The following is a 54970-nucleotide window of genomic DNA, read 5'->3' on the forward strand; positions in this document are numbered from 1 at the left end:
TAATGACTCCAGTGCATTCCCTAAACTTTGGGTTCAGGGCTTTGTCACTATTCGCCAATAGAAGGCTATGTAGAAGACCTGGCCTGATGAAGTGAACGGAGGTGGCGTAGCGCTCTAATAAATGGCTCTGGTTCTTACATAGCAGGCTCCATCTCTGATGGTTTCTTTTGGCTCCAGAAGATTCCATTTCATGCCCAAAGGGGCTTCCTCCCTTGCACAGGTGTTGTTGTGGCTGGTGAATCCTTGGACGTCTGCTGGAGTGCTTTGGTTTCTTGTGGTGATTTCTGTAACATATTTTAACTAGGGGTTGTCCTTAGTCTGATCCCTACCCTTCGAGCTGTTCGGCATGGTTGGACCTGCCAGGAGCTTAGGTCTCTGGGTCACTGGGATAACACAAGCTCCTCCACCAACGACAAGGTGACAACCCATGAGAGGAGAACCCGATTTAGTCGTTGCCAATTCCCTATTGTCCCCAAGTGTCCTTCGGTCCCTGTTGCTGGCACCACCACCTCCACAGCTGGGGAGGTATAAACTACTGTGTGCATCCTCCCATACACACTTGCCAGTAGCTTCTGCGGTGCAGCAAAAAGGACGGTCACCTGATCCATCGCCAGCTTAAGTTCCCACCCGTAAACACGGCCAATTGTGTTTGATGGAGCGCCAGGCCAAGCTGGAGGCACCGCTTTTGCTGCTGGGTGTTGAACCCAGCTGTGGTGGTGGGAGAGTGTTTTACCTCTACCTCACCCAGACGCCCCATAGACAGACAGACGCCGCTAAACCAGTGGTGGAAAAAGTACTCAAATGTTTCACTTAAGTAAAAGTATCAATACTGCAATGTAGAAGTACTCTGTTACAAGTAAAAGTCCTGAATTAAAAAAAATTACTTGAGTAAAGTACAAAAGTATTGGTATCAAAATGTACTTAAAGTACCAAAAGTAAAAGTACTAAAATGTTTGAAAATTATTATAATTAATTACATTTTCAAATAGCCTAGGTATAAAATAGGGCTAAAGTGGTTAATGTATGTTTTATAATGTAATAATTTATGTCTGCAAAGTAACGTTAAAGTTTTCAAATAATTGTAGTGGAGTAAAAGTACAATATTTGCCTTTGAGATGTAGTGGAGTAGAAGTAAAAGTATAGACAATTGGAAATACTCCAGTAAAGTAAAAGTACCTCAAAATTGTATTTAAGTACAGTACTTGAGTAAATCTACTTAGTTACTTTACACCACTGCGCTAAACGCTACCTAGAGCCTGGCCCTGCAAGTCGCCAAGGCCAGTGATCACAACGGTGAAGGGTGGCTCAAGCTAGCCCGCCAGACGCGAGGCCAACTGACTGGTGAAAGATGAAACCTACCGCTGAGTAGCACAGAGGACAGACAAAAGAAGAGGCTGCAGCTACGTTCAGTCAGTAGAAACGGGTCAACATACATACGATAGATAGACAGACATACATTCTATTTTTTTTTTTTTGTTCTTTTTGTGCATTTTTTAGTTATATAAAGTTAAAGTCGGCCAACAGAAAAAAAAGAGAGAAGTTTCTCTGGGAGGGCTAATGCATGCAGAGGAACATGTAAACCTTCCCAGATTCACTTCCTGCTGAACAGGTGCCCAACCAACCCCATAATGAATTAGATAAGATAGACAGACATTTGTTTTGATGTATTTTTCCTTAACAACGATTTCTTTTGTGTTATCCTTTTAGCCTTAATGACTGACTGTACCTCGTTTACATTCCTGACTAATACATTATTCAATCAATCAACCACCACCCCTTAATCCATTAAGACCGGGAACGCATCAGTGTCATTTTAAGATTTATTTGGGCTAATCAAAAGTAGCAGATCTACAAGCTCATAGGAGCTTGTAGATCTGCTATTTTTGAAATGCAAATCTTTGAATATAAATACATTTTTCACTCAAATATTTTCTTCTGGGGGTCTCTGGAACAACATATTTTGAGTTGTGTGGGGGGGGGGGGGGGGGGGTCCGCGGACAAATACATATCATTTTGGGGGTCCTTGACATGAAAACAGTTTCAGAACCACTGATATTATAGCAACATAGGTTTTTCTCGAAAAAAAAATGCTAGGATTTAGAAGACATTTGTAGAATCCCCCAGAAGCAAAGATTGGAGTAAAAAAATGTATATATTTTCACGATTTAAAAGAAATAGCAGATCTACAAGCTCATAGCGCGGCACTCGGTGCCACGCTATGAGCTTGTAGATCTGATATTTTTGAATAGCCAAAGAACTCATTTGCAATGATTACTTACAATGATTCAAGATGTATCCAGGGGTGGTTCAACAGGTCCGTTAATGTCGCCCTGGATGCTGGATCTGTGACGAGACAATGGTTCAAGCACTCCAGGCCCCCTGAAAAGATAGAATTAAAGGTTAGTGAAACGGTGTGTGTGTGTGTGTGTGTGTGTGTGTGTGTGTGTGTGTGTGTGTGTGTGTGTGTGTGTGTGTGTGTGTGTGTGTGTGTGTGTGTGTGTGTACGTACTGCGGGTGCATCTACAGGATGAGAAACATGAAAACACGATGAGCTTTTACTGCATTTTGAACAACACAACTCACCAATTAAGGAAGGCTGGAAGAGGGTTGCAGACAGCAGCACCATCTCTGGTGTGGTGTAGAAACTGGTGGTGCTCTCCTGAGTGTACAGTAGAATGAGTACATTGAGAGAGAACACATTTTGTTAGTCGTGTTCTTAAAAAGAGCCGTACAGGTGATATGCCCCATAATGAATTAGATAAGATAGACATTTGTTTTGTTGTATTTTTCCTTAACAACCATTTCTCTTGTGTTATCCTTTTAGCCTTAATGACTGACTGTACCTCGTTTACATTCCTGACATCGTTTACATTCCTGACTAATAAATTATTCAATCAAAAACAGAAGAAAAGTTATCAACCACCACCCCTTAAGCCATTAAGACCGGGAACGCATCAGTGTCAAGATTTATTTGGGTTATTCAAAGATTTTTGAAAAATAAAGTTGTGAAAATGTGTGCAAATCTTTGAATATATATACATTTTTAACTCAAATATTTGCTTCTGGGAGTCTCTGGAACAACATATTTTGAGATGGGGGTGGGGGGGGGGGGGGTCCGCAGACAAATACATATCATTTTGGGGGTCCTTGACATGAAAACAGTTTGAGAACCACTGATATTATAGCAACATACTGTAAGTTTAAAAAAATGTAGAAGACATTTGTAGAATCCCCCAGAAGCGTTAGAAAATGTATATATATTTTCACGATTAAAAAAAAAATTATGAGCTTGTAGATCTGCTATTTTTGAATAGCCTAAGAACTCTAAAAATGACACACAGATGCGTTCCCGGTCTTCATGGGTTAACTTAACCTTGAACCAGACTAAGTAAACAATCAATATGGAAACATTATAACAAACTACAAACAATGGGAGCAGCTGTGTGCCCCAGGGGCGAGGCGCGCAGGCCCACTAGTGTGTGGACACGGCGGTAATTAGAGTTATTATTTACAATGATCATTTGCAATGATAATTTGCAATGATTACTTACAATGATTCAAGACTTATCCAGGGGTGGTTCAACAGGTCCGTTAATGTCGCCCTGGATGCTGGATCTGTGACGAGACAATGGTTCAAAAAGTCCTGGCCACCTGAAAAGATATAATTAAGTTAGTGAAACGGTGTGTGTGTGTGTGTGTGTGTGTGTGTGTGTGTACTGTAGGTGAGAGAGAGTGACAAAGAGACTGTGTGAAAGCAAGTATGTTTGCATACATCCATACGCAGTCTAAATGTAACAGTTAGAGTGTAAAAATGGGTGAGTGTGGCTCCATTTGTGCAATAATTCATAGTTTATTTTATCAAATACTTTATGAGTCAGAAATGTAAACAGCACGTGGTACAGTAAGACATTAAAGCTTAAAGGATAAGTGAAAATAAATAAAAGGAAGTATTTTGCTGTGTACTTGAGTGTGTGTATGTCTTACATTGGGACAGCAGAGCAGTGCTCATCTCTGGCACTTGGAAGCTGTAATCGTAATCGTTGTCGAAGACGAAGGGAAAGCATCCAAACGAGATGACGTGCATCACCACTCCAAGTTGCCACACGGTGTAGGGGACTGCCCTGTAGCGCGGCTTCAGGGCGTTTTTTTCTCCAAAGAACTCTGGAGGGAAGTAATGCGGGGTTCCTAGAATTCACACAGAGAGAAAGAAAGGGTAAGAGCAAGTGAGAACAAACAAGCAGGCATTGCAACCTTATGTTATGCCCATACAATGTCCAGAGCAGACAGAGGCGGAAATGGTCAAACAAGAATTTTGTGGGAGGGAAGCCAGTCTGTGTTTTTTGTCACTGCACTGGCAACTCCTACAGGTTGATCAAGGACGCCTGTCAGCAGGCATGTTGAACTGTGAGGAATAGGGTGGTTCCTCCACACACACACTACGTCCTCCCGCGTGAAAAGAAGCGGCAGGCTTCAGAAAATTACATTTTCTATGAATTGAGTACAAAGGACCCCAATGGAAACAAACCATAGTTGGATTAAAATCCTTTTAGCAGAATTTGTATTGAACTGTACTTTCCTGTGCTTTTTTTTTGCAAACTGCTAATAAAGTATTCAATCAAAAAAGGCAATTCCATGTGTATAGGAGGAGGTGTGATATCATCCCTTGGACCAACCAGTCCAACAACCAACCAGTAGGGGTCAGCAGTGACAAGATTACACACAAGTAAGTGTGTGACTGTGGTGATATCAGGGAATTGCCATAAGACTGTATTGGCAGATAATGGGGAAAGTTGGCATACAAAAAAGAAAAAGACAAAACAATATTGTACCAGCCGGGTCGGTATATTCCTCATCTGTCTCGGTGCAGCTACAGCCAAAGTCTATGACCCTGACTACTGGACCCTGAGAGCCTGTCTGCAAGATTATGTTCTCCAGCTTGATGTCCCTGTGAACAACACCTTTCTGATGGAACTCCGTCAGTGCGTCCACTAGCTGCTTTATTATGGTCTGAGGGAGAGAGAGAGAGAGAGAGAGAGAGGACCAGGGGATATGACAGAGAAAGACATGTTATGAGACTGTTTGAAATGACATAGTACCCCCCCAACACACACACACACACAGGTTCCATCTAATTGTTTCCACCCAGTTTTTTCCATCCATCCATCCATCCTCTTACCTTAGCCTCATGCTCCGGCCGGCTGACTCCTCTTTCCAGCATGTATTTAAACAGGTCCATGGAGGGGACGGGTCTCTCCAGGACCACCTGCTGACCCAGGTCAACCCAGTCCAGCAGGGTGACGGCTGCAGACTCACCAACCGAGGTCCCTGCTACAAGTCTCTGCAGCAACACCTCCGTGGGAATCCTGAGCAGGTTCCCGTTCACAGTCTGAAGTCACAGTAACAAAGACTCTATTGCATAATTATCTACTAGTATATGGCCATGACAGTGACTGGTTTCAGGTAAATGTATTGTCTAGAATAGATTCTCCCACATAATATGGGGAGAGACACTATATTATAGAGAAGAACTGGTGAACATTTCTATTTTTTTCGCCACCTTGAGGAGAGAGACACAAATATATCATTCATGGATTCATCGATGATAGGTCAATAAATAAGGTGTGTGTGTGTGTGTGTGTGTGTGTGTGTGTGTGTGTGTGTGTGTGTGTGTGTGTGTGTGTGTGTGTGTGTGTGTGTGTGTGTGTGTGTGTGTGTGTGTGTGTGTGTGTGTGTGTGTGTTACTTACAGGCAGGCTGTCAGCTCTACGGTAGCCTCCAAAGACGGTCCCAAAGCCTCCTTCCCCCAAAGGCTCTTGTTGGACATATTTATATGGCAAACATATATCTAAAAGAGCTAAACAGACAAAAAAAATACAAGTTCAATCAATTAGCGATTATTCAATCGATTACTTTCTCGATGAATCAAATCGTGTTTTTTTTGCACACATCTGTGTCCTGTGAAAATAACAGATCTAAAAGCTCATAACACATCACAATGTGACGCGTTACGACCTTGTAGATAGAAACCTTTTATTATATCCAAATCATTTTGATCTTCTTTTGAAACGTTTAACCTATAATTACATGCCCAAAATAGGGATCGATTATTAATAGATTATTTTATTAAAGTATCCATTATAAAAACAATTATACAAGCGATTACTTGGATTAAGTGTTGTGCCTTTACATTCCACTGCATAGCTTACCTTTAATGGAAGGATCCATCTCTGTTAAGGCCAAATGGACACCACTGGAGTCTGGCCTGTGGTTGGCGGTGTGGAAACTGGTGGTGCTCTCCTGAGTGTACAGTAGAATGAGTAGATTGAGAGATAACATTTTTGTTAGTCGTGTTCTTAAAAAGAGCCGTACAGATGATAAACAAGCGAAATATCATGTTAATTCTGTTTCAGTTAGTTCTTCAGAGGATGATCAAGTTCACTCAGAAGTAACAGGATTATTGGGTTTGTTGCTCATAAACATTTTTACACAACACAGCAGTATGATGCAAAAGAAAATGTCCCCAAGCCCACCTGGTGGCTCCGACAGCAGGTCCATGCCTTGCGAATCCCACGGATCCGAGTTCGAATCCACCTGGCAACTCTAGCAAGTCTTTTCTTGCTCCGTCCTCTCTCCTCTCTCTGTCCTACGGGCATCTCTGCTGTCTCCTCTCTCTGCCCTAGGATCTAAATAAAGGATAAAAATTACAAAAATGAACTCCTAACAGCTCATGCAACTTAAGTAGGAAAGTTCAGTTCAAGTCCTTCTGGTGTTAAATATATTACATTATTTCAGTGTGAATGTTAAAACATTGTAAATCGTACAAAATTAGGATTAACACAGTATTTAAAAAACTAGAAGTCCCACTAATGAAACGAAATGGGTGGATATATGCCATGTCCAAAACTGTTACTTTTCAGAATTCTAATTAGAAAATATCAAAAGTAGCAGATCTACAAGCTCAAAACGCGTTGCTTCGTGCCGCGTTTCGAGCTTGTAGATCTGCTACTTTTGATGCTTTGTAAAATAGTAAGTTAGAATAGGGAGATAAGAGGTTTCTACCCGACAGCAATGAAGAGCAAAGCAAGCAAATACATACAAAACGTAAAACATTCATATTAAAGTGCTACAGTGCAACACTGTACACTTACATGCATGTCTGGAACGTTCTCCACAAGGAACTGTGGAAACATACCTATCACACAAACAAGTACAAAAAGTAATTGATTAGTTGATCGATATATTAACCGATCTAAATTTTAGTAATCATATAAGTTAGTGATTCATCATGTAAACATTTGTAAAATGTACTGCAACTTCACCAAATGCTTGTCTTTCTTGTATATTATTAAATAGAAAATAAATTTGTGGGTAAACATATCCCAATTTATTTTAAACAAATAACAGGTGATTATCATTAAATTACAACAATGGCCAATAAGCTGCCCTAATAGCATATACGTTCAATAATATTTAGCAGAAATATCTAACTGTGAGCTTGTAGATCGGCTATTTTTAGTGACAAGATTTGGTGTAGACTCTAGACTTGTTTCCCTCTACACTGTAGAAGTACTCTGTTATAACAAATTTACTTGAGTAAAAGTATTAAAGTATTGGTATCGAAATGTACTCAAAGTACCAAAAGTAGAAAGTACTCATTATGCAGAATGTCCCATTTTACACGTTTTCAAATGTATAATTAATAATATCTAAATATTTTGAAAATAGCTGATCTACAAGCTCACAATGCATCACATCGTGACGCATTGTGAGCTTGTAGATCTGCCATTTTCAAATGGCCAAAATGTATATAGGGCTTAATGGTTAATATAGGTTTTGTAATAATCAAAATCTACAAAGTAACTAAAGTTTTCAAATAATTGTAGTGGAGTAAAAGCACAATTTGCCTCTGAGATGTAGTGGAGTAGAAGTGAAAGTATTGAAAATACTCCATTTAAATATAAATACCTCAAAATTGTACTTAAGTATAGTACTTGAGTAAATGTACTTAGTACTTAGTTTACACCACGGGTTGCAACGCGTTGCGCGCGCGCATTAGGGCCCCTAAATTTTGCAGTTTAGGGCCCATTATCCCTTATGGGATAATTTAGGGCCCCTAAATTTTGCAGTTTAGGGCCCATTATCCCTTAACTTATTTGCCATTTTTTACTATAAAAAAATTTGCAAAATGTTGCATTATTATTATTTTTTTAATTAATTAATCATTATTTTTGCCCTCAAAACATTAAGTCGGGTGCCCCATTTTATGGTGGAATTGTTTTGGCGACCCCACACTTTATTTATTTATTTATTTATTGTGCAATTTCAAAGTGGAAATAAAGAATATCTTAAAATAAAGCATACATTGTTGGCCTTATACATGAATATTTATTAGAAAATTAAATTAAAACAGTGATTCCTGCAGCTTTGTAAGTAAGCGTATTTTATGAATGAAATGAATATAATTCCACATTCCAATGAATTTGCCAGGAGATATAGGTGATTTTCCAAAAAAAATGTTATCTACAGGCTCATCTAATAGGTCATCATATTTTACTGTCTTCATGACAAAATATATTATATATTTTGTCAAAAATATATTATATATTTTGTCATATATAATCATCTATATCTATATAATCATAATCTATATAAGATTATAGATTATGATTATTATTATCAATATATTATAGATTATTATTAATATTTGAGCATTTTAAATATCATCTATTAAGACAACAACATTTCACTTAAAGCAAAGGTATTATAATATGTTACTCTCTACCTCCCCCTACAGGCTGGTATTATAGTATGTGACTCTCTACCTCCCCCTACAGGCTGGTATTATAGTATGTGACTCTCTACCTCCCCCTACAGGCTGGTATTATAATATGTTACTCTCTACCTCCCCCTACAGGCTGGTATTATAATATGTGACTCTCTACCTCCCCCTATAGGCTGGTATTATAATATGTAACTCTCTACCTCCCCCTACAGGCTGGTATTATAATATGTTACTCTCTACCTCCCCCTACAGGCTGGTATTATAATGTTACTCTCTACCTCCCCCTACAGGCTGCTATTATAATATGTTACTCTCTCCCTCCCCCTACAGGCTGGTATTATAATACGTTACTCTTTACCTCCCCCTACAGGCTGCTATTATAATATGTTACTCTCTACCTCCCCCTACAGGCTGCTATTATAATATGTTACTCTCTACCTACCCCTACAGGCTGGTATTATAATATGTTACTCTCTACCTCCCCCTACAGGCTGGTATTATAATATGTTACTCTCTACCTCCCCCTACAGGCTGCTATTATAATATGTTACTCTCTATCTCCCCCTACAGGCTGGTATTATAATACGTTACTCTTTACCTCCCCCTACAGGCTGCTATTATAATATGTTACTCTCTACCTCCCCCTACAGGCTGCTATTATAATATGTTACTCTCTACCTCCCCCTACAGGCTGGTATTATAATATGTTACTCTCTACCTCCCCCTACAGGCTGGTATTATAATATGTTACTCTCTACCTCCCCCTACAGGCTGCTATTATAATATGTTACTCTCTCCCTCCCCCTACAGGCTGGTATTATAATACGTTACTCTTTACCTCCCCCTACAGGCTGCTATTATAATATGTTAATCTCTACCTCCCCCTACAGGCTGCTATTATAATATGTTACTCTCTACCTCCCCCTACAGGCTGCTATTATAATATGTTACTCTCTATCTCCCCCTACAGGCTGGTATTATAATACGTTACTCTTTACCTCCCCCTACAGGCTGCTATTATAATATGTTACTCTCTACCTCCCCCTACAGGCTGCTATTATAATATGTTACTCTCTACCTCCCCCTACAGGCTGGTATTATAATATGTTACTCTACCTCCCCCTACAGGCTGGTATTATAATATGTTACTCTCTACCTCCCCCTACAGGCTGCTATTATAATATGTTACTCTCTCCCTCCCCCTACAGGCTGGTATTATAATACGTTACTCTTTACCTCCCCCTACAGGCTGCTATTATAATATGTTAATCTCTACCTCCCCCTACAGGCTGCTATTATAATATGTTACTCTCTACCTCCCCCTACAGGCTGCTATTATAATATGTTACTCTCTACCTCCCCCTACAGGCTGGTATTATAATATGTTACTCTCTACCTCCCCCTACAGGCTGCTATTATAATATGTTACTCTCTCCCTCCCCCTAAAGGCTGGTATTATAATACGTTACTCTTTACCTCCCCCTACAGGCTGCTATTATAATATGTTACTCTCTACCTCCCCCTACAGGCTGCTATTATAATATGTTACTCTCTACCTCCCCCTACAGGCTGCTATTATAATATGTTACTCTCTACCTCCCCCTACAGGCTGCTATTATAATATGTTACTCTCTACCTCCCCCTACAGGCTGGTATTATAATATGTTACTCTCTACCTCCCCCTACAGGCTGGTATTATAATATGTTACTCTCTACCTCCCCCTACAGGCTGGTAGGGCCTGTAAAAGGCCAATCAAAAAGAAGGCCATCAAATAAAACGATGATTTTTAAGTCCACAGAAATAATTAATTTAACTTGAAGTTTAAGGATGACTTAATTTTAATATAGTACAAGAATAGTGTAACTATCTGTAAAATATAACCCATTTATTTCATAAAATTATGTATTGGGTTATAGCCTATTTGTCTCAATATTTGTCACATTCAGCACTGGACTTCACTGACTGTAGGGGTCACATTAATCACATTAGAATCACAGATTAGAGATTTTATGTATTTTCCCCTATTTTCTGTATTTTTCACTATTTAAAATATAGTATTTCTTAATTCCCCCCCCCCCTCTCTCTCTGTCAAAAGTGTTGCTTGGCTTCCGCGCATTATAAACTGGAATATAGGCTTTAAATCTAACCTATCACTGGTTATGTGCAGCGTTTCACTTGATGTTGAATCTCAACCAGAGAACTGGTGTCTATCATTACCATATTGACAGAGGTGCACGCTGTGCGTCCTGACCGTCTCCACGCATCCATTCAGTAGCCTACCATCCCTACTCATGAGGCCTCCTGACTTTTGAGGCCCCAGGCGGTTGCCTAAACTTGCCTACAGTTAAGACCGCTACTGTAGTCACTTGTGAGCTTGTAGATCGGCTATTTTCAAATAGCAGTACTTGAGTACATGTACTTTACTTAGTTACTTTCCACCACTGTCAGCACTAGATTAATTACTTACCCACCTTCTGCAAAGATGAGAAAGAGAACACACATTGTTCCATAGGCCCGTTAGTCAAGGGGCCCCCAGAAATCTGTTTCCTTTCAAAACGATGCGTAGATGTATTGATACTTTTTTTGTTTGTGTATGTTGTTTGTGTTTGTTTTGTATTTTATTGCGATTTCATATCAATACAAATTAAAAAAAAAAAAGAAAAAAAAAAAGGGTTTTTTTTTTTTTTTTTTTTTTTAGGGGGGAGGTGGGGGCCCCCCTCCCTCGGGGCTCCACGCAGCTGCGTGGTATGCCTAGTGCAAATATCCGCCCAATCATACCGGGTGCACGGCAAGGAAAAGTAACATAACAATACATCTCAGTAAGAGAATACCAGCACTCACAGAAAAGTCCTTTTAAAGGCACTTTTATTTATATATATATATATATATATTTTTTTAAAGCATGGTAGTATGCTGCAGAGCAGACAGCAACCTACGCGTTTCATCGTTAAGCCTTCATCATGCAGCGTTGTGTCTCCATGGATTAAAGCTAGTTTAAATCTCAAGACTGAAAATGTGCGATTTGTGAAACCGTGTGAAAGGATCCCCACGGCACACACACTAGCGCCGATTCCTAAATAATGAATAAAATATGTACAATTAGGATGCTTTAGTAATATTGTTCCTGCTGTTCTACATACTGCCAACCATGTGAAGAAATCACAGATTCAGGCTTTAACCTTAGCTTTTATATGAAATATCCGAGTCAATTAAGTTATTATGGAAGATACTTCTTAACATATTGCTAGTTTGACCACTTCAAATGCTCTAATCATCTTACAATAACCGAAAATAACCTTTCTACAAGCTCTCAATGCGTCGCACGCATTGAGAGCTTGTAGATCGGCTATTTTTGCTGCGCGACATGCTTCCATAGAAGACATGCTGGCTTCCATGGAAAACGACTGAAATCAGTCTTGGCAACTGAGAACTTTAATCCATGTGTCTCAATGATGCAAAGCTGATGAAGGCTTAATGCCAAAATCAGCGACACAACTAACGTCCACAAACAGGCTTGCATAGCCGGTTCTAAACAACAGGCTAACGTTCACAAAACAGGCTTCTTCTGACAGTGACAAGCATATGACTATGACGACGACAACGGTAGCTAGAAGTTAACTCCAACCGTCTTGATCCAAGGCACTACAAGACGGTAATATAATATTTGACAGCTAGTTTTGTATCAATACGGCTAAAACCTCGACAATGATGACAATCAACGGTGGGTAAGGTAACACAAGCAAAATAAACAGATCAAAAACCAGCTGTTCAGCACCATGATGATGACTAACCCGGTCACCTGCACGTTATCCACAATGACTTTGTTGTAGCTTCTAAAGACATATTAACTAACTAAAACGCTACAATCAAACACATGTACAATAAGGCATTTTAAATAGCATAACAATCGACATTTCCCCCAAACCCCCCAAGGCCCGAGCATCATCAAAATGAACTCACCTATAGTTGAACGTTGGTTGAAGAAAGGCTGGTTATAAAAGGAAGAAAATACAAAAAAATCCCAAGGAAACCGGTCCAAATCTGATAAATTGTGGTCTAAAGCCTGGGCTGTGATGATCTGGTGGTCGTTGGTGATGAAAATCCTCAAGTCAGTTAACCGTTAAAGTCCTTTGAGATGATGAGTCTCGAAGGTGGGAAATGCGTGCGTTCCAAGTCAATGTCACGTAGCATCTGAGCTGGTTCGCGCCGCTGAAGAGCTTTAAACCGGCGTCTTGAGCGAGCTTATCGCTCATTGGTCAGCCATCATAACAACGGGTGCTATTGGTGCGTTCTGTTCCTGCATGTCTCGCGAGAACGGTCTGTGAAATGGCAAACCGCGCACTGGCCGTTTTTCATTGGCTGCGGCCTGCACCGAAAGCACCGTGGCCAATGAGAACAGCGTGTTTAGAACTGCTAGTCGGTCCTTGTGCCCAAGGACGGACAGGTGCGTGAAGTTGATTTTTCAAATCAAAGCAACTTTCATCTACGTCATGAAAAGTACGTTACAGTTAGAACCAGTGGTGGGAAAAGTACTCAAATGTTTTACTTAAGTAAAAGTATCAATACTGCAATGTAGAAATACTCTGTTACAAGTAAAAGTCCGGAATTAAAAATGTACTTGAGTTAAAGTACAAAAGTATTGGCATCAAAATATACTTAATAAAGTACCAAAAGTAAAGGTACTAAAATGTTTGAAAATAGCAGATCTACAAGCTCACAACATCGCTTCGCCACACAAATCAAATAGCCTATGTATAAAATAGGGCTAGCCTAAAGGGGTTAATGTTTTATAATATAATAATTTATATCTGCAAAGTAACTAGCAACTAAAGTTTTCAAATAATTGTAGTGGAGTAAAAGTACAATATTTTCCTCTGAGATGTAGTGGAGTAGAAGTAAAAGTACTGAAAATTGGAAATACTCCAGTAAAGTAAAAAATACCTCAAAATTGTACTTAAGTACAGCACTTGAGTAAATGTACTTAGTTACTTTCCACCACTGGTTACAACCAGACTAGTCTCACGTGGCCAGGCTCCCATTTTCATTCTGAGATTGTGTTATAGTTGTCTGGCTATGCGAGACTACAACCAGACAGCAGACAGCAGAGATGGAGAGATGCAGTCAAACAGTGTTTGTAACCTTATTGACCAACAGTTCTACACAACTGAGTAAGTTTGACGAATCTATACTAAATTATCAGTGGTGGAAAGTAACTAAGTACATTTACTCAAGTACAGTACAATTTTGAGGTATTTGTACTTTTTTTAGCATTTCCAATTGACAATACTTTTATTTCTACATACACTACATCTCGGTTCCAAAAGTTATTTGAAAATAGCCGATCTACAAGCTCACAACACCTGCGATGCAACTGTGAGCTTGTAGATCTGCTATTTTCAAACATTTTAGTACTTTTACTTTTGGTACTTTAAGCATATTTTGACGCCAATACTTTTGTACTTTTACTCCAGTAACATTTTGAACTTGTAACAGAGCATTTTTACATTGTGGTATTGTGTGCTACTTTTACCTAAGGAAAATATCCGAGTACTTCTTCCACCATATTAGCCTAATATTAGCCGCTAATATGCTTGTTATTATCGTGCTTAACAAAAGCAACATGTTTTCATGTTATCCTTATTGGTTTTTTTTAGCTTTTAGTTGTTTTAATGAATGCCTGAGGAAGGTGTTAGAGCTCCTGTATCTGCAGGGTGAACAGTGTGTGGTTTATTGATCTTATCTTTCCTACGCACCTGTCAGATACTTTTAATCTAGATGTGCCAAAGCTTTTTAACAGTTGTTATTTGAAATAACACATATATTGAGCAGGATACTGTCACAGAGGAGGTCTACGCCATAGAAAAAAACAGGCCTAAGGGTAGCTCTCTGGTCCATACTGTTAGAAGTACTCCTCCTTGTAACGCTATGGACCAGAGCTGGCCTACAGTAATAGAAAAATATTTCAAATAAAAACAAAATCAAAGGAAAGCAACATTCTAGTCAGACAAAGCAAAGGAGCAAACGTTAGCCTAAATAGTGGTTCAAGGGGTCCTTCCCAACAGACATAGATAATATGCAAAGCGTCATGGGTTGATGGTTTCATGGTTTCTTGTCCTGTAGGGAGTCACTTTGATGATTTAAACCATTAAGACCTGAGGCGATTCTTTAAAAAAATCTAAATCCTAACAGTTTTTGGGGAAAAAAACTACTTTTTTTAAAACGATTTTTCAAAAAAAGCAGATCTTCAAGCTCATCTATGAGCTTGTAGGTCTGCTATTTTTTAATAGCCCAAAGAAATCTAAAAATGACCGGTCTCAAATTCTCAATGGGTTAATGGAGGAGGCAGAGAGTAGTAGAGGAAGAGGTCAATTGTCACCTACCTCATCCTCTGCCTCAAACTGGGTGGAGGGTCAGTGAAATGTACAGAATGTCATGTGACATCACTTGGGCCATACCTGTGGTCTGGCATCTTTAGCCCACTGACTCCCAGTATGCTTGACATTACTGCTGACCATTTCCCAAAAGCTACTTTGATTGATTTTAGAGGAAGCCAGTGGATTCCATAAATTTCAGTACCATATAGAAATCAACTCACAGAGACTATTAGTTGATACATAATCCACCACACAAAATATCAGTGATGCAGATATTCTTTGTCAGATTGTTATTATAATAGTATTAATACCCTTTATTTCCTTTTTAAAATGAGGATTAAATTGAAACGTCGAGCTGAAAATAGTCCTTAGAGAAAAGATTGACTTACAAACTAAATTCAAATGTCCATGACTTACTAACTCACAATGATCTTTAGCAAACTCAGTTATTCCGGTAAGCTCTGTAACGTAATGACTTTTGAAAAATGTAAACAAACGCGATGAGTGTTATGAGCTTGTAGGCTATTTTCCATTACATGGGTTAGGGAAAAATGTGGAAAATGTTTAAACATTTTAACAACACAAATCTTGTACGGGGATCTCTGGCACAAAATATCTTCAGATGAGGGGTCTGCGGCCAAATACATATTAATTTGTGGGTCCTTGACATGAAAAGGATTGAGAACAACCGCTTTAACTGAATAACTGTGTAATGTTAACCTGTTTTGTTTGTGTTGTTTTATTTCCCCCATCAGGAGCACGTAGTGAAAGAAGACCTGCTCAACGCTCTGCACTGTGAATTCATCAACCGGTCAATGAGGTGGGAGTGGATGTGAACAGAGCCATCGCCCATCCTTACACCCAGAGCCTGGTCCAGTTTGTGTGCGGCCTTGGACCCAGGAAGGGCTCTCAGCTCCTCAAGGTGTGTGTGATCATTGTTCATTCATGTTATGTCAGGAAGAGCGCCTATGGGAAAAGCCTGGTTCAGATGTAATGGGGTTGTGGAGCAGGTCATGTTATGAGGGAAAGTTTGGTAAATATGCAGTTCAGTTTATGAATTCAGACACTGGCTACATGTAAGAGATTTCAGTTTCTGAACTGCATATTACTTTACCTGCCATACTGCTATATTAGTGTGCCTGGTTCTGCAGATCATCCATTTAGTTTTCTTGTGTCTTTTCAGATTCTGCAACAGAAGAACACTCGTCTGGAAAACAGGACCCAGCTGGTCACCATGTGCCACATCAACTGTGCCGGTTTCATCAAGATTGACACTGTGTCACTCGGAGACAGAACAGACTCATACATTGATGTTCTGGATGGTTCCCGGGTCCACCCGGGGACGTACGAGTTGGCTCTGAAGATGGCTACAGACGCCCTGGAGTATAACGAGTTGGCAGAGGATGCCAACCAGTCGGTGGAAGCCCTGGACGAGATCCTGGAGAACCCGGAGCATCTTAAACACTTGGACCTGGACGGCTTTGCTGAGGAGCTGGAGAGAAAGGGTTATGGCAAGAAAGGGAGCTGCAGGTACAGAGACTTAAGAGTTCCTTACAGAGTCCCCAACACATACTGTCGCATCATGAAGATCAACATCGAAAGGTTCAGCGCTGAGCTGACATGCCGCACCTCCGACCTGATGGACAAGAGCAACAAGTGGAAGCTCAGCAAGGACAGGTACTATGATTGTGACATGGAGTCCTTCAAAGATGAGGAACAACTGTGGAAGAAAGCACAGCAAAAATACAAGCGTGCAATCATCCACCACACCAACTCCCACAATGACTTTGAGCCCATGCACCAGGCAGTGGTGACCAGGGTCTGGTGACCTGGAAGGTAATATTTGTAAAAAATAATTGTATATATAGTAATAACACTGCATGCATGTATGACAATCAATGACATTTCAATAAAGCTGTTAATATGGAATCTTTAGTCTTTAAAGTATCTTTGTTAATATGGACAAATGTTGCATTATTGAAGCCCAATGAGTGATGGAGTGAGTGTATGTTGGAATGTGTATTGCATAAAAATAACAATCAGTGTATGGGTAATGAGAAATAAATAGAATCTTTATTCCTATATTTACAACAGGGAACGTGTACAGATTTTCTTATCATTCATTTAAACACGCATGAACATTGATCAAACAACAACAAACAAAACAAGGATCAGTCAGAAACATCACGTAGCCTATTGAATCCACACTGTCTGTAGTACAGTGGACAGGTTTTAAATGTTTTTCATATTAGTCAGGGGTGAGTTATGGGTGATTTACTCAAATATTCTCTAAGTGTAGCTAAAGATTTATGGGAATGTGATTGGAACTGTAGCTTCGGCCACTAACAACAATATCCAGTTCGACAAGAGGACCTACCAATAACTGTACTTCATTTGAAAGAGTGAACTAGACTGACCATGAAACAAAGACATTTCATCCAGCTTAATTGCACTCTTGACAAAATCTTGCATTTCAAACCGGTATGATTTTGCTTGAGCGAGACACACAACCCTCAACATCTTTGGAGATCAATTGGACATTTTTGTTACAGGAGAGTATTAAAACATGTGACCACGCCACCACGGAGGTTGTGGGTTCAAATCCACGTGGTGCATCCGGGCTTTGTCGAGCGTCTACACAAACACAATTGGCCTGTGCTCGGAGGAGGGAAGCCGGGCGGGGAAAGTGATATTTGTCATTGCATGTAATTAATCCTACAGGCTGGGGCGGCACCTGTAAGCAGGGAGTGTTGGGCGGGAGGAGTAGGACAAAGGCTCTACGTCCTCCTGGTGGGGGCTCCTCACTGGTAAGTGAGTCAGTAGGATACAACAGCAGTGACAAGGCCAGAAATGTGTGTGGGGAGGAATCAATTGGCATAATGACTAAATTGCTCTTGTGGTCATGTGACCACAAGAGATGTAACTTATCTTTTGTCCCACATGTAGTATGTGAAAATATTTCAGTCCAGCTTTGAACAAAAACATTGATAGTAAAAAATCCTCAGCTCTTCATAGACTGGATGAATGAGGACACCTGGTGGTTGTTTCTAGTTACTGCATTATGTCACAAAAGGATGGTTGATTCTATGATGGTAACACTTTACTGACATGACACCTGTCATAAACATTTCACAGAGAAGATTGTGTGCACATCTTGTACCTGTATTTAGGCCAGGTGCTGGACATCAAGGCAAGAATCATGGAGAAGAGGGTAAGGCATCCTCACACTGGTTTAAACTGGAGGACTTGATAACACTTGTTGTAGTAATGGTGGATACAGACACATCAGTGATCTCAACAGAGATGGTGCTGGTAGACTAAATCATGTAGCTAATAAACTGCTCTGGTAGTTGGACATCTCAAGATAGTTATGTGGAAATATTGTATTAACAATCATACCTTCATGATTTCTAAATACCACTGTAATACCTTGATACCACCTTGCCTGGTTCATTGACTTCACCTGGTCAAGGTATTCGTTTTATAACATGTTGCTAGCTGTGTGTTCAGATATTGTGTATGTAACAAATCAAAAAAGCAATTTACATCAAAAGGTGAAAGATGTATTACATTTGTCCTAAATATTCATAGCGCCACTTTTGGCAGTGAATTGGAGAATCACAATTAATGAAGTAATATTGCGGAGAATATCAGAGAATACTGCATAGATTTTTCCGTATTTGTTAACAATTTCTTATAGACGTTAAACCACCATCAAGGGTTTCACGAATGCTTTATTCAATTAAAAAAATCTGTGTAATCTATACTGGTATTAAGTTAAGGTTACAAAGAACTAATCCTTTTGGATGAATTCATTCATTTGAACACTAACCTAACATCAGGTATGAAATCATTTACACCGTTTATTATACCTAATCTCAAAATAGATTGTCTAGATTTAATCAAATATCAAAATGAGTGACACACTGTAAAAGAAAAAAGGAGAGACAATGGGTAATAACATTGGATAAATAAAGACAGAGGGACAAAGAGTAACAGTTTTTCTTAACTGTTGGTACAGAAGGCTTGTATTTGTAATAGAATGGAGTCCAACTTTATCAGCAGTCTGTTACGACTGCTTTCAAACCCTAAGCCACATGACAGAAGAAACCTTGCGCATCTTCATGGCACCATCTTCGAATACCATCATCACCAGCGGCGCAAACAACATCCTTATGAAATAGCTCTGAACAGAAAACATAAATAATAAGACGCAGAAATATTACCACAAGTGCTCTATAGAAATGTCTTCCAATAGTCCTTCTTCATTCCACCCACGCTCTGGCCGGTATGTCCTCTGTCTTCAACCGTTTGAATGGGAGGGCTAGATGAAGTGATTGCATGGCTTAAGAGGGGCCTTTAGTGCGGTTTGGAAGCAGCTCATGCTTTGCAGGGGCTGCAGATCGTGGTTTAGTCTATAGGCCATAGTCATTCAAGCCAAGGCAGGCTGTACTGTGCACTGTATCTGTGTCTGTCTCAGTGCTTCTCCAGAGCTTTGGTCAGCAACTCGTTGAGACGGGCTATCATGGGTCTGGGATCGTCATTCAGGCCTGCTGCGATCATGGCATTGTCATAGATCTGCAATGGGAGAAGATTCAATGAAAAATGTGGAAGGCTATTGTAGCAAGCAGTGGTTGATGATGATCTGGAGGTCTTGAGGTTCTTCAGTGTTGCCAGGTGTTATCAGAGACTGAAGCTTAAATTCTCATGTTTGTGACTAGATGTTTCAGAGTTGGTCTCTTTCAGTGCATGCATCTTTTTGATGAGGTCAACACAAAATATACCTCTTCCTTTTTTAGTACAAAAAAACAAAACAATAATAAGAACAAACGACAAAAAATATTTGGTGTTGTGTGTTCTTGCCCTGATTACCCTGATGAAGACCATGGGCCAAAACACAGTTTTAAACAAATAAACTGCTTTCTAGTTCTACAAGTATTGCTGTGATCCTGCTGTACACTGCAACCACACTGAATCCCTGTGACCATGGGGCAGTAGTTTAGGAGGTATGGCAGGCACTTGGGAATCGGAAGGTTCCCGGACACTTGTCTTACTCAAGTGTCCTTGAGTAGCCAGTAGCCAGACTACTATTCCACAATCTCCGAATGCTATACAGAGTCCGGAACTACACGTCCCGAAAGCCGAGAAAGTAAGCCGTTGTCCGTCAATTCCGTTCACGAAAACAAATATTTAAAAATATCTTTAAAACATATTTGTTAATTCCCATTTGTGATAAGCAGCAAGCTATATATGCTTCGACTAATTAGATTTACAGTAGGACAAATTTACGCGACTGCAAAGACAAAACGGAAGCAGAGAAGAGGCGAATGTGTGAATGTAATGCACATTGTAAACACCTTTGGATAAAGGCACTGTTTAAATGCACCATTACACTGCACACAGGCGCCCGTATCTCTTTCCTCTCTCTTACCCAGCATTGATCTCCAGTGTGGGCTGCAGTAACTGGGCTCTCTCCTCGATGCTGCGGGCCACCTGCTGGGTGCGGAGGAAATGGCGCGCGGCGCCCATCTCCAGCACTGTGATCATGGCTGGGTGTGTGTCCAGGCGAGGGGTCACCTGGTGGTGGTAAGGAAGGAGTGAAAAGGGTTCAAATGGGTTCCATGCTAATGAACCACACAGGTGTCAATTGAGAAGACAGAGCAATTGCCCTTCCAAGGGTTCCAAGATATCGTCTCTGTCGGGTGGAAACCTCATGTTCAAAACTACAAGTTACTTTTCAGGATTCAAATTCAGAAGTTGCTACAAACCTCGAATCTGCTACTTTTGATAATTTTGTGACGCTGTAGTATGATCAAGTAGGGCATTCATTTACAAAAAAACACCAAAAGTTAGAATGTGGAGACAGTGACGATATGCATTGATGCCGTCTGCTTTCATTACCTTGATATTGGTGACTCTGGGGCCCAGCACGTTCCTCATCCAGGCCATTAAGTCCTCAGCTTGTTCCACTGTCAGGCGCTCAGACTCTGCAGACAAACAGAGAGGAGAGGAGGAGTCAAGTCTACCAGCAGAGGTCAGGACAACAGCAGTTCGAGAACCCTGTGCTGAAGCAGAAATGGTGCGACAGGGGAGGGGGGAGGGGGGGGGTCTAACCGGGCTTGCTGTCCTGGTACTTCTCCTCCTTGTAGTGGTCCACCACGATGTCCGTCTCCACGGAGATCATCTTCTTCTTGTCAAACTCCCGGAGGTGCAGCAGTGTCAGCTCGTCAAACTGCTCATAGCAGAACAGCACCTGGAGGAACAAAACGCCAAGTCACAAACAAACGGATGGATTCAACACAAGACAAGAGGTATACCTGGAAACCAGACTAATCTGCCAGAGCAAAAGAAAAACAGATGGATTTAAGACACCAGCAGTACCGCCACTAGGCACCGGCACAGCACACAGTGCGTAAGGCACCACGGTGCACCAAAATGAGTCAAGCCGTTCATCATAATAACTAAATGACAAATATTTTTTATTTAGATATAAGATTAAAAACAGAATTACAATTAGGCCCCCGCCCCCGCCCCCCTTCCTCCCCGCCCGGCCCGACAGTGAGTTACAACATAATTCGCACAAAATCACGGCTAGAGAAACCCGACTTTGTGTCACACAGACAATTCTCAAACGTCACCTCCATGTCCTTCTGTTTCATGGCCTCATAGTAGACAGAGTGCTCTGCCAGGTGGCGGTTGGGGGCACACAGGTAGTAGATGTTGCGTGTGCCAGCCTTCATGCGGGAGCCGTACTCCATCAGATTGGTCTGTTGCCCGGCGGGCAGCGCCGAGGACTCAAACCTCAACAGCTTAGCGATATCCTCCTGTAAATTTGAGAAGCGACATGGACAGTCAGTGACTCTTAACAGTGAAAAACATCTCAACCTCTTTAATTTAAATTTAAGACATGCTACATATACTCCAATTTGTAGTTTCCTGTGCTAATAAAAGATCTTATTCATTTAATGTTGAAAACTGCTTCAGGGAGACAAAACAAAAACAACATTCCCAGACTATTTTGCAGACCATTAAGCATTAAAATATTCAAAATTCAAATATGAAGCCCCAAAGACTGCACCTTGACGTCCTGTTCCTGGGTGGTGACGATTCCCTCACGCATGAAGAGACCGTAGTCTTCAAAGAACTTGTTGTACTTCTCTGGTTCCTTCTTGCTCTGGTCCAACAGGAAGCGGATCACCCTCTGCTGCAGAACGTCACGGAGCTTCCTGGAGGACGAAGGGCCATTGGGTCCGATTAAATGCTATTTTATAGACATATAGGCGGGTGGATGGTCTGTGAGATGGTCAATTGTGTGAAAGATGGCAGAATGTGTTAAACGGCTGTTCTACCTGATCAGAGCGCTCTCCTGAAGCAGCTCTCTGCTCAGATTCAATGGGATGTCCTCACTGTCCACAACACCTGATCAAATACACACACACATACATACATAACATCATAAAAACAATATACATCGTTTTGCCAGTTTTAAAAGACTTTAAAGGTCATGCATGGGGATTATTGAGAGTGTGAAGGCTAATTTCAAGAGGCTTTCCTCTAATTTCAAGAGGCTTGCCTCTTGCTAGAAACTGATGAAGGCCCGAGGAGCCAAAACACATCCGCTTGTCAGACTTCTGCTTAAAAAGTGCATAAAATGTATTTTGTGAGTGCGGACTGTTTCTTAACCTTGCCTCTTGCTAGGCCATCCCTGTAACTATAAACTTGTTCTTTAGTGTCCTGATTAACCATTTAAACCCTATATACAGTACGTCGTTGTATGATGAAGGCAAAAATAGCCAATCTTTAAGCTCACAAAGCGTCACAATGCCTTGTGAGCTTGCAGCTTTTTTAGGTTTGATCCTTTTGTAAATGTTCAAAAGTTTTGAAGATTATTGACACCAGGTTGAAAGTCGCCAGTTTGAAAGTTGTTAAAGGAGAATTTTGGACTAAAGTTTTCTTACCTTTTCTATGACGTTATGATATCTTAGGATGAATGGTACAGTAGAAAAATTTCATAACTCCACCCCATCTCGAGATTTCAATCTCGTCTAGCGAGACTTCTGTTTTTTTTTTTTTTTTTTTTTTTGGTTGCATAGTGTTCTGTCACTATGAACGTCAGATCTCACATGAAAAATAATACAAAAAAGCTATTAAAATATGTGATCTAACCTAAGGCCTATCCGCGCACCTTTTAAGCTGTGGTGGCTCAGGGGTGGAGTTATGAAATTTTTCTACTGTACCATTCATCCTAAGATATCATAACGTCATAGAAAAGGTAAGAAAACTTTAGTCCAAAATTCTCCTTTAAGTGAAGGTCCGGAAAAAAAGAAAACATCCTAAAATAAAATGTATTCTTCTACTTGCTTGTGGAATGTATTGCGTTGCTTGAAAATCAGTCATTTTGAAAGTATGAGGCGTAAGAGGAGAGACACAGACCTCTGAGGAAACGCAGCCATTTGGGCAGGATGTCAGTGGCCTTGGTCTGGATGAGAATCTTCCTGCTGTACAGAGCCACGCTGGAGCCCATCTCCCTGCTCACATCAAACATGGTGGGCTTCTGCTCAAAGCACATGCACATAGGAAAACATGAAATAAGTCTTGGTTTCAACTATCCACCATAATCCATCCATAAACAACTAATCTGTCCATTATTTCTTCCACTTAATCTGATGATTGATTTTGATAATAAAATGACGATGTAAGTAATAAAAGCCTAAATCATCAAGATGAGTTATGTTAAGTTATGTTAACAGCAGACTAAAACACACATTTTGAAATTATAATATGGAACGATAAGCATTCCCATTTTAGTGAAGTTGTGAATAGTTGTGAATCACTAAACCAATCATTTTAGAACAAAACATTGTTATCTGACCAATTAATTACTGTTCATCATTTCACTCCTAATCGGAAGTCATTTTCCACTGCATGATAAAAGCTCAACTCAACTTAACTCGCTTTACTTAGTTTCACAGTCTAGATAGGATCCCCTCAGCGTAGCTGGCTCTCATAAGTAACCTTCGGAACCAATGCTCTTACACTGACCATGATACTTACATAATACTGACATGATAATAACATGATACTGACCATGATACTTACCATGAAACTGACATGATGCTGACCAGGATACTGACCATGATACTGACATGATACTGACTATGATGCTGACATGATACTGACATGATTACTGACATGATACTGACATGATACTGACAATGATACTGACAATGATCCTGACATGATACCATGATACTGACATGATACTGACATGATACTGACATGATGCTGACCATGATACTGTCATGATACTGACATGGTACTGACCATGATACTGACAATGAAACTGACATGATACTGACATGATACTGACATGATACTGACATGATACTGATACTGATTATTACAATATACGACATGATGCTGACATGATACTGACAATGATACTGATTATTACAATATACGACATGATGCTGACATGATACTGACATGATACTGACAATGATACTGACAATGATACTAACATGATACCATGATACTAACAATATTGACAATGATACTGACAATGATAATGACATGTACTGACTATGATCCTGACATGATACCATGATACTGACATGATACTGACATGATGCTGACCATGATACTGTCATGATCCTGACATGATACTGACAATGATAATGACATGATACTGACTATGATCCTGACATGATACCATGATACTGACATGATACTGACATGATGCTGACCATGATACTGTCATGATCCTGACATGATACTGACAATGATACTGACAATGATACTGACCATGATACTGACCATGATACTGACCATGAAATTGACATGATACTGACATGATACTGACCATGATACTGACTATGATCCTGACATGATACCATGATACTGACATGATACTGATACTGATTATTACGATGTAACACTTTTCTTAACAATTTGAGCCGTTATTACATTATGAACTGTTATTACATTATGAACGGCTACGCAAGGTGATACTGATACTGATTATTACAATATACGACATGATGCTGACATGATACTGACATGATACTAACATGATACCATGATACTGACAATATTGACAATGATACTGACAATGATAATGACATGATACTGACTATGATCCTGACATGATACCATGATACTGACATGATACTGACATGATACTGACATGATGCTGACCATGATACTGTCATGATCCTGACATGATACTGACAATGATACTGACCATGATACTGACCATGATACTGACCATGATACTGACCATGAAATTGACATGATACTGACATGATACTGACCATGATACTGACTATGATCCTGACATGATACCATGATACTGACATGATACTGATACTGATTATTACGATGTAACACTTTTCTTAACAATTTGAGCCGTTATTACATTATGAACTGTTATTACATTATGAGCGGCTATGCAAGGTTTTTAATGTAACAAATTATTACATTACTACATTATGCAAAAATCTGTTATTATGTTATGCGCTCACGATTTTATTACATTATGAGCTGATTATTACATTATGAGCTTTTATTACATTTAGTTTATTACATTAAGAACCGTTATTACATTATGTGAGCGGTTATTACATTATGTGTTGCTACGCGGCTTCACCGGGAATCGTGTGCTTGCATTTTGCTGAGCGATATGTTATAAAGTTGAATTCATATTCATTTACTAGAGAATACATTTTTCCCATTGACTTGAACACGGCAACCCTAAAGTTTGGGTGGCACACCCCGGGCCCCTTAAAGTAAAGACAAATCAGTTTTATTTTGTATAGGGCCAAACCACAATTGGGCACTTTTCAAATAGAGCAGGTCCAGACCGTATACTCTTTGATTACGGTATAATCAGTTATTAGTTCAGTGTTCATGTTTTGTATCTGCATGTTAACAGAGAGGCTTAAACCTCATTGAATGAGGTGACAGGAAAATAAAAACTAAGATGTGTGAAAGAAGTGGTTTTATGCTGAATTCAGCCCCTGGCACCCTGCTAAGAAATACGAGCCGACGCATTCATGCCACACATCCTATTTCCAGTGGTGTAAAGTAACTAAGAACATTTCCTCAAGTACTGTGCTTAAGTACAATTTTGAGGCATTTGAGGCAAATATTGTACTTTTACTCCACTACAATTATTTGAAAACTTTAGTTACTTACTTTGTAGATTTTGATTATTATTACAAAACAAACATTACCCACTTCAGCCCTATATACATCTACAAGCTCACAATGTGCGACACATGAGCTTGTATAGATCTGCTATTTTCAAATAATATTTTAGACATAATATGTCTAAAATATTATATAATATTATTATACCTTGTGAAATGGGACATTCTGCATAATGAGTACGTTCTACTTTTGGTACTTTAAGTACATTTTGATACCAATACTTTTGTACTTTTACTCATGTGAGAAATGTGAGTACTTTTTTCACCACTGCCTATTTGTCATGCTGTCAACTCATGCTCCACTGAGACATCCACTTCTGCCGGTATTTGTGTGACACAGTGAATTAAATGATTGTTTCTGAAGTAGCTGAAGATGAAAAGCATAATGATAGATGTGTCTCGCTCCTTATTGAGGGATGCTGTGCGCAATTACGCAGTTGGCACAGCAGCATAATTCCATTGATCATTTATGGTATAGTAGCCCCAGATGTCGCTGACAGGATCAACATAGATTTTAATATTCATATTCTGTTCTTCTATCTACACATCCAAAGCTGCCTGTCTGACCACTGCAATTTCCTCTGTCCTGTCAAGTTTATAACGTCAGTTTAAATTTTTTGCTGCTCACCGAAACTTGCTGCTGCAGTGACATTGTGTGCATGGAAACGTTTAAAATGACCTAAAGTAGCCTCTGTAATCTTTAAAGTAGGCCTACATTGTTAAAGCAAACACTGTGCATGAATACACTGACTATACACACACAATAAAGACATCAGCTTGCACACTCGGGGACAGGTGTTCTGGTGTCGTGCCCCATGATTGTTACAAACTAATGCTGACTGTTTCAATTTGTCTCGCCCAGTTTAGCCCTTCTACTAACTGCATGCTGGGTCAGACAATCAGGCATGACATTTACGTGATTAAATCAGATTACATACAGAGATCTCCATAGATGGCCATAAAATGGACACAGACAGACAGAGGTACAAAATATATAATGATAAAACCACAAATTCCCATATATGGAGTTCCCTGATATAATCAATATGACATCATAGTACTGCTGTCATAGACTGGCCTGGACTCCATATTTGGGCATTATTGACACGGAACTCCATATATGGGTATAAAAGGGACATGGACCGATACAGAAAGAAATCCCCATATAAAGTAAGAAATCCCCATATACAGTATGGGTATAATGGGGCCACAGACAGACAGATGGGTACAACGGGTACTCTGACAACTCATAACAACAGGTATTGCAGGTAACAGGTAACAGGTAAGTTGCATAACTGGGTGGGCCATTCATTTCCAAAGGCACCGGTCTAGTATTTACAATATTTCCATCTCCCCGCGATTATTAAATTGTTTCTTCTGTGTTGGCACGTTAACAGCGTACATGGCAACAGTGTGTGTTGTGTGTGACATCGGAGCAGAGCTATGGACAACCTATATAAGGTTTGAAGATGCCTTTACACTTCCACTTCATACCTGTACCACCTAGAGAGAAATAAGTTTGAGAGAACCGAGAGAGAGAGAGAGCATAATCTTCCAGGAGGACAAATCTTCAACTCCCATAGACCTGAACACTGTGACGAACCACGGAAGGAGTGACGTCCCGATCTTCCCAGACTCAGGTCTTCTGTTCCGAGTGTCCATATGCCTTCACGTCTCAGGTCTTCCTCCATGAATGTATGAAGAGGGGCCACGACTACAACAAATGCTGAGGAATGCTGAGGAATGGACAGATCCCATCAGCCACCAGCTGTCAGACCAGACCAGATCTGGGAAAGACCAGATCTGGGAAAGACCAGAGCAAGACTTCAACTCAGCTTGGGGAACAACTAAAGAAACAACAGCTGACTTGCGCTGGTAAGAAAACCCATATCTGTGAACCTTGTAATGAGAGCCTCGCTTTAGGTGATTTGAATATAAGCCAGCATATCCACGCCGGAAAGAAACTTTTCCACTCTAAACAGTGCGACAAGAGTTTCAATAGGTTAAGTCACCTGAAGAGACATCAAAGTATCCACACAGGAGAAACACCTTTCCACTGTAAACAGTGCGACAAGAGGTTCAGTATGTTAGGTAGCCTGAAGGGTCACCAGCTAATACACTCTGGAGAAAAACCCTTCCACTGTAAACAGTGCGACAAGAGTTTCAGTGAGTTAAGTAGTCTGAAGAGACACCAGCGTATCCACACAGGAGAAAAACCTTTCGTCTGTAAAGAGTGCAACAAGAGTTTCAGTTGGTTAACTCACCTGAAGAAGCACCAACGAATCCATACAGGAGAAAAACCTTTCGTCTGTAAAGAGTGCAACAAGAGTTTCAGTCAGTTAAGCAGTCTGAAGACACACCAGCGTATCCACACAGGAGAAAAACCTTTCGTCTGTAAAGAGTGCAACAAGAGTTTCAGTCAGTTAAGCAGTCTGAAGACACACCAGCGTATCCACACAGGAGAAAAACCTTTCGTCTGTAAAGAGTGCAACAAGAGTTTCAGTCAGTTAGGTCACCTGAGGGGTCACCAACGAATCCACACAGGAGAAAAACCCTTCCACTGTAAACAGTGCAACAAGAGTTTCAGTGAGTTAGGTAGTCTGAAGACGCACCAGCGTATTCACACAGGAGAAAAACCTTTCCTCTGTAAACAGTGCGACAAGAGTTTTAATAGGATAGATAGCCTGAAGGGTCACCAGCTAATACACTCTGGAGAAAAACCCTTCCACTGTAAACAGTGCGACAAGAGTTTCAGTGAGTTAAGTAGTCTGAAGACACACCAGCGTATCCACACAGGAGAAAAACCTTTCGTCTGTAAAGAGTGCAACAAGAGTTTCAGTCAGTTAGGTCACCTGAGGGGTCACCAACGAATCCACACAGGAGAAAAACCCTTCCTCTGTAAACAGTGCAACAAGAGTTTCAGTCATTTAGGTAATCTGAAGACACACCATCGTATTCACACAGGAGAAAAGCCTTTCCTCTGTAAACAGTGCGACAAGAGTTTCAGTCATTTAGGTAGTCTGAAGACAAACCAGCGTATTCACACAGGAGAAAAGCCTTTCCTCTGTAAACAGTGCGACAAGAGTTTCAGTCATTTAGGTAATCTGAAGACACACCATCGTATTCACACAGGAGAAAAGCCTTTCCTCTGTAAACAGTGCGACAAGAGTTTCAGTCATTTAGGTAGTCTGAACAAACATCAGCTCACCCACCACACAGAGCAACGTGAACGTGAAGAGTTTCCAGTAGTGGAAAGTAACTGATTACATGTGCTTAAGTACCATCACAATGTGAGCTTATAGATCTGCTATTTTCAAATAATTTTATACATTTATACATGTGAAATGGGATATTGTGCATAACTAGTACTTTAATAATATTTTTTTGTATTTAAGTACATTTTGATACCATTACTTTTGTACTTTTACCCAAGTATAATTTGAATTCATGGACTTGTAACAGAGCATTTCTACATTGCAGTATTGATACTTTTTAAGTTGGAAACAATGGATTACTTTTTCCACCACGTCTGAAGAGTTTCAGTGTCACCACACAGGAGAAAAGCCTTCCAGTGTAAACGGCAGTTTCAGTCGGTTACTGAGCGCACTGGCCAATACAAACTACGTGAGTGCGGCAGTGCGCTCCCGGTGCGCATTTCCGAACGCACCCTCTTGAGCAGGGGCAGCAATTTATGTGCGCGCTACTGGGTGCGCAATGCGCGAAAATGTTATTTTTTCCCCGGGTTTGTTCTTTTTTTTTTACTTTAAATGCGGTTAATTTGGTACAGAAAATGTACTTCATGAAGGGTAGATGTTGGAGGTTTTTTCTTTGTCTTTTTTTTGTGATGAGTTTGTGATGGGTGCTCGTGATTTCTCCTGCGGGCTTTAGCTCCGAGGCACCCACAGTATCGGCGCCCTTGCTCTTGAGAGTTTATTCAGTGAGTCCAACTCCAGTCAGAGCTCATATGTGTCACCTATCCCAGTATACGCGCATCTGGGCGCTGCCTCATGAACGCGCAGCTAGAAGGCTAGCTCTCAGTGTTGCCCTGTCCGCCTATTATAAGCGACTTTGGGATTGTTTTTCCTGCAAAGTTGCTTGCAAATATTGGTGGTTGCGGGTTGCAGTTTATTGGGCTTGTTTCTTAAGTGTACTTTGTTTAGCTTGTTCCCTAAATGTTGCTTAAACCAGTGTTTCTCAAACATTTGCATGTCAAGGACCCCCAAATTAATATGTAATTATCCACATATCCGCATCTGAATAAAACATTTTTGACAGGGACCCCCTACCCGATATGTGTTGTTAGAATGTTTCAAAACAAAATAAATATATATTATTTTTTAACTTTTTGAGGAAAATAGCAGATGTATATTATGTTTAATTAAAGTGCTCATGTTGTCTATACCAGTGGTTCCCAAACTTTTTAGCTCAAGACCCAAAAGAGAAATTTGACGTTTGCCCGGGACCCAAACCGGTGAAAAAAGCAGATCTCAAAATGTATTATCTTCCGTATTGTTCAATAAAAAGCATTTTAATCTGATCTGTGCCACACACACAAGCCATAAGTCAAATCGACCGACTTCAACAGGAATCGTGTGCTTGCATTTGCTAAGCGATATGTTGAAAACTTATTCCAAAAACTGAAATTAAAGGAGGCGGACTGTTTTCGGCAATACAGATTAGCTGGCCTGGCTTGCCAGGAAGTGTCCGCCCCCCTTTTCTCAGACCAGGTGAGTGGTAAATGATTGAAAATGGCTATGCCAACTCCAAACAGCCCCAAAGACATGATGCCAGCACTAAAAGACCCCACTTATTCCAAAAACAGAAATTAGAGGAGGCGGACTGTTTTCGGCAATACAGATTTGCTTTCCAGGAAGTGTCCGCCCCCCTTTTCTCAGACCAGGTGAGTGGTAAATGATTGAAAATGGCTATGCCAATTCCAAACAGCCCCAAAGACATGATGCCAGCACTAAAAGACCCCAATGATTACGAAACTTTTACCCATCATTGCTAGTAAAGCAAGCCTAAAAAAAAGTATCAAAACTCACAAAATTCACCAGAACCCAGGAAATTACATCTACTAAAACGTTTTTTTACGGGAGGGGGGGGGGGGGGCAGACCCCCCACTATTCTTCTTATAGCTATGCCCACAACCGTGATACCACACTACCACCGCTAGTCAGCCAACCAGCAAAAAATAAACAAAACACAGAACAATAAAGATTTATCAAGTAAACATGCAGTTGTTCTTCTCACCTCCACTAAAGGAATCCCTCACAGAGTGGTCTGAAGTTGGCGCTGGCCTGGTGAACCCTGGAACTGGAAGCAGATTTTTGGGGGCTGATGTTTATCATTTGATAAAGAGCCGAGAGGTAGGTGTGTGTGTGTGTGTGTGTGTGTGTGTGTGTGTGTGTGTGTGTGTGTGTGTGTGTGTGTGTGTGTGTGTGCGCGAGAGTGTGTGTGGGCGCTGTTGACACACACACAAACATTACGAAAGTTCCGCCTAAATGTGGATGCGTTAAACCACCTGTGTCAAATTAAACATAACATGGTGGGAAGTAATCAGAGTGCTTAAAAACACAGATAGGCTAAAACAGAAAACAATTCAAAAATGCAAATTACTCACCAGGCATCGAACATTCGACTTAATGTAGGCTTTCAAAATAAATTGCATAGCATCAGTCTAGCCTTTAGATCAAGACTATCGTAGATGTATTTGATCGATTTTGACATTTTTATATCTACGAGTCTTAGCTACCACCCCGCCAGGTTTCCCTGACATTTCACCAGTAAGGTGGTAGCTAAGACTATATATATATGTATATATATGACATATAAATCGATAAAATACATCTATGAGAGTCTTGATCTAAGACTAGCATCAGTCCATGTTTTATTGGCTACTCTCTACCAGTCAGTCAGTCAGTCATAATCAGTCACAATGATTCTCTTTTTTAACAGGCAGATTAGGAGAAAAGCTAGCTCCAATCGGAACCTGGGGAGAGGTTCCAAATGGGGCTAGCAAATCGTTTGCTACATTCTTGGGAAAACAACTACCTACGGCTACTGACTGGTGAGTTCACCTGAATGCAACAAACAGAAGAGGGTTCCATCAGATACTGTAGCCTATACCAGTGGTTCCATCAGATACTGTAGCCTATACCAGTGGTTCTCAAACGTTTTCATGTCAAGGACCCCAAAATGATATGTACTTGGCTGCGGACCCCCATCTCAAAAATATTTTGTGCTAGGAATTTTTCAAAAATAGCAGATCTACAATTAAGCTCATAGCATAGCACGAAGTGACACGATATGCGCTTGACTGTATATCTGATATTTTTGAATAGCCAAAGTATAACATTTTGTTAAAGTGGTTAAAATTATTGTGACGCTATAGGAAACAATGGCCTATGTTCCCTCAGTTTAGGGTTAGGCTTGTGGTAGTGTTAGTTTTGAGGGAACATAGGCCAGAACTATTTAACTAAATACACTCAGGACCTGTCATTTAAGACATCAACATCATAAAGTCACTATATGTCACATTCATCGACAACACTGTCTAATGACACATAAGATCAGAGACAACTTCTCTCTAACATAATGTGTAAAATGAATGACAATGGAAGATGGGTATATATTCACATAATGCTGTATGCAGTAGGCTATAATTAAATATTGCTAAAACATAATACAGTATGTTCACAGGTAGACTCAGCATTCAATCACTAGGTATAAGAGACATCGGTCATGGTTGTATGCCTCCGCCAACCAGTTGCAGTTTATTACATCGATCTATATGTCCAGGCTCACGTATTGAAGACTTTGTAATTTAATTAAAGGTGTTGTGTATTGCTTGGTGAAATCTAAGTAATCACTATATTGACATGTTTGAAACGTGTTTTAGATCACAGTGACAGGGGGTGGGCGTGGGGATCATATGACATCAGTCATCCCCATATTTAGGAACATTTTGTTTTGGGGAGACTGACATACACAGACATTAAGTACAAACACCGCACATTCAGACAACCGCTGTTTTTGAGTCTTGACGGCTGTGCCATGCTGTACAAAGAGGTCCGTCAGGCGAATCAAAACAAAATCAGCAGTTCAAAAAGATCTTTGAGACGGACAGATAAAGATCACAGATAAAGAGTGGACTTGTGGGACCCAGACACAATCCTCAGTTAATTTATACATTTTGTACCTCTGAGAGTGTACAATTTGGTTACATTTTTACACTCTCAACGTTGAATTAAAACTGAGGATTTTACAGTGAGTGCAGGCAGACGAATGCAGAACTGAGATAAACAGAGAAATGGAGACAGACCCAGACAGACAGACAGACAGACAGACAGACAGACAGACAGACAGACAGACAGACAGACAGACAGACAGACAGACAGACAGACAGACAGACAGACAGACAGACAGACAGACAGACAGACAGACAGACAGACAGACAGACAGACAGACAGACAGAGAGATTCTGTCTATCTTTCTAAGGCTTGTCCAGGGGGAGGGAGGAGGCCGTCTTATCTTGGCCAGTGTACAGCTTGTACAGTTATCTGTGAGGTATAGTACTAAAGATTTCCTGTAGCCTCCGTGTTCTTATGCTTTGCTCCAAGTCTGAATTCATTAAATTACATTATTCAGTGTGTATAGATGGGTTTCCGCGCGACGTCATCACAGAGCAGAGTGTGCAATCTGCGCATGCGCGGGGGAGAACGAACCGGAAGCGCCATTCACTCTATTGTTATTTTCGGGATTTAGATAGGCATAATGCTGCTATTATAGGCATAATAGGCATAATGCTGCTATTATATACAAACAGATCCAACTTCCGACAAATCATTTTTATTGAGTAAAGAAGATATTACAAACTGCATCATTTAATCTACTTTCATTAAACCTGGTGAAGACCATTTATTTTCTGAATGTACAATGGCCAGAGCTGCTGCGGGTAATAGCGCCCTCTACAGGCTCATCCCGCCACTGCGCGCGCATCATCCTCTCATGTTTACAAACAGGAAACCCATCTATACACCACAAGGTTACCCGCAATGACAAAGAAAGAGTCCCAAATACAACAACAACTACCCATGGAAACAGGGTAAATACATGCCCACTCTATTGTCTGAATTCAGAATGCATAACAGCTGATCTGAATGTTATCATTGTATTCAAAGAATAAAAATGAGGAACTTGAGAGCATGTTAGCCCATTCCCCAGTGCCATTGACCAGCATGGGTCTTACACAAAATCTGATGCAAGCATAATTTTTCAGTAAAGGAACACACAATGCATTTTTAAACCCACTCCCTGGATTGTATCTAACTCCAGACAACTCTGTTCCTTGGGCAGGACAACTAGGTACTGCTGGTTTTCTCTCCTAGTATTATTTAACTGCATTCAGTTTGTTGCAGGTCTAACGTTTTAGTTATAATGACACCAGTTCAATGGCAATTAACATCCTGATAGGAACGGGGTTGGTACCCACTTTTGACACCTATTCGCGCAAAAGGCACAGGGACAATTGGATCTCTATTTTGTGCATGGGAACAGCGTTGGCATATTCAGCATTCAGGGTACTTTGAGGTTAGAGTTTTGGAATTGCTGCACTCTAAGAATTTCCCAATGAGGTGACATTATAAAACAGCTCTCTAATCAGCAGCTATGACACATGCACTGGGACAGAGCACCTGTCTCGTCCTTTCTCTGGGCTTAAAGTAGTCTTCCTTATCTAACCCACACTGTACTGCAGTGTCATGTGGTTATTTTCTTACTCCATTAATATACTGCCCTCTACTGGCTAACAACATACATTGCTTTGCATAACACTTGGAAGTTATGCAACCTGGGCATAATTGGAGAGGAGTCAGTGAAGTAGCCTGAAGGCAGGCTTTTTTTTTTTTTTTTTTTTTTTACTGAATATCACATTCATATTGAAGATCAAAGTTGATAAAGTTGAACATCATGTCTTTCCCTCGGATCTTTAAATGCAAGATGAAACTCATTACATCATGGCTGAAGCTGAAACACACAGGTATTAAAAGACAATGAGGGTAAAATAGTCTGCATTTCTTTAGTGCCTTTTTCCAATGCCCATTACAATGTGTGTAAATTGTTTCACCCAATATGGTCAAAATAACCGATCTACAATCTCATGACACATGCATCTCAATATGGAAAAAAGTCTATGAAGCACATAAACCAAAAGCCAAACTATAAAAAGTGTTACTTGGAGCACAGGTCTCCGCCACGTCAGGTAGGTTAGTGTGGGCCAGTAATGTTCGGAATTCGCCAATCAGGCTGGAATGTAAAAAATCGGTCGGATCCGTCTTGATCACTTGATTAAAGAGATAATATGTAGCGATTTGCTTGATGTTGGGACAACATTTTGAGGAGTAATATATATTCTTTTGTGCAAAAATTGGCCTCCTGCTGGCGCTATAATATGGCAATCTTGAAAGGGTGGCATTTGTTCCTCAACGTAGTGCAAATGTGCGTGCAAAGTTTCACCACAATCGGACGCTGCGTTCATGATTTGCGTAATTTTGTTCAAAACGGGCCACTGTTGCAAACTTTAGATGTCAATCTTAGCCAATCAGGATGGAATATGAAAAAATCTAACAGATCCGCCTTGATCACATGACTATAGAGATCATGTGTACTGATTTGCGTGAAATTTGGATAAAATCTGAAGGAGTAATATCCAAAAATGTGTTTTACATAAGTCGGCCTCCTGGTGGCGCTATAAAAGGCAGATGTGAAAAATGCAGGCCAAAGGTTTTTCCTTGGCCTCTAGGGAGTGCACATACAAAGTTTTAGTGCAGTATAGGTAAAAACACGAATCCGCCTGATATAGCGCCACCATGAGACTGATTTAAAAAATTTCAAGTGGCATTTCTTCCTCGGCCTAGTGGGAATGTGCGTGCAAATTTTCACTGAAATTGCATGCTGTGTTCATGATTTGAGGTATTTTATTCAAAACGGAGCACTCCTGCAACCATTCTTTGCCAATCAGGATGGAATATGAAAAATCTGATTGACCCGTTTTGTTTAATGACTATAGAGATACAGTGTACCGATTTGCGTGATGTTTAGACAAAATGTGTAGGAGTACTGTCAAAAAATAGTTTTGCAAAAAGCAGCCTCTTGGTGGCGCTAAAACAGGCCCATGTGAAAAATGTGGGGCAGAGGTTCTGAATTGGCATCCAGGGAGTGTGTGTGAACAGTTTCGATCAAGCCAACGGTGCCGGAGATTAGCTGTCCACAGACAGAATGACACACACACACACACGGAAGGAAGGAAGGACGGACGAACAGGGTGCAAAACATACTCTCTCGCCATGCCTCGAGATCAGCTCTTTCTGCCTTAAATCATTTAGTCTTACAAAAGTTGTGATGAGCAGTATCCATCAAATCAGAATCAATCCTAATTTTATCTGCCAAGTGCAATGAATGCACAGGAATTTGTCTAGGTGACATTAGAGCCGAGACATAATTGGCAACGTCCGTGTGGAGACTCATTGATCAGTACGCCCAGTCTGAGATGCAAGTCGTAGAATATAGAGCACTTGTTCTTTATTTGTTTACACAGGACGGTGTAGACTAGAGAAAGAGGAAACTGGGGGCAAATAGGAAAGACGAGCAAAACGGGTCTACAGCGGGAATCGAACAGTGGACCTTAGGATTATGTGGTCACAATACTATATCATGCCAGTTATAATGCCAGTTATCCTATCCTATCACCTCTGTTCTTGTGTTCTTATTGTCTGCTTTCTCCTTCTATCTTCTGATTTACATTCAGTCCTTCCTCCTAATTGTCATCACATCCTCCATCTCTCCTCCACTCCACACCCTCTCTCTCACCCACCCTTCCTCTTCATCCTCCCCGTCTTCCAAAACCAATCTCTGCTAGACCAGAAGAGTGTGTGTGTGTGTGTGTGTGTGTGTGTGTGTGTGTGTGTGTGTGTGTGTGTGTGTGTGTGTGTGTGTGTGTGTGTGTGTGTGTGTGTGTGTGTGTGTGTGTGTGTGTGTGTGTGTGTGTGTGTGTGTGTGTGTGTGTGTGTGTGAGCGTGTGAGCACAAGAGAGATTGATTGATGCCAGATATCTCAGGAGTGGCAGAAGAGATTGACGCTACTGGCAGCCCAGGAAATTGGAACACGTCTTAGCTCTCTTTCTCTCTCTCTCTCGCACCTACACACATTGGGACATGGCAATATTTCTACACTGCTGAAGCAAGTTGAATTAAACCCACACATGCATGCACGCACGCACACACCCCTTGACTCTGAGGCAGACAGGGAGGCAGATATACATGTATAAACCCAGATAGATGTGTTGGCAACAATACAGACAGACAGAGATATTGACAGGAATACAAACAGACTGTGAGGTACAAAAAACAAACAGTAAGGCTGGCATACAGTGAGATGTACTGTGATACAGAGTTATAAGTTAGCAATGCTAGAAAGGGGAAGTATAATTTCCCCTTTCTCGACCCTGTGTCTTCCCCTTGCTCTTCTACAGTGCCTCATTCCACTTATATTCTAAAGAAAACATAATCATCTGATCCAGTGTCTAAGACAACCAATTGACCAAGTCACCGAATGGTGTGAAGAACACATCAGTGATTTAATGACCCTCAAAGGTCACTCAGGGATGAGTTCTGCACTTTTCATGGGCAGAGAAGGGGTACATACCTTAGCCAACGTCTTTCACTATCTGTAACTAGGCTGTGCTCCTGATAAAAAAAAGGGAACGTAGACCCTGAAGGTGCAGTGTTATCTTATGTCCACTAGATGGGCCCGGACGGCTGGCGTTGTGGTCCGGGCACTTGTGTCGCGGGTTCGAGTCCCGATCCCGACAACCTTTGCTGAGTGTCACTCCACTTCTCTCTCTCCCCATTTCCTGTCAGTCTACTGTATACTATCAATAAAGGCAGAAAAAGTCAACTATATATCTAAAAATAAAAATAAGATGTCCACTAGGTGGGGCAATTGACCGTAGTTGGATCAATGGCTCTCAATTCTGGTCTACAGGAAAGTGATTTTGGGAAAACATTTATTTAATTTCTCTCAAAAACCTCATTGTGTTTTGTTGGATGAGGACTCTGTTGTAACACAGATTTTTCCATCATTTTTCCAACATTTTTGTTGTATAATAAAAAGAAAAACATTATCTGACACTGTTAAAGATTACATATCAAAACTCAGAGAAATCAAAAAGTCAGATAACTTAAAGTTTGTAACAGACAACAGAGGTTATCAAATAGATTAATTACATGCATGGTCTCTCATTACTGTATGTTTCAATAATTTTTTTGAATGTGTATTTACTTCTAATCTGTTTAATGTGTGTGTAAGTTATTTACACTGGCTGCAGGCTCTATGTGTTTTATACCTGTCTTTACCAGTTCTGTGAATAAGTCTGGTTTTCCATCTATGATTGCATTTATGGAATTTTTTAGAAGACTGGATGTTAATTTAACCTCAACAGTGATGTTAATAAACATAGAGAAAATATTTTCATGTGATAGCCATACCCTGCCCAATTATTACAACAAATAGCATCAATATGGTCTGACCATGTCAAGCTGTATTGACATGCTGTATTGGCTTATATCTTGGCAGCAGCAGCAGCAGCAGCAGCAAAGAAACACTGTCTTCCTTTTAACCATGGCAAACATTCCAAACTTCTCTGGAGCCTGGTTTTCAAGATACTCAAGGAACCAGTGCCCATGTACCTGTCTAACTACTTCAAAAGAGTGAGTAATGCCTACAGGGCACAACTGGTGGTGTAGTGGTGATTTTTCGAATTGGGGGGAAGCAATTTTTTATGACATCACATGCACGCGCACAAATGCACAAGAATGATGAAATATTTAGTTTGATTAATTTTAGTTAGGTTTACGTGTGTATAAGTAGTTTTAGTTAGAAATGTAAAACATTTAGTTTAGTTTTTTTGTTTTTTTTTAGTCTTCCTAACTCTTCCAAGGAATGCTTTGATTATTATTTTCTTTTTATTGATAGTGTACATTGGAGATGGGCAGGAAATAGGCAGAGACGTGTTGCAAAGATTGTCGGGAACGGAACTCGAACCCGTGATGCGCTGTCAGGCTACATTAGACCTGAAGTGCAGCTAGGGTCTTATTGAACCTACGAAACAAAAGTAGGAAAATAGAATGCATATAGGCTGTCAACGTGATGGTGGAAAAACTAAAACGAAGATGGACGCTGATAAGATTTATCCTGATTCCTCACTATGTCTTGTGAAACGAGTTTGATCTTTCAGTCCACTGCCCTCGCTAGGCCAACGCATTCTACTGAACGAAGAGACTAGTTAGGGGTTGAGTTGCGCATCTGATGGGGTTTGAAGTGCCTTTAACTGCTGGCTATTGTTTTCCAACAACTAATCTGCATGTTACGCTACTACTACAGCGGTATAGGCCATCATACATGTAGCAGTGTAGCAATTGGGAATGTGCATGTGCCGTGCATGTGCCGTACAACACCAGAGGGAGCTCCACTGATCTCATCCCCCCCCAGATTTGGCACAAACATGGGCATGAATTAATTGTATTATTATGCCACCAAAATGTGGAATGCCCTACCAATAGCGATCTAAAAGTGTGACTCCCTACCCTCCTTCAAAACCCCCATGAAAGAGCACAAGCCTACATACAACTGGACCTAGACAAGTCTTCTAGCTTGGCAAAAGAAATGACCTCCCACTGTTTTTCTGTAAATATAAGTAAATATAATTGTAGCTGCTCCTGGTATTGATGATTTCTTGCATAGTATCATATACAGTCTTTATATGATGAATTGAATGTACAGGACCACAATGGAAACAAGCCCTCAGGGCTTTTTGTGCTATCCTTTTAGCACTATTGTATAACTGTACTTCTGTACTTTTTGAAAACTGTTAATAAAGTATTCAATCAATCAAACTGTTGACAAGAATCCGGTGGTGAATTCTGCCCTGTAAAAACAACAGTTCTTCCATAGTGTGCTTGAAAGTGTTCTCATAGTTAGCAGCCCTTCCACTTTCATGTTCAGTTTCTATAGTGTACTTGAAGAGTAATTGTGTCTTGATTGAGTAACACTAAGCTTAGGCTTCCTGTACTTTCTCTTTTTCTTTCCCTTGATCTGCGCATATGAGAGAGTGCATTGTGTGTGTGTGTGTGTGTGTGTGTGTGTGTGTGTGTGTGTGTGTGTGTGTGTGTGTGTGTGTGTGTGTGTGTGTGTGTGTGTGTGTGTGTGTGTGTGTGTGTGTGTGTGTGTGTGTGTGTGCGTGCGCGTGTGACGTGAGAAGGAAATCACATGTCGGCTTCCTTGCTCTGCCATATGCTGGTTTCTGTCAAACCTGAGTCTTGTTGTGAGGCCTTATGGTACAGTGCATCTATTACCGGCATTATACTGTGGGGACACAACTACTGGAAATGTAGTTCCTATATGGAGCACTGTGTATGTGTGTGCGTGTGCGTGTGCGTGCGTGCGTGCACACGCTAGGTCCCAGCTCCAAGATTCACATACTGTACAACCCACATTCATCCAAACCTAAACATCTACTTACTGTTAGTGTGTCTGTGACCTTCAGCACTCATCATTTCGCAGCCAAGTGTAAAGTGGCTGGGATGAGGATCAGCATCTCTAAATCTGAGGCGATGGTTCTCAGTAGGATTACCTACTACAAGTAGGGTATGAGTCCTTAGTCCAAAAGTGTGGGAGTTCAAGTACCTCAGGGTTTTATTCTTGAGTGAGGGGAGGATGGAGTGTGAGATTAGCCATAGAATCGGAGCAGCGGGAGAAGTATTGCATTCGATTTACTGCACTGCTGTGATTAAAAAGAGCTGAGCCAGAAGGCAAAGCTCTCAATCTATCGGTCAGCCTTTGTTCCTGCTCTCACCTGGTCATAAAATGTGTGTCATGACTGAAAGAAGGAGATCCAGAGAAAAGACACTAAAATGTGTTTTCTCAGGAGGATGGCTGGCATCTCCCTTTGGGATAAGGTGGGAAGCTCACCTTGCATAGAAAGGAGACATTTGAAGTGGTTCGGGCATCTGGTTGCCTCCCCAGGGAGGTATTCGAGGCACATCCAGCTGGGAGGAGGTCATGGGGCAGACCGAGGACCAGGGAATGCCTTAGGATTCCACGGTCAGAGCTGGCTTATATAGCCAGGGAAAGGGAAGTCTTGGCTCCCCTGCTGGAACTGCTACCTCCGTGACCCGACTCTGGATAAGCGGTTATGGATGGAGAGATAGTATGTCACAATATTTGCAATAACAACTTTTATGTCTTTGTCTGTCTTCACTGTTAACAGATTTAAAAGCACAATGGACATACATGTCTTTGACTGACTGACTATCACAGAATCAGATAAATCGTTCCTCCAGGATGAGTTGCGTAAGGCTCTACTGACTAGAGTCAGATCTGCAGGCTGCCCGAGATGAGAGCTCACAGGTGGATAGGAGAAGTGCAGACAGTCGGTGTATGTTTGTGGTGGTTCTAAAACTTCCATGTGGTGTGGTGCATGATGGTGGTGCACAATGGTGCTTGTTCACTGGCACAATCGTGAGGTGCATGCATTTTCCATCAAGCGTGCAGAATTTGGCATAACACTTGCCCCGGATAGCTGGACATTAAAACATTTAAAACATTTGTTGTTTTTGCTTCTCCTTTCAGATTTTCTGATCACTATTCTTCTCCTTGCTGATCATTCTGCAGGCACAAGGAGCTTACATCCAACTGATGTAAATGTTTGGTTAGAACATTTTAAACAGTTAAACATTAAAACAAATAGGCTTAAAAACATTTGAGCATGTTTGACATAGGAATCTAAAGTTTCCTCTGGAAAAAGCTGCACAAGGATCAGCATACTATAATACACATCCAAATGTTTGTTATGACTCACTGTACATGTAAATATGAATAGAGACAGAAAGTGTGTACCTTAGTGCATTTTTGTTTCAGTTTTGCTGTTAGTCTTGCTTATCTTGTTTTTTATTTGCTCATATCCATGGAGCTGACCTACAGTATATACATTTCACTACATTTTAGAAATGACTGAAAAAAATAAAGATTGATTAATTGATTGACCATTTTACTGTGCAAGACACTACTCTACCACTGAGTATCCCTCTCTAACAAAATACAATTTGCCACACTATCCCAATCCATACAGTACATGATCCAACCATTATGCTTGGTTTCACATAGCCTTGTTTTGCCATTTTTTGAGAAGTCAATGACATGGTAAGCAATTGCTTGAAATCTGTTATCTTCGGTGAGACATACCGTTATGTGACAACGCACAAATTTGGCTTTAGACTAGACTGACAGATGCACAGAGTTGTCTTTTTATCTCCTGTTGATTGTACAATCATTCCCTACTCTGTCCTCTCTTGTCTTCTCTGTTCAGGTTCAGGTTTATCCTATTCTATTCTATTTTGTCTTTCCTTGGCAGGCCACCATCTCTTCCACCTGGCCATCTGTTTCTCCCTTTCTTCCTGAGTCTCCCTCTACCTCTCTTCCTATTCCTCTCTCTCTCTCTCTCTCTCTCTCTCTCTCTCTCTCTCTCTCTCTCTCTCTCTCTCTCTCTCTCTCTCTCTGATGGGACACTATCATTTCCCCAGCTTGGCTCAGAGAGGTACAGCTTGGTTGCCTACAGTATGTATGACTCAGTCCAGGACAAGTCTGTCTCATTCATTTTGCCTTTCAAGGGTGTGCCACAACGCCAATTAGCCTGTCTTTACATAGTAAAATCCTGAGTGTTAATCTAACTCTCAGAGTGTACACATGTAACTAAATGGACCCATAAGGGTCCAATTGGTTACATGTGTACACTCTGAGTTACAAATGGTTAAATTAACACTCCACAGTAGCCAACAGACTTTGTTGCAACATTCCATTATATTGTGACACCAGTACCTTGTTTTATGCCTTCAAGAGGTAAAACTCATGCAGTAGGCCTAATCACGTTAGGTTTTCATATCAACAAATTAGACAAATAAATTCTATTTCTTTATTCTACGTTTATTGTTTGCATGGAGGGGGGTTATCATGGGTAGAGTTGCTACAGTATGGGTCTGTAAGGTTTAAAAATCCACTGGCCTTTAGATTCTTGGATGTTCACAATGCTAACTGTTAGCTTGGCGGTTATTCAGCGGAGTCCCCCATGGATCTAAACTAGGCCAGCTCCTTTTTTCCGCTCTTCACCAAAAATAGCCTAATAGTTTAAGGTCCACCAGTTTAGGAATTGTTTCTTTATAGTGCACTACAAAGTTTTATATTGATTGATTGATTGATTGATTGATTGATTGATTGATTGATTGATTGAATACTTTATTAGAAGTTTGCAGAAAAAAGCACATGAAAGTACAGTTCAATACAAGGTCAGCTACTAGGAATTAAAAAACCTAAGAAAGCCATTGGCTTGTTTTCCATTGGGGTCCTAATCTAAAATATATCTAAAAACGTTACATCATTTAGCAGGGTGAAATGACCCTAAACCTCCAAGGATAATAGTTTCACTTACCAGAACATCGTTTGTTGCCTAGTGCAATTAGCTGAAACCCTCCACGCTACACACATAGCCTTGTGGCCAGTGATATTTGTTGCCTGGCAACAAAAGCTATGGAGCTTTCAATCTGGATAGGAAGCATTGGGGAACCATAGGAGAGTGTCTGTGATTTTAGGAGTACAAGTCGTTTATAGATAAATTGGTTTGGCAGAGTAACGAGCCAAGTGGCCCAATGAGCTTCCGGATACTCAGGGGTGCTCTCCAAAACTAAAAGCTGACCACGAACAAATATTTCACATGAGATGCAGTAGGCTAATCACTTTATGGATTCTTTTGAAGTAGTAATTGATTACTTGTTCAAGATTAAAGATTCAGTAAATGTAATCTTTTTGGCTTGTACCTGCAACGCCCCTTTCCCCCGTTTTTCTCTCTTCTCGTAAAAAGTTACGCAAAAAACAAAAAGAGGTTTTATTTGTCAGTCATTCATGCAAATAGGTGCAGTATTATTGCCCACCACCACTGTGTCATTGCCAAACGATGATCGATCATAATGGTGTTAGAGGTATTCCTGACCATACAGTTGTGTGTTAGATTACTCTGTTTGAAGGACAAAATGCATTGTGAATATACTATTAAATGTTATTTTATTCACCTTGCATTGCAATAACAAGACGATGCCCGTTGGAACTGATGCTCATTGGGAACAATGCCCGGTGGGAACGCATGCCCCTCCGGTTATGCAATACCCTTGTACCGATGTACAAACTACCCACAAATTGCAGTTACCTTTTAAATAAGAATAGGTAGGATTAAAAGTTTTAAATCACAAACCAAATATTGAATATACATAAAACCCTGCTAAGTTAATTATGCAGTAAATTAACAAAATGAATGAATGAAGTTACTGTAATGCCACAATGGACAGAGATTTTAGTCTTGCTGGTTCGGCTCGCTATGCGGCCGCCACATCTAAAGTTCGGGCTGCTACGTGGCCCTCACACAAACGCCACATCTAGAGTTCAGGTTGCTACGTGGCCCTCACACAAACGCCACATCTAGAGTTCGGGCTGCTACGTGGCCCTCACACAAACGCCACATCTAGAGTTCGGGCTGCTACGTGGCCCTCACACAAACGCCACACCGCCGATCTGACCAATATGTCTGAGTCATACTGTCAGAGGCTTTGTCAGAGTACCCGTCGTACACGTCTGTCTGTGTCCCTTTTATGCCCATATATGGAGATCCCTGATGTCATTAGTATATGCCCATACCCTGTATATTGGCATGCCCATATATGGCTATATATGGGCATATCGGGTTTGTTTATGGTTATGTCTGAGTCATGGTAACATGCCTAAATATGGGCATATCGGGTTTATTTATGGTTAAGTCTTAGTCAGAGTGACGTGGCCGTGGTCCTGCCTATATATGAGCGTATCAGGTTTGTTTATGGTTATGTCTGAGTCAGAGTGATGTGGCCACCGTCCGCCCCTCCCAGTAGCCAATTTTAATATAGGATAGGATGTCTTATTCTCAAGAAGGACCCAAAGTAGAGAAATAACATTGTTCTGGCTCTGCCGGTCCCTTCCTGTTATCCTGTGGGTTATACTGGGTTTTTCTGGTGCTTTGCCCAAACACAGAGAATGCTGACCACGACCAAAATCTCTTCCATAAGACACATTAGTGGAATGAATGCTGTATTGAGAGGGAGGGGGAAAGGAATAAAAACAGTTGTCTGACTATGATGGAGCAATAGAAAACAAGGGGAGTTGATAAACGATGGGAATGAGAGTAGAGTTCATTATCTTCTTTGGGTCCATCTTTATTTTTTATATATACAGTACATACAGTACATTCTTAATTTAAGGACATCCATTGTCATGTTACATCAGTTTTTCAAATAACATTTCTTCCGTTGTCTACAAGTAACATAAGAAATATATTAATTGGGAGAGATCAAATGTGTGTCCATAAAAGGTAAAATGCAATATAATGTACACATAAAAAGACATGAGAGAGTACATAAAATTGTGAGCATTAATTAATTAATTTTAGTCACTCAATCCTTGCCTCTACAAAATCTGGTCACAAAGGCATTACATATTTAACCCAATTAGTTTATATAACCATAACATAGATATAATTGACTATATCCATCCATTCTTTTATGGTGGGGGCTTTGTTAGCAACCAATGCCTTGTAAAGACTTTTCTACAGGCAGATATCAGAACACCAAATAGGTATTCATCAGATCTCCTTGTCTGGCAACGTACATGTCCCAAAAACAATATCAAAAAATCCTATGGGCAAATCTGCACCAAATTAGATTTATTGATCTATGACACTCTGCCCAGAAGGTCCTAATCACTGGACACTCCCAATACAAAATATTAGAGTTTTTCCGATACCGATACCAGTATCGGTATCGGCAAGTATGCCAGTTTACTCTATGCTGATCCGATACCACATAATGTATCACATGATGATATGTCATTACATATCTGGGTGAAAAAAATGGGGTTGCAAAATCGTGGGATACAAATATTGAGTAAAAAAAAAAACTGTTTCAGGATGCTCTCTATTTTTCTTAAAATACATTTATTTGTGTGTGATGGGCAAGGCAGAGAAAAAAGGTAGAGGAGAAGGGTCCAGTGACAAACGACAAAAGTCTTTTCTCTTTTCCCCTCTATTCACTCTGGACTTTCTATAAGTCCCATGAGAATGAGGCAGGCAGCCAAACGCCAGCCAATACTGGATATACTATAACGCTTTTCGATTTTACAGCCTGACTTTAATTAACTTCACAATGAGAAAAGGAAACAAGAAAATCTGTCTCACCGTAGTTCAACTTATTTCAGAACGAATGAGAGGCAGATAAAAAGCTAAAATAACAAGCACACTCTTCTTTCTTCTATAACCCTCTCACTGTTATTTTCTGTACCAAATTCAGGATACAAGACAGAAGCAAAAAAAGGAGAAGAAAAGAAACAGACAGCCAGACCAAATGTATTGCAGTAGTACCTCTCTCATGTATAGCTTAGCTTTAATTAGATTCATGCTTAGAGACGGCAAAAGATTGCATGTGTCTTGGTATTACAATGACTCAACTCAGAGCAGGGACTAGAAGTGGTTGTGTCTATGTGACCAATCCATCCTCAGAAAAAGTGTTTATTTTCAGATGAGCACATGCCTTAACAGATGTTTTGTAGAACTAGGCTTCTCTCCAGAAAATCAAGACTTACTGTAGATATCAGCTTCTAGGGAGCTGATTTGGAAGAAAATGTGACAGCTTGGTTACCTATACTGCATGTCAAGTCAAATGTATTTATAAAGCACATTTAAAGGACAAGTCCGGACTAAAATAACATATAGCCTTTTTTTCCTACTTATATTGATCCCAAATGACTGGTCATGCATGGGGTCTATTTGCAGAATTGCCCCTGTCGTCCAGTTTCCCCAGCAGACCCCATAACATAGAGTGGAGCCCATATCGCTACTTACGCTAGCCTATTTGTTGCGGTCAAAAGTTTTTTTTTTTTTTCATGAATATGTTATTAGTTGTCATTATACACGCATCCATGCCTTGGTTGTCCCACACGAGCCACAACAGTGTTGGGGGAGCGTTCTGCACAACTACCAACCACAGCGCGTCTTTTATGGTACTTGGCAAAACACATAACAGCTGTATACGCCGTTGGTCTGTTTAGTAGACTACGGCAGCTCGTGTGGGACTACCAAGGCAAGGATGAGTGTGTAATGACAACTCTTAACTGATTAAACTTTTGACCGCAAAACAAATAGCATAAGTAGTGATATGCTTATGTGGTCTGCTCTATACTATGGGGGCTGCTGGGGGCACTTCTGCAAATAGACCCCATGGCCAGTCATTTGGTATCAACATAAGTGGGAAAAAACGGCCATATGTTATTTTAGTCTGGACTGCTGTACACTGCTGTAACTACACTTCTTTCAGTTGGATTGAGTTCAAGAAAGATTAAGGAGGGAGGGACGGATTATGAACACATAACATTGTCACTTATGAGTTAGAATGAAAACCAATAAGTACTCTGGGATGCTGTTGACCAGTGCTGACTGACCTACAGTAGATGAGCACTTCACAGTGGATCGTAGACGTTTGAATGGGTTGATGATGATGATGAGGTCACTGGAGGAAGGCTTGAACCTGTCATTAACAGGAAAAGAAGCCACTGACTGTCTCTGAGCCATTCTTTTATCTGTGTAGCAATGTGGGAGGAGAAACCAACAGTAGGAAACAAGACAGACCAAAGGGAGATAAATGGCAAAGTGGCCTCGCCTGTAGCTATCCCTTGACATGGGCAGGGAAATTGCTGAATGGGGTAAAACCCCACACATCAATCAATCAAGAACCCTGTGCTTAGCCAATAGGGTTCCCCCGCCTTGGCCTGTTGCTCAGAGTGAAGTGGAGTGCTGGCACATGCCTCATTTTAATCTCCTTAAGTATGCGCCAATGAGTCAGTCTGTCTGTGTGATCGATACCAGCTCCACAGATTTCCTGACCAGCCAAGATACACTAACTTTCTCATCCACAGGTCTCATTAACTTGTCGACTCCAATAAGTTCAAGAGTCACATGTAGTATTTTACCTAGTAAGCTGTTTTGTAAAATGGAAAAGAAACTGGATTGTTCAATAGCAGACAAATTGCTTTGAATAGAAAAAAGTTATATAACTGGAAAACAAAGGGTGTTGAGCAGCCTAGACTCACCAACCGGGAGCAGGAAAATAGCTGTCATCCATTGTTGAAAAATAGCTGGTGGATTCAACTAAGTCTAAGATGCACTTTCAGTATTTTACCAGATAAATTGCTTTGTATAATAGCAAAGACATCAGCAGGTTGCCTGCCAAAGTATACAATAAAGAGTTTGGATACAGGAAACACAAGTTTGTTTGTGTTCTTCCTCAGAGGAAATAGCCTACTGTACACTCTCAACCACTGGTGAAAGATAGCTTCAGCCCAAAATGATATGTAACAGGTGTTTTTGGTGTCATAGCAAAGCAATTGCTTTTTTCTTTACAGTATGAATCAAAGACAGATTGGCTACATGCCAAAGCTGTTGGTAGAACATATAAACAGCAAATAATTCACTAGCATTTTACAGGTGGGTGTCGATTCCCCCTCTCTCCTCACAACTTAACTATAGGCCAAGGACACTGGCAGTGGTGACAGGCTGGATGTTTTAAGTGCGGGCTAGTTGACATCTCTTTTATCTGGGATTTTTTTTACTGCTATATCTGCTACTGTACCAACTACAGCTACAGCTACAGCTAGCAACAACTACAACTAATACTACATCAAATACAACTGCTACTTTTATATTATATCTGTAACAGTTGCTACCACAAGTATTCTGTATTATGTACTTTAACTGTTGTGCTGCCTCTGGCGCCTGAATTTCCCCCGCAGGATCAACAAAGGTCTGTCTGTCGGTCGGTGGTCGGACGGTCTGTCTGTCTATCTATCTATCGATCTATCTAAGTATAGCCAGCTACAACAACATACAGCTTCTAACTTAGCTGTCAACTCCAAGTCTGTAATGACAAGTTTTTTCCTTTCCCCCCCCATGTTATTCAATGAATCAAATGATTCCAGTTGCTCCGTTTAGCTGCTGTCTGCTAAGTGGAATGGACACACACTGCCTCTGTTTGATTTACAAATGTCAAATCTCTCCTTGCCAGATTTCACTGTTGGGGAAGTCTCCCATTCCATGCCCTCAAAGAGAATAGCATTAAGTGTGCACGTTTGTTTTTTGTTATTTATGTAATGTTCTTATCCAGAACAATTTAGGAGATGCCATAACAGAACAAACAGTGTTGAGGGTTAGTGTGGACTAGAGATGGGAGTGTGATGGTTAACCGAAATGTGTCACAAACTGTTTAGGACTAAATAGCCAAAATTAAGTCCTAGTAATGGAATAAATCCCTTAAATATAATATATAACTGTTCCTCATACAATATTTTACAATACCTAGTAAAGAATAAAGCATTTGAAGAGAAGAAAACAGCTGTACAGAATGAGATATAGACCTAATTTGTTATAATACATGTTTTAGGCCCTTTTTGAACTGCCCTCACATAGGACTGCAACTTTATTTATTGATATGACGTCATAGACGTTTAACCGTGGTTAAAGGTATCATGACATTCATGTTTACACCACATTCAGAGTCTTTGTCCTGGTCCTTCAAACGTGTACAAAAAGTTTTAACTGAAAATTCCACTCCAGTGATTCACTGTAGGTGTTTTTGTCTCACATTTCTAAAGCCTTTTCAACTGCAATGAAAAAAGAAATCTTTGCCTGCGGGTGTCGCTGGTGAGGGATTTTGCCTGTCAATCATCGCCTCTGCTCCGCCCCCCCCAAAGGAAAGGATAGGGGAGGGGAGGGGCGAGGAGGAGAGTGGGCGGGATTCATTGACTGTGACCTCACTGTCGAAGGGCCAAGCTCAGATTACTTTTCAGCCTAATTATTCAGAAAACCCCAGACCACAGAAAATCCACTGAATGTTCAAAGTTCAGATTTTTTGGGTGTAATTGAGGTCATAAAACCCCCAAAAAAACATAAAAAATTAAAAAAGTGAAAATGAATGTCATCGAACCTTTAACTACCACCCTCATTCCAAAGGTTAAACGTTTACCAAAAAGGGTCCACACATTGGCTGTTGTGAGAATTAACCCTGTGGCCTTCACCTTTGAGACTCACGGTTTGGTTGGTAAAACATAAGCATTGTGTCTCTATGTCCTTATGTGTCTCTGTAGCCTATTCAACCCACATCTTTCCCATCATTCTGACTCTATTTACACCGTCTTCTCACCACATTCGATGAATTGACTGATTAATTGATTGATCACTTGACCAATGTATCTCTCTCTGTCTCTCTCTCTATAATAACTTGATGTATGTATGGGTGTGCTACTTTATCAGCCCTTCTCTGCTGATAACAGTTATCACACCTAGGACATACAGTTGTCATCAACAACCTCACTGATATTATCAGAGAACCTGGGTTACACAAGTAACCTTAAGACTGGGCATCACTCCTTTTCCCTCTCTCCCATTCTCTATGGGGTACTGTGTGTATGACACACACACGCGCGCGCGCGCACACACACACACGCACTGACGCACATAATTAGTAGTCAATACACATCCAGGTGTGTAATAGCAAGGCGCGATTTTGGGGACTCGGGAGTCACGTGCTACTCCGGTGCAGTCGATTCACCATTCGCGCTCCCGTCTCTTCTCCAAGTAACAACAACAAGAGGTAGGCAGTGGGCCCGTGAACGTGCACGTAGGACAGCTTTCTTCATTCCTCTCGTACTATGCTCAGCTCCCTCCAGCCCCCGGCAGAGTGAGAGAGAGAGAGAGAGAGAGAGAGAGAGAGAGAGAGAGAGAGAGAGAGAGAGAGAGAGAGAGAGAGAGAGAGAGAGAGAAGCGCGCTCGTCTCCTCGTTATTCCTCTCATGGTTTTTCCCATACTGTTCACTGTTGCCAGATTTCACGATAGAAACAAGCAACCAGGTCTATGAAAACAAGCCCAAAAGAAGCGAGCCCTTCGCCCTTTAAACATAATACACTGGCAATTTGGGGGAAAAAAAGCCGATCTACAAGCTCACAAGACAGCTATTTTCAAGAACAGCAACAACAAAAGATCTTGGAGACATTTTGGAAAATTTGGAACATTTTAATAACACAAATCTTGTAGGGGGGGGCTAGGCTACTACTCGTTTATATTATGTTTTTGCATAGTATTGTATATTTGTCTGTCACAAATGTTTCAATGAATTGAATACACATGACCCCAATGGAAACAAGCCTTTCAAGTGCTTTCTTGGGTTCAATCCTTTTAGCATTAAACTGTACTTTCTGTGCTTTTTTTGGGCAAACTGTTTTCAATCGATCAATCAATCAAAAGTTTAGAAACAAGCCCTAAAAAACGCAAGGTTAGCAACTAGTAGCCTACCAATATTTACAAGCAACTTACCAGAAAAACAAGCCCAAAGTCGCTTATAATAAGTGGACATGGCAACACTGATACCGTTCTCGTTGTCGCGCAGCGCGCTCCCGACACCACGTCAGGAGGACTCCAGATCGCGGTCGGTCGCTAGGTGATGAAGATGAGGATGATGGTGGTGATGACGGCGGTGATGGAGGAGCAACGCTGAGTTCGCTCTCCACAGTTTTTCTTTTACCCTTTCTTTTTTATACGAGGCAAAAAAAAATACAAACCAGAAAACAAACCGCCGATTTAACACATTCCCCTCCTCCATCCGTCTCATCCGTCTCATCCGTCTCCCTGAGCCGAGACCGAGATCATGGGGAACGAAGGGAGCATGGAGGGAGGAGGCGGGCAGCCCGGAGACCCCACTGGGTCTGCCGGGGTGATGGGCTCCGCGATGGCCGGGGGGGGAGCAGCGCCAGGACCGGGGGGTGCTGGACAACACATCATCAAGCCGGTAAACGGTGCCGCTGCTGGTGGAGGGATGGTAGTCGGTGGAGGGATGGTGGGAGGCCCCGGAATGGCCATGAATCGGTAAGGAAACACAACGGTTGATCGTGTTCTTCTAGCTGATGGGATGGGCTGAGAGTTGTATCCCCCCCCCCCCCTGCAGTTTTACACATAGTAATACTGCAGACAGTTTAGACCAGGGGTCTTCAACGTTTTTCAGCCTAAGGACCCCTTAGCTGAGAGAGAGATGAAGCAGGGACCCCCCCACTACATAATGTATAGAACTGTGTTGCAGATTACATTAAATTATTAATTTTTTCCCTCTACACCAAACCTCTTTGCCTCTTCGGCTATTTTTGGCTAATGTTCCCCTCACTCCCCTCAGAATCCTATCACACAAAGATTTGGAGGACCCCCTGTAGTAACTCTGAGGACCCCCGAGGGGTACCGGACCCCCTGTTGAAGACCCCTGGTTTAGACCGCTGTGTTAGTGTGGCGTGTCAACGTGGGGATGTGGTTGACGATTGATTGGTAGATAGATAGATGAGTGTATAGTGGACGACCAATGCACATATTTAACGAATTGGCTTGTGGTAAACATGAATGATTTGTTACCCTCCGTTTCTAGGCATGATTCTACCACTAATTTAGATGGAAAGATGAATTGTATAACGTTAAAACCTGACATGCCATGTTCCCTATGAATCCCGCCTTTAAATGGCTCTCTGACATTACAGTAACAGAAAGAGAGCGCTGTCCGTGGTGCTGAATCGCGAGATGCAACGCTGAGATTGCACGGGGAGGAATTTTAGATGTCTTGGTATACTGCTGAAAATAGGTTTGACATTGCATAGGACTGCCCAGTTCTGTTCTCTCTCTTCGTATATAGCCTAGCCCAGTGGTTTTCAACCTGCGGGTCGGTCCCCACAAGATTTGGGGGGGGGGGGGGGGGTCCCCAGATGACAGTAAATTGACAATTTAAGGAATTTTAAGACCTTTTTAATACTTAAACAATAAACTATAGGCTGCTATATTATAAAACATTGGCCAAATTGTCAAATATAAGAAAGACAAAAATGGTGAAAATAGCCGATCTGCTATTTTCACAATATTTATCTGTGGAACCTAGTCAAATTAAATTAAATGCCTCAACTCCTACATTCCAAGTGCTTGTCAGGGTGGGGGGTCCCCAGTTAAATATGATTATTTTGGGGGGTCACGGCCTGAAAAGGTTGAGAACCACTGGCCTATCCTACGGCATTTTGACTTGGCGATGTCTTTCAAATAGGATTTCCCCTTCGATATGGTTTTGCTTAGCGTGGAGGCTAGTTGCAAGTAGTAGGCTATGTTGAATGATGAGACATGTCATGTCCTACTGAAGGAAGAATAAAGCGTTTTCAAGGCAATGTTTGTAAATGTAGTAGCCTAATTAGTAATTAAGGCTATAAATGCTTAAATTACTACATTCAGACGTTTAAAGAAACTGGTTCATGTTGGTAATGCGATGGTGCTGTATGGTGTCTCATTGCTTTTGCTCGGACGCTTGTTTCCGCATGGGTGTTTGTGCTGTGTGTGTGTGTGTGTGTGTGTGTGTGTGTGTGTGTGTGTGTGTGTGTGCGCGCGCGCGTGCGCGCGTGCGCGTGTGCAGTACGTGTGTGTTCAGGAGCAAGCGGGGCTAGCCTTACTATGTAGGCGTGTGTTTGATGATGTGTGTAGCCTATCGTCATGGTTTTCCCGTTAATGGCGTATAAGAACAAGCTGACAGACAGACTTGACAGATCCACCATGATGCTATTGCTATACCATTATTAGTAACTACATAACATATAACATAACATAGCCTATGCTTTCTCAAGTTGCTCGGGTACATAGGCCTAATAATATAGCCTAGGTTTGTAATTTAATTAAATGTATACATTTAACAGTGTTTTCTTTTCTTTTTTTTTACATTAATGGCTTTATTGAGGGAAATGGTGACTCTATAGGACAGAAATAAGTGGTGATGGTGCATCTCACCTGTACACTGGCTGCATATTTTATGGGTGGTGCAAATGTGAACAGATGCTTGTCAGTAATTTATACCATATCAGTGGTTCTCAACCTTTTCTGTTGGATCAGGGCCCGCTTGAAAATATTGAAAGTGTTTGTGGCCCACCCATCTGACCCCTTAACGGTGGTCAGATGTGTGGGCCATGTGCATTTTCAGAGCATGGTTATTTTAATGATCAATCAATCGCTTGTGTTCCGTAGTTTACTTTGAGTTCCTATTTATTGGTATAACAATAGATTTTTCAAGGTTTTAAAGAAAAGAAAATACCATGACGTTTTGTTTACATGAATTATTTTAATATAATGTTATATTATCATTCAAATTGCACTTGCAGTATATCCTCATGGCCCACCAGGTTGAGAACCAGTGTACTATATTCATCATCATCATCATTATAAAGCCTTTGCAGTTCACCTCCTCCTCCTCAAAAACACCTCCCTTCCTTTCACAGACAGATATAGATACATGACCCAGGGTTGGGATTGGAAATACCCCGTCGACGGGGTATTTCGCACGCGCGCGCACACACGCACACACACACACACA

At 40.9% G+C, this 54970-nt stretch overlaps 2 protein-coding genes across 2 annotated transcripts in view; one reads left to right on the forward strand and one right to left on the reverse strand.

Moving 5' to 3' along the window:
* Positions 1-20315: 20315 nt before the first annotated feature.
* On the reverse strand, positions 20316-23794 carry LOC308097059 (heat shock protein 75 kDa, mitochondrial-like). The gene is made up of 7 exons (XM_080444643.1): positions 23590-23794; positions 22506-22575; positions 22235-22382; positions 21795-21980; positions 21271-21409; positions 21058-21143; positions 20316-20733 (listed from the first exon to the last, which is right to left on the reverse strand). Exons 1-7 carry the CDS (start codon positions 23729-23731, stop codon positions 20584-20586), a joined length of 921 nt encoding a protein of 306 aa, XP_080300769.1. The 5' UTR covers positions 23732-23794; the 3' UTR covers positions 20316-20583.
* A 28446-nt stretch (positions 23795-52240) lies between these two features.
* Positions 52241-54970, forward strand: part of LOC308096431 (uncharacterized protein) — a gene marked incomplete at both ends in the record, with an annotated part of 72500 nt that continues 69770 nt past the window's right edge. The window contains one exon of the mRNA XM_080443853.1: positions 52241-52458. Within this exon, the coding sequence (XP_080299979.1) occupies positions 52241-52458 (218 nt within the window). The remainder of the gene's footprint in view (positions 52459-54970) is intronic.

Source organism: Gymnoscopelus braueri (genome assembly GCF_963280865.1).
Source record: "Gymnoscopelus braueri genome assembly, chromosome: 12".
Classification (NCBI taxonomy): domain Eukaryota; kingdom Metazoa; phylum Chordata; class Actinopteri; order Myctophiformes; family Myctophidae; genus Gymnoscopelus; species Gymnoscopelus braueri.

Coding starts and splice junctions, on each gene's coding strand:
- LOC308097059 (XM_080444643.1), bottom strand. CDS start 23,731: ATGTGCATGTGCTTTGAGCAGAAGCCCACCATGTTTGATGTGAGCAGG. Junction 22,383..22,505: donor CAGGAGAGCGCTCTGATCAG/GTAGAACAGCCG, acceptor TTCGTCCTCCAG/GAAGCTCCGTGACGTTCTGC. Junction 20,734..21,057: donor CCAGAGTCACCAATATCAAG/GTAATGAAAGCA, acceptor TACCACCACCAG/GTGACCCCTCGCCTGGACAC.